The sequence below is a fragment of the Phalangium opilio genome, unplaced genomic scaffold (genome assembly GCF_054372755.1).
Source record: "Phalangium opilio isolate 3A_F unplaced genomic scaffold, DU_Popi_V2 ptg000085l_1, whole genome shotgun sequence".
Taxonomy (NCBI): Eukaryota; Metazoa; Arthropoda; class Arachnida; order Opiliones; family Phalangiidae; genus Phalangium; species Phalangium opilio.
Genome location: NW_028324190.1, coordinates 1,519 through 73,607, shown reverse-complemented (window position 1 = coordinate 73,607; position 72,089 = coordinate 1,519). Strand labels below are relative to the sequence as shown.

Here is a 72,089-nt window from a genome sequence, read left to right as displayed (position 1 = left end):
TGCTGATATGTACTCTGTTGCATCATCAAGTCTCCAGTTTATACCTGGTAAATTGTTGCCACCAACAAGAATTAGTTCACCGTCAAATTACAGAAGCTTCGAGTGGATGGTTTCAAGATAATTCGCTAACTCCCATTTTGTGCAATAGGCAGGTAAGTAGTGATTTCCTAATAATATTTTTCTCTGTTTCTTAGGAAGGATTTCTAGCCATACGCAGTCGTTAACGTGTTCCAAATCCATTCTCCGAGTGACAGGGATATTTTTCCGACAGGCAATTAATGCTCCTCCACCCCGTACTTCTCTGCCATTAAGTGTTGGACGATCAGCACGGAATACGTTGTACATGTTAGGAAAATAATCATCGCTAAAAGTCGTCAAGTTAAACCACGTCTCGGTAATACAGACGATTGCTCCATCATATAGCGTTGTGTTGAGGAAAAATTCCTTGGATTTGGTTCACAGTACCCGTACGTTTTGGTATAATATATTTAATTTAGATGTTTGATCCATTTTACTTTTGACTACGGATCCATATTACGACTATTACACCTTTCTGCTTTATGGGTCACCTGCAATTACAACGGAATCTCCGCGAACTCCAGATCTGTCCGTTTCACCTCTAGCCTCCTCAGGAAACACTAAGGGATTGGCATTAGCACTGACTGCCTCAAGGGGCATTGGGCAGGTTTCATCCAGAATAATATCTTCCTGTTCATTGTATTTTTGACTTTGTCGCAGCCACCCTCGGTAAGTTGAATAAATAGAGTCTGTAGGCCACGCCTCCTCATTGTTTAGACTGTCAAACTCATCGTTGCCCAGGGCAACATGATAAGAGGCGTAAGACGGGAATCTAGTTTTGAGCCTTGTCACTACCACCGTTTTTAGGGAATGCTCTTTGATTAACCAATTCTTGAAGTCTAGTTCTGACAGATTCGGATCGATGCGGGATACGAAAAAAGCTTTTTTCCTAAGGATTTTAGTTCTTTCCGGCAATGGATTAATTGCTGATGACTTGTTTTTACCCACGAAAGTGGTTCACTTCTTCTGGTTTGAGTTTTCCTTTTGATTGGTAGGCCTACTTTTGGTGCTATTATTGTTATTTTTTAGTTTACCCTTCTTATTGACTGCTACTTCTCTATATGTGAGCATTGGTACGGTGTTTTGGGGCTGCTCTTTGGGCGACATGTTTACTAAATTGTTGACACTATCTGTGAGAATGCTAAGTTGGCCCGTAAATATGGAATTTTGTGTTTTTAATTCCTTTAATTCTTCAGTGAGTAGATTGAAGTCAGATGCCACTATATTATTACTTGAGTTATGCACGAGAATATTAGTTGGTGTTCTAAGATCTTTTAGGTCCTTCTGCACAGTCGCAATAGTTTTTGTAAGATCATTATTTAGAGAAGATTTAATTGTTTTGTTATCTGATTTTAATGATATATTTTGACTTTTTACATCGCCTATATCTGATTGCAGTATATTGATAACCTGCAAAAGATTTTCCACCATGGTTTTTATCTGATCTAATATAGAAGCATCTTCTCTCTGAATCCCATCAACACTAAAAAAGTCATTTAGGATTTTCGGTAATGCATTAATTAGGGTGTTCATGTTTGGACTACTACTAAGACTAAATCCTGCACCAAACTTTCAACATGTGAGTATAATGTTTTTTCTCCTGAAACCATAGAATAAGTTTTTTTGTTATTTAGGGCACCCAACCCTTTACCGTTTGGGAATGAGGTATTTGAATTTCTAAACCCACCACCTGTCCAAGATGAACCTTTAGAAGAAGAACCTTTTCCTCTAGCTGAACTAGAGGAAGTGGTGGTGGTGGGGGGAGGGGAGGAGGAATGGGAGAATGAATCCAATTCTGATGAGGAATTGGATGAGGATGATGAAGATCCTACGCCATTGGATTGCAACATCCAACGGTAAACATACCCTGTTTTCTCCTATTTTTTAGTAGCTATATTTCCTCCATAAAATTTGAGCAGGATCTTAGCCCAGATCCATCAGGAGGTCGAGGAAGAAGAATGGCTTGCCAACAACGAAGTACGCACGGCCGTCGAACAAGTGTACGCGGTCGAGACAAATTATGTTATCGAAGCCCTGGGTCAAACCCTGTTGGGTTTCATGGTATTCCCTGTAGAACCCCTAGAGGGGGCACCCCTAGTCGAGGAACAGCCCTTAAACATAGCTAACTGTTATTCCGGCTTGTAAGTTATATAGTTTTTTTTCTTTTTTAAGACCATTTCTAATTTCTTTTTTCTTTACAGTCTCAATACGGCCATCTTAAAGTTTTTTAAAAGGAGAGCCCGAATATACAGGGAATCCGAAGGGGAGGTTGATGCTGACGGCGTGATTGACGCCGCGTCCGTTCGGACAGCAACCGAGCACGACATACGTCGGGCGAAACTGTTCCTCGACAAAGTCGCCTACGGGGTGCTCGCCCAACAGATGGTAGATCTAGGGCTTTTTCGATAACATAAATATCCGCGTCTCGGGGGGGCTATTCAATTTCCCGCCCCTAGCCCCCAAAGGTAAGAAACCGTTTTTGTATATTATAAGGGGGGGGGGTAAAGAGTGTCTGGGTTTCAACGGTCCCCCTCCATACTATATATACGGAGAGTTTCCCAATACTAAAATCATTCTCGCTTTAGCTTCGGCCAGAACATCATCCACCATTATCATGTGAGCATACTGTTTTTTTCTGAAATCGTGGAAAGACTAACTTTTGAACTTAATAGGGCGTACAGTCATATTGACGATGTTCTTTTGTACACGGACGACGAGGAGGACCCGAGACAAAATTTTCGCGAGTGGCAACAGCGTCAGCCACCCCCACATACACCCCAGGAAAACCCGCCGAGAGTAAATGAACATCTGCCAAATGATTGCAGCCTCTTCAGGTAAAGTCTCTATATTTTTTAAAACTTTAATGGCTATATTCAAACATTTTTTATAGGATCCTTGCTGATGTCCATAAGGACTTAGTGAGGATTCGCGCGGAGAATCTCGGACATGGTTTTGATCTCCGCGAGGACGACGTTGTCTTCCGGGAGTTGAGTTCTCGACTCATACCATTCGTTGACATAACACCCACTCCCGGAAACCCTATGCCGGTTTACGTTAACACGTCTCGCTCGGGCTCGTAAGTTAATTAGCATTATTTTTTTAAAGATGGATCCCTAATATCTTTTCTTTCTATTTTTAGTCTCAATGCCGCTATCACCGACTATTTCAAGGGGAGAGCGGGTACCCCCAATGAGGGAGTCCTAGACCGGTTTAGGCAAAAGCGTTTCCTCAGAGCTGTAGCAAATGATGTTCATTTACAAACAGGCCTTTAATCTTTCAATTTTTTTCTATTTAAAATTATATATATATATACAAATAAAACATGGATAAAATATTTAAAATTATATATATATACAAATAAAACATGGATAAAATATTTAAAATTATATATAGACAAATAAAACATGGATAAAATATTTAACGCCTCTTGATTTATACATATTGCAAAAGTAAAAAAAAATATTACCGGAATTAAAATTCCGTGTAAAATTAAAAAAACGTTGGGAGAGAAATTCCTAGGCTTGTACAGGCATTCCCCCGCTTTGCACGCGTAACGGAGAAGAGGAAACCTAGAGATATATTCCTATAACATTTCAGTGCTATACTGAGAGAAAACGCGCGCCGCTATGGTTGTACACGCATTCCCCCGCTTTGCACATGTAACGGAGAAGAGGAAACCAAGAGAGAGGAAAAAAAAACTCTCCTTCACAGCGCTCTCGCGCCGCTCGCCGCTAGGCTAGTACATTCGCAAGCGTAAAAATAAAGAGACGGTCAAAGGGAAAGAGACGGTGAAAGTCAGGGAACCAAGAGAGAGAGAAAAAAAACTCTCCAGCCTTCACAGCGCTCTTGCGGGTATCGGGCTGGGTAAAGAGAAAGTGAAAGTCAGAATAAAAAAAAAGGGGACTTAGCGCAAAGAGAGAGCATACACTCAAGAACAACCTCCACCCTTCAGGTGGAGGAGGTGAGGGGGAGACACACCAACCCCCCCCCTCCGGGGATGGAGGCATGGGGGCAAAAATTCGTCCCCCCCTTCGCGGGTATAAATCATGGGGGAAAAAATTCATCCCCCCCCTGCGCTGCCCGCGGGTATCGAGGCTTACTATTCTCTTAAAGGAAAACATGGACAGTAGTCTTGAAGAGTCCGTCACTTCAATGGTAGACACATCGAATATTTACTTTGAGGTGTTTACCAAACAGATTAGAGGTAATTTGAAGCCCAAGTTTAAAAACTAATCGTGGGACTGCGCTTATAAACAATTTGAAGCATTTAGGTAAATTCTCCGGTATTCTTTGTGTAACATGACACTCGTTGTCACTTGCAAACAATAAAAAATGAATTCCAAACATTTATCAACACCTGTATAATTTATTATAGTCACTTCATCCGTTGGCAGTATTGAGGGTTGTCCACAAAGGAAGGTGTTAGAATCATTCCTCAAACTAAAAGTAACCCTCGAGTGCTAAGAAAATAAGATGAACCACGCTTTTTAATTCTTAAGTTATTTTTGACTGACAGTCATTAAAATACTGCAGTTTAACATTAATAATTACTAGTGCGCGCTAACTTGAGAACGAACCCAAATAACTCAGTTTTTGATAAAATACTTCATAAGTTGGACTAATGGACTCATTCTTACATTTATTATTGTTAATCAGTCGCCTTATAAACCAACATTCCAAAAATTGCTAAAGAGGCTTACGCTTGAGTTCAAACATCAACAATAGCTATGTTTAAAATGATTTTAGGTATAAAGTTCCTTAAAACGATTTATCTAGAATTAAGGTAAATTAATGACGATTAAATTAATAAATATCAATTATATTTATTTAAATATTCAAAAATAGTCTCTAAATTGCGTCTCGACTTGGAGAGGTTTATTTTGGATTCCCAACTTGTACTCATCCCTTACAAAAATATTAAGCTGTAATTCATCTGCATACACGATTTTTTATCGCTACCACGCTGTAATATGTATACATTAAGGCTACATTTTCTGCAGCTCAAAAAACGGGAAAAATTCACAGCATTTCTAGAACTGCAAATTGACTGCCGTTTTTACATTTTCTGTTTGTTAACTGTTAACTAGGGCTGTGCGAATAGTACTTTTTAAGGTATTCGTCGAATACCAAATAGCAGTGTTTTTGGGAGCCATCTCTCGGCTCGGAATAGGAAAATGACCAAATAATTTGACCAAATAGTGTGAAGTTCAAAAATTCGACCAAATTAAAATTTCTATAAAACTATTCTACCAAATTTCAAATTTATAAATAATGGGACACGGAAAGGTACTTTTGAACAGCTGAAAACTTATTTTTGAACGAATCAAAGGTTTTATTTTAATCATAATTAGGTTAGTTGTCAATATATCCCTATTCGCTTTGCAATGTATGACCTCTTCCATCATACTATATTTTTTAATAGGTATACTATAGTGACATATTATTAGGAAGTTCAATAGTTAGCTCCGCAGCGAGAAGTTGATAATAACCAGTACCCTTTAAGTTAAAACCTTTAATGATTTATTCTTGTCAGAGAGAATTCTTGTCTATGAACTTTTAAAGACTGAGTGGCTGATTCCAGCTATAGCCTACTAGATCACGCGACTCGGTGAACGCGGGTAATACTTTTAATAACAGTAGGCACGTCAGGCTGTGTCTGCCGAGTCGCGTCATCTATGGGGCCACGGTCCAGCGGACACTATGACAGCGCCCATAGGGATAGGAGCATCACATTTATGTTTCTATCTCTATGACAGCGCCCTCAAATTCACAAAATCAACAGAAAAATTCAAAAACTGGTTGCGAATACCAAATAATTTGGTCAATAGACTGTTAAAAACCTTCATTTTCTCGTGGTTTTATCCGCTATAGAATAGTCGGTTTTTCGAAGATCATTATTTGGTATTCTAGAATTTTGAAAATCATTATTCGATTCGTCGGTGCGAATAGTAAACGTCAATTTTGACCAAATTATTTGGTCCGACCAAATAGTAACGAATAGTCTGCACGGCCCTACTGTTAACTGTCTAGCCTGGCAGAAATATGTAGCTCAATTCTGCAAACGCTATGCAAAAGTAGAAATACCAGCTGCTAGTTTAAAACTGTAATTTGTCAGTTTTTATAGACAAGTTACAGGTCTGCAAAAGTGATGGAAATTTACAAATCCAGCTGCTAATTTAGAACTGTAATTTGACCATTTTAATAGACATGTTACAGGTCTGCAATAGTTTTAGAAAAGTAGAAATCCAGCTGCTAATTTAAAACTGCAATTTAACCATTTTTATAGACATGTAACAGGTCTACAAAAGTGATGGAAAAGTAGAAATCCAGCTGTTAATTTAAAACTGTTATTCGACATTTAATTTATATCATAGCGAAAGGTGAAAGAACTCGATGCGTACAATTTAATTGTTTGCGTGTTAAGAATTGCCATGCGGAAATGGTATAAAAATAAGTTAATAGTCGTTTAATGCGATGATGTTTCTGTTACAAACTTGCACCATTATTGACGAGATGAGTTCTACTGGCACGTTAAATGTTTACGTCGTTTTTTGCTAGCTTAGTGATTCTGACTTACGATGAGAGAAAGGCTGACTTAGCTTTGAGGTAAATTTAAAGTTTCAATTTCGTCTACCACAAAAGGATAGGGAATTTTTTTGGGGGATTTTAATCAATTGGTGTTATTATAAATATACCACACTTCTTAATTTCCATGTCATTTTTAATATGGATTTCAGATAATTTATTTTGAACTCTTTAATTGGCTTTGCCATATACGACCGAAACGTTTGCTAAAAATATGATTTACATTTTCTTTGTTGAACAAGGTCACATTAAGTTTCTCCTAGAGACAGAATTAATCATACAAAAATGTCTTGGTTTGGACCAAGGCCGAAAAAACAAACGATATGAGTTGTTTCATTTCTTAAAATTCAAGCTTTTGAAAAAATGAAAAGACTTTCTAACAGAAAACGATACGCGTTTACTCTTTGTCTTCAGATTCGACTCTATATTCTTGTAATACAGTCTATATCAAACATGGTATATTTTCTAACGATATTGATTTTGTATAGATAGTCACACTATCTAGTGGTTACAATATGAAACATCCCGTTTTCTAAAGATGAAAGTTTTCATTAAAGTTAAAGTTACATTTAGGAACCGGTATCCGTATGAGATACATAAAAAATAGGAACAAAAAAAAACAATTAAAAGGTATACGAAACGCTAGACATAGTCTTGAAATTTTAGTGGTTGTTTAATTAGGCGGCCACGACGTGTGTGCTGTGTAGACGGTGCGCTCCGTGGAGTAGACGGCGTGGTTTGGGTGCTTGAACTAGCCGGTTCCTGAGTAATTGTTGGAGTTGTATGTCCTGAACCGATGGGAGTTGTTGGCGTTTTCAAAGGCGGTGGGTTTGGTTGCGTTTCAACCCGTATGTTCTGTGTTGGGTTCGGCGTTAGTTGCGGCGGATGTTCGATTCGAGGACGTTGATGGTTCAGATATTGCAATTTTTCTTAAATTATTATTAATTTAATTCTTAATCACAATTTATTTCTATCAACTGATTTTACTGTTAATCGATTTATTCCTTCTAAATTAATTCAAAAAATTGCATATCTACGCTTTTTCAAGAACAATTTCATTTTCCGAAAACATTTTATTATGAAATTAATTATTTTGAAGGGATTACGTACTGAGGGATCAATAATGAATATTTGAAAGAATTATCCTAAAAAAAGCAAACAATCTTTAACATAATTCAAAAAGAAAATGAAATTTTTTTTAATAGCGGATGGAAAAATTGGGGTGATGCGCGAATTTATGCATTTAACCTCGGATATCGAAATACTACATATCCATTGTATGTATCAAGGATTTTCCGCCTCCGTACTAAAGAGCTTCTTGGTCATAACTCATCCTAATTTTGAAACGTCGCGTTTTTTATTCATTAGTCCGTGCAAAATAAATTACTCTTTATCATATTTTATCGAATATCCGTCTTCTCGGCAAATTGTAACCGTTGAAAAGACAACTAGTGGTGCAAACTTGAAGATTTGTCAAGCCATTAACATTTAAAACTATGTCCGTCAAGGCGATTACATGTTAGTGAACACCGATACGAAATCCCTTCAAAATAATTAATTTCATGATAAAATGTTTTAGGAAAATGGAATTGTTCTTGAAAAAGTGTAGATATGCAATTTTTTCAATTAATTTAGAAAGAATAAATCGATTAACAGTAAAATCAGTTGATAGAAATAAATTGTGATTAAGGATTAAATAAATAATAATTATAATTAAAGAAAAATTGCAATATCTGAACTTCACTCAATTGATAAACCTCAGTCATATAGTTTGTTTTTTCGGCCTTGGTTCAAACCAAGACATTTTTGTAAAATATCTGTTACTTCAGTCTTAAGGCGGTAGTCAACTCTTAGCAGGCTGAAATGTTTCGTGTTGTTTTTGATTCTTGCCGAACTTTATCTATTTTACCCTAAACTTTTGGATTTCGCGTCTATTAAAGTACTTTAATGAAAATTTAAATTAATTTAGCGTGAACTAGAAAACATTGGGCTTTATCAACGGCTTGGGTAGTTTTAATCGTATTTAAATAGTTTATTTAAAAGTTATTTCAGTTTTTATCCAGAAAAATGTTATATTTTTGGTTTAATTTCACGTTAATTATACTTAAATAAGTTGAAATTAACGCTGGATGGTGTTTTGGCAGTGTTCATTTAGGTTATGAAATGTGTTTGAATTCACCTTAATTGTAATGTTTAGAGGAGTTTCAACATATTGCGTTCAATTATTATCATAACCCTTGCTAAATTTACGGTAACGGAAAGATTATCCATAAAATATGTTAATGAATGATGTTATTCCATAGTTTGGCTTTCATATCAGTAATTACATCAAATGCCTAAACAATTCATAGCAATTTAGACAATTAAACAAACGTCAATGTGGACTGTAGAAATAGCGAACAACGTAACCCTCTGTTTCCCAAGTGGTTACTTTGGAAAAATCTGCGCTGATGTAAACATGGAAATTATTTGACTAATAAAATTACATAACGACACTGTCCTCCTGGATTAACCAGCACCACTGCTACTTATATTTATGAATTAAACAATCCACTGTTGGTAACAAATAGTTTAAAAATGATTACGTAACATCATTTACGGACTGGTTCAATAGGATTAAAAATTGCTTAAACGAATGATGTGGTCCTCTACTTTGAATAAGTTTCAGGAATTATCACACACCTTCACAATTAGTAGCATTTTAGTGAGATAAACAAATAATGAAACACTGCATACCTCATATGGGAATGTTGAATTAACTGAACTAACGTAAACACCACTCTTTTAACTGTCGTATAGCGAAAACACTTTAAACATTTTGTCATCATTCCAGTAGTATTTTGAAGTTTTCTATCATTTCACAAGGTGAAAACACTCTATTTATTTCGAGTTTCAACACGTTAAGAAATTGAATAGATATGCCATTTTTTACTTCAAATTGGAAGCGCCAACGATAAATACATTGTAAATCCGGTAAAATCTTGGGTTAGGATATGTTTCTAGCAGGAAACGAAGCAGACTTTAAAGTCTACAGAATTCCAAAACAGAGAGTGATGTTACGAATGTCGCGCCATAAATTTTAAGAATTTAAACTGTTTTAAGTGATTTTATCTTGTGTAAAATAGAAATCAAATAATCATAAAAATTAATAATGTATAGTCTAAAATTAACAAAATAGACCAATGTAAAAAAAAGAATATAGGCAAATAAGATAACAGCTTTTAAAACCTCTGCTGTTCTAAGATAAAAAATGGACACGTGACCTATGGGGTCTCGCGTCTCTTGCTAGTGGGCTTCTTGGAATAACTCTCGACAATACCTCCAACGCGAGAAGATCATCTAATTTTTAACCTTGCTAGAATAAAATATTTCCTGCAAATAAAGTCGCAAAGTTTATTATATCGAAAGCAATTAATCATTTATAAAATTACCAACAAAAGTATATTAAGACTAGTTAATTTTTCAGTCGGTTAATTAGTTCTTCTAGATAATATTAGTTCTCGCAATAACCTAAACACCAACAAAGAGCTATTCGCAACAAGTGACGCAAATCTTTGAAATTTATCAACGTAACTTGTTACCACTCGCAAACCTGGGCCCTATTAGTAATCAACGAGAACGAAAATGGAGAAAAGGTGTAAGCGAGCTATCAAGTTAGACTACTGACCCAAAAGTAATTTTTGACGTACTTTCTTAATTAGTTAAATAACAATAATTATGACTTCATTTATTAAAAAACAAAACTGGTAAGTTTCTCATTTAATAAATGCTTGTTAATTTGAAAGTAGTCCGAAAACTAACTTCGCTGTAGTTTTTCCGTATCGCCTATGACAATTTCCTTAAAAAACCGAAAAAAATGTAATGCTTTTTCTATGGGACGCTAACTCTAAAAGGTGTGACTTTTTCCTTTAACATTACGGAAGGGTGTCAAGTCATATCTAACCAAAAGATTCAATAAAAAGTGAATAGTCCCTGAAACAATTACGTTAATTTAAGAGTGAAACTTTTCTCTTTCAAAAATGTTTTATAATTGGCCCGTAAAATATCAACGATAATTTATGGAAGACCCCAATCGCAACTGTAATAAAAGCGCCATACATTTTGACTGAAAATAATTCCTTTATGAAACTGGATATTTCCCCACATAAAAATCGACCCGCACGGTCCTAGATCAATGCTGAGGCTCCGCTTTCAGATAATGTTACTTTTGGTAATGAGAAGGAAAAGAGGCAATTTGAAATCTTATTTGGAAACTTAATAGGTTTAGAAATGGGATCAATCCAAGACTTCAGCGTTCACTAGAATAATAACACGAGTTCTTAATTTAATGATGAATCAAATCATTTTTACCAAGAATAGTGATTTTAGTAGCTGACCTCTGCGACTTATGCAGAAGTAAGAAAACTAGACTAAGTTGCACGAAACTGGAAAATATTCATGAGATGCGAGCTCTCTCAAAATCTCATGTTTTAAATAGCGTGATGTACGACATCATAAATTCTAATTGCTATTTCTCTCTCCGCTTTACGTGTAATTAAACCTCAAAATTTCGAGTTTCAGTTTGATATTGTAATTTTGGACAGTTGTAGCTCTGTGATTGTCAAAACTTGAAAGTTATGACTCCATACCGAACTGTTCTATAAAATCATTTGTTTAATTTGGTGTCCAAAGATGAATTACGCGTAAATAGATCAAAATTGGTACCTTCTATTAAGATCAAATTTGTCTCTCACTGGCGTGGCTCGCTAGCGTAATGCTAGCCAATTGTGTTTTTTCTCGACTTCGTTTTTGGTGTAAAAAATAATTTCAATGTGAATAATCCATCTATGCTATATTAATTAGCAGTGTTAACTCAATTCACTTCGTGAAACATGATAGAAACCGTGTATAATATTACTGTAAACTGGCAGAATGAAAAGGTAAATTATACATAGACGAAACTGTTAGTTATAAATGGTCCAAATGTTGGGTTTAATCAGTTGTTGCGTATCTAGTTACCAAATTACTTAACAAAAACTTTTAAAATAGCAGCAATGACAATAATTGTGTTTAAGTTTTTTTGTTCAGATACGAAAAACATATCAAACAAGTCCTGTAAAATCAATGAGTAAGCACAGATGCGACCAGACCTTATCATTTAAAGAGTAGGCGTGAGTTTCTCAGTTGACACATAAAGCTTCGCGCTCCGAGGATGGGAAACTACCGTTTTCGAAATATTTTCGGTTATCTAAGACTAAAGCAAAACAAATATAAATTTTTCACAATTATACGAACTATAAAATACTTAACATGAGTCGAAATGCTATAAAGATCTCTGAAGAGTCGAATTTATTGCAAGAGCTTCGATTCTGAGCTAAGTAAAGAGCTATCTAAATGACGATTTGGCTGGCCATTTGGCTTGCCAAATGTTTGGATAGGGTTTGAACCAAATGAAAAGGGATTTGGAGTTACAGAATGCGGATTAGTGTCATTTGGGGATGAGCCGACCCCAAATCCAAATCATTTGGATTAGGAACGATCCAAATGTAGTTAGAGAATAGGGTCCCAGGATGTTTGTATCCTCATTACAGGTACCTTCCAGATATTTTGTATGCATGTTCCAGTCGGAAATTGCTAAGTTTGTAGGATAATTGCAGGCGTGTTTCGGATACTTTTTAGGATAATTGCAGGCGCGTTTCAGATACTTTTCAGGACCATCACAGGCGCGTTTCAGATAATTTGTAGGATAATTGCAGGAGCGTTTTAAATAATTTTCAGGACCATTACAGGCGCGTTTCATATACTTTTCAGGGTCATTTCAGGCGCGTTTCATATACTTTTCAGGGTCATTGCAGGCGCGTTTCAGATACTTTGTAGGATCATTGCAGGCGCGTTTTAGATACTTTGTAGTATAATTGCAGGCGCGTTTCATATACTTTGTAGGAAAATTGCAGGCGCGTTTCAGATACTTTTTTTTGGATCATTGCAGGCGCGTTTCAGATACTTTTTGGATCATTGCAGGCGCGTATCAGATACTTTTCAGGATCATTGCAGGCGCGTTTCAGATACTTTGTAAAATAATTACAGGCGCGTTTCAGAAACATTGTAGGATAACTGCAGGTGCGTTTCATGTACTTTGTAGGAAAATTGCAGGCGTGTTTCAGTTACTTTTTTGGATCATTACTGGCGCGTTTCAGATACTTTTTTGGATCATTACAGGCGCGTTTCAGATACATTGTAGGATAATTGCAGGTGCTTTTCAGATAATTTTTAGGATAGTTGAAGGCGCATGTCAGATAATTTTTAGGATAGTTGCAGGCGCATGTCAGATACTTTGTAGGAAAATTACAGGCGCGTTTCAGATACTTTTCAGGATCATTACTGGCACGTTTCAGATACTTTTAAGGACCATTACAGGCGCCTTTCAGATATTTTAATTAGTACGTTAATTGCAGGTGCTTTTCAGATACTTTTCAGGATCACTGCAGGCGCGTTTCAGATATTTTTAGGATAATGCAGGCGCGTTTCATATACTTTGTAAGAAAATTGTAGGCGCGTTTCAGATACTTTGTAGGATAATTGCAGGTGCTTTTCAGATATTTTTAGGATAATTGCAGGCGCGTTTCATATACTTTGTAGGAAAATTGCAGGCGCGTTTCATATACTTTGTAGGAAAATTGCAGGCGCGTTTCAGATACTTTTCAGGATCATTGCAGGCGCGTTTCAGATACTTTTTAGGATAATGGCAGTGCTTTTCAGATACTTTGTAGGATAATTACAGGCGCGTTTCATATACTTTGTAGGATAAATGCAGGTGCTTTTCAGATATTTTTAGGATAATTGAAGGCTCGTATCAGATACTTTGCAGGGTCATTGCAGGCGCGTTTCAGAGACTTTGTAGTGCTGAAATTTATTATATTCAATTTGTAAAATTAATAAATGTTTACCTCTCCGAGTGACGATGTCGTCACGGAGAGGTATAACACTGTACGTGTCTTTTAGTGTGCCTGTCACCGCGTTCGCAGCTGACAAATCGGAGCAAGCGTGTTCGTAGAGAGAATACATTGGTTTCTACTCCACTATCGTCGTTAGTGTTGAGGTGTACGCGACGATCGCCTAAGGCTAAGAGAAACGATAGCTTCCAAATGGCAAGGCTTCCACCAAAGATTCACGCAATTGCGTGTTTTCTAATTAATTATTGTTAATCAGTCGCCTTATATACCAAATTTCCAAAAATTGCTAAAGAGGCTTATGCTTGACTTCAAACATCAACAATAGCTATGTTTAATATGATTTTAGGAATAAAGTTTCTTAAACAGAATTAATGACGATTAAATTAATAAATATCAATTGAATTTATTTAATAATTAAGAAAAACCTGTTAATTGCGTCTCGACTCGGAGAGGCTTATTTTGGATTCCCAATTTGTACCCCTGTTAAATCTCTAGAAAATTCCCAAAGTTGTTGAATTAACCATACCCAAGTTTAAGCTGTAATTCACCTGCATACACGCTTTTTTATCGATACCACGCTGTAATAGGTATACATTAAATCCACATTCTCTGCAGCTCGAAAAGCGCGAAAATTTCACTGCAATTACTGAACTGGAAATTGTCTGCCATTCCTACATTTTCTGTTTTTTAATTGTTAATCGTCTATACTGGCAGAAATATGCAGCGCGATTCTTCAAACGCGATGAAAAAATAGAAATGCCAGCTCCTAGTTTAAAAATGTAGTTTGACCACATTCATAGACATGTTACAGGTCTGCAAATTTGATGGAAAAGTAGAAATAACAGATGAGAATTTAAAACTGCAACTTCACCACATTCATATACATGTTACAGGTCTAGAAACATTATGGAAAAGAAAAAATCCAGCTACCAATTTAAAACTGCAACTTGACCACATTTTTAGACATATTGCAGGTATTCAAAAGTAGAAATCCGTCTGCCAGCTATTTTAAAACTGTAATTGTACGTAAGAGATAGAAAAGAATTTTATTTTCACGTCTGCAAAATCGTTGCAGAAGGTGAAAAGAAGCGAATAAGAGATTAAACAGGATTATCTCCTGTTTAATGTCTAGAAAATTTCCACAGCTATCAAACCTCCATTATTAAATAAAATTATTTTCTATAAGCTTTAGAAATATCTATAATTTCTAATAATTTCTACTTTTGAATACCTGCAATATGTCTGTAAATGTAGTCCAGTTACAGTTTTAAATAGGCAGATGGATATTAGATTTCCCATCACTTTTGCAGACCTGTAAAATGTCTATAAATATGGTCAAATTGCAGTTTTAAATTGGCAGCTGTATTTCTACTTTTCCATCCCTTTTGCAGACCTGTAACATGTCTATAAATATGGTCAAATTGCAGTTTTAAATTGGCAGCTGGATTTCTACTGTACCATCACTTTTGCAGACCTGTAAAATGTCTATAAATATGGTCAAATTGCAGTTTTAAATTGGCAGCCTGATTTCTATTTTTCCATCACTTTTGCAGACCTGTAACATGTCTATAAATATGGTCAAATTGCAGTTTTAAATTGGCAGCTGGATTTCTACTGTACCATCACTTTTGCAGACCTGTAAAATGTCTATAAATATGGTCAAATTGCAGTTTTAAATTGGCAGTTGGAGTTCTACTTTTCCATCACTTTTGCAGACCTGTAACATGTCTATACATTTGGTCAAAATACAGGTTTAAATTGGCAGCTGGATTTCTACTTTTCCATCACTTTTGCAGACCTGAAACATGTTTATAAATATGGTCAAATTGCAGTTTTGAATTGGTAGCTGGATTTCTACATTTCCATCACTTTTGCAGACCTGTAACATGTCTATAAATATGGTCAAGTTGCAGTTTTAAATTGGCAGCTGGATTTCTACTTTTCCATCACTTTTGCAGACCTGTAACATGTCTCTAAATGTGGTCAAATTACAGTTTTAAACTAGCAGCTGTTATTTCTACTTTTTATCGCGTTTGCAGAATCACGCTGCATATTTCTTCCAGTATAGACAATTAACAGTTAACAAACAGAAAATGTAGAAACGGCAGATAATTTTGAGTTCTGGAATTGCTGAGAAATTTTCGCGTTTTTCGAGCTGCTGAAAATGTAGCCTTAATGTATACCTATTACAGCGTGGTAGCGATAAAAAAGCGCGTATGCAGATGAATTACAGCCTAATTTTTTGTACGGGCAATCCTATAGCGTGAAAATAGATTTTCTCACGAGAAATGTTTTTATTTCCTCTAATTGTTGCCAACGTTAAATCAAGTCCTGCGCGCGGCGCCGATTTTATTTATCGTTTGACAATTTAACTGGACTTGAGGAATTTTAATTGTTCATTTTTGTTGGCGTTATCATAGATAAGCAACGGTACCGTACAGCTGTAGATCAATAATAGGTCAACTAATGTTTTTTTGTAGTTTTTTTACTAAAGTATACTAAAGATATATGAATGCGTTAACTCTGTATTTTAAAGTTCCACTTGTGAGTAAACAGTTACCTTGTTAAGTTAGTCTCGTTGCTTAATTCTAATAGGTTATGGGCTCAGTCCGTGCTTCCTGCGATTGAACAAGTGAATAGTTAATAGGGTTAGTTAAAGCCTCAGGCAACTGTAGTTAAGTGATAGATATCGAAGTTACTGATAACGAAACTAACCGACACAAATTATCAACACTGGAAATTTAAAAAGAAGATGGTACTAACGAGGGACAATCTTTGATAAGTCGTAAATGAGGACAAACCAGCTACAGATGTACCGGCGGATTGGAATAAACGGGACCATCAGGCTCAATTCACAATAGCTCTCGCAGTGGAGGATGATCAGTTGGTGCACATCATGAACGCGAAATCGGCAAGGGCCATGTGGACCACACTGAAAAAGCTTCACGAACAAGCCAATATAACTAGCAAGTTATATCTTCTCAGAAGATTACACAAACTGCGACTGCGGGACGGACAAACTATGCAGCAACACTTTACCGCCATGTTTGTAACAGCCTTAGAGGTTCGACCAGAAGCCGATCTTACCTTAGAGTATGTCCGCGCCAAATTACTTGACGAGAACCAGAGGCGAAAGGAGAATTCAACTCAGGCAGAGGAAAGCCAATCCGAATCAGCATTGCATACTGCTGATCACAGACACAAGTTCGACAAGAATAGGAAAGAGTCAACCCGCTGTTATAATTGTGGCAGATATGGTCACTATCAGAGAGAATCCAGATCCCAGAAAGGCCGGATGAATCAGCTAGGACGTTCACATAAAGCTAAACAGGTAGCGAAGAGCGCTACGTCTGCCACAGCTGATACAACGAAAACTAGTAATCGAGGCCTCCAGTTTGCGGCCTTCAAGGCATCACAGGGAAGTTTACGGACCGCGTGGTATGTTGATTCTGGTGCAACAAGCCACATGTGCAGCGACAGGTCATTTTTCAAGAAACTAGAACCCAAGACGGAAAAGGTATATCTGGCAGGCAACTCTGAAGTACGCTCCAAGGGCGTTGGACAAGAAATACTGCACTGCACTGGGCCTAGAAACTAGAACCCAAGACGGAAAAGGTATATCTGGCAGAAAACTCTGAAGTACGCTCCAAGGGCGTTGGACAAGAAATACTGCACTGCACTGGGCCTACGGGTGATGTTCGAGAGATCACGATAAAGAGGGTCCTCTACGTCCCGTCTCTTGGAGGAAACTTACTATCCGTACATAGACTAGCAATGACTGGGCATAAAATCGTTTTCGAAAATCATCTCTGTACCATCATGGAAGGAGATGCAGTTGTTGCTTTGGCAGAAATGGATGGCTTGCTCTACCGCCTGAAGTACAAGAACAGCGCCAACACAGTTGCGAGTCCCACACACAAGGACTGCCTTCACTTATGGCACCGAAGACTTGGTCATCGCGATCCAGCGGCAATAAAGAAGCTGGAAGAACAAGACTTAGCCAGCGGGATAACAGTACGGAAATGTCCAGGCACCATTAACTGCGAATGTTGCATCAAAGGAAAATTAGCGGCTAAACCGTTTCCGAAGGCATCCGAAACCAGAAGTCTGCACCCCATGGATTTAATCCACACTGATGTCTGCGGCCCCATGAAAGTATCAACACCAAGCGGCAACAAATATATGATTACTTTCATCGACGACCATTCCAGATTCACGTGCACGTACCTCATGAAGAACAAAGCAGAAACTATGGATCGCGTTAAGGAATACATCGCCATGACCAGAAACCAATTTCAAAGAAAGCCCATGAAAATCAGATCTGACTATGGTGGGGAATACATTGGACGAAACATATAAGAATATTTTACGGCGGAAGGTATCCAGCATCAAAAGACAGTGCCCTACTCATCCGAGCAAAATGGAGTTGCGGAACGCAAAAATCGCTACCTCGTAGAAATGGCTAAATGTATGTTATTGGATGCCGGTCTTCCTGATCGTTTTTAGGGCGAAGCCGTGAGAAGAGCGACGTATCTCCAGAATTGCCTACCCACCAGTTCTTTGGCGAAAACCCCATACGAGATGTGGTATGGTTCGAAACCCAAGATTGGCCACATCATAGTCTTTGGGAGCAAAGTTTTTACCTATATACCGAAGCAGAAGCGGACAAAATGGGATAATAAAGCCGTAGAGGGAATACTAGTGGGCTATTGCATGGCATCAAAAGGCTACAGAATACTCAATCCGGAGACAGGCATAGTCTATATGAGCAGAAGCGTCAAATTTAGTGAAGGCAGTTGCGATCTCGTCACATTGGACACTCAGATCAACCGAACCGTAGCCGATGAAGAAGGGGACCAGTATGTGCCGGATAATGCTCCAAGCATAGACGACGCCGAAGATATGCCAGACACGGACGATGAGTCAGAATCACAGAAAACCCACGAAGATTCCCCAACGGAATTTCGACGTTCTAACAGACTGAACAAGGGTATACCACCTCGACGTGGAAGGTATCCAGCATCAAAAGACAGTGCCCTACTCATCCGAGCAGAATGGAGTTGCGGAACGCAAAAATCGCTACCTCGTAGAAATGGCTAAATGTATGTTATTGGATGCCGGTCTTCCTGATCGTTTTTAGGGCGAAGCCGTGAGAACAGCGACGTATCTCCAGAATCGCCTACCCACCAGTTCTTTGGCGAAAACCCCATACGAGATGTGGTATGGTTCGAAACCCAAGATTGGCCACATCATAGTCTTTGGGAGCAAAGTTTTTACCTATATACCGAAGCAGAAGCGGACAAAATGGGATAATAAAGCCGTAGAGGGAATACTAGTGGGCTATGGCATGGCATCAAAAGGCTACCGAATACTCAATCCGGAGACAGGCATAGTCTATATGAGCAGAAGCGTCAAATTTAGTGAAGGCAGTTGCGATCTCGTCACATTGGACACTCAGACCAACCGAACCGTAGCCGATGAAGAACGGGACCAGTATGTGCCGGCTAATGCTCCAAGCATAGACGACGCCTAAGATATGCCAGACACGGACGATGAGTCAGAATCACAGAAAACCCACGAAGATTTCCCAACGGAATTTCGACGTTCTAACAGACTGAACAAGGGTATACCACCTCGACGTTTAATGTACAAAGTCGTAACGGAACATGATCGTGAACCATCGTCCTGGGAAGAAGTTCTAACCATGCCCCTCCGATTGCAGTCTAAATGGACCAATGCAGCAAAGGAAGAAATAAAATCGTTACAAGAACACGAAACTTGGGAAATCACTTCATTACCATCAAACCGAAAAGCTGTGGGATGCAAATGGGTCTTCAAGACGAAATACGACCAACATTGGCAGATTCAACAGTACAAGGCCCGCCTCGTAGCCAAAGGTTATTCTCAAAAATTCGGAGAAGACTACGACGAAACTTTCGCTCCCGTGGTCAAGTACGATACTGTTAGACTACTTCTCCGCATTGCTGTTGCAAAGAACATGAATATTCGTCATCTAGACGTCAAAACGGCGTTTTTACACGGGGATATCACAGAAGATTTGTACATGGTGCAGCCACCAGGTTATGTGAAGATCGGTCAAGAACACCTGGCATGCAAACTCAAGAGATCAATCTATGGCCTTAAACAATCAGCAAGAGCATGGAATCAAAAAGCGAACGAGTTTTTCATCCAGCAAGGATTTACCAGAAGTAGAGCGGAGCCTTGTGTGTATAGTAAACAAGCCGAAGACTCAAAATGGACTTACGTCCTACTTTATGTTGATGATATTCTGGTTGCCAACGAGGCAAATCATATTATCGACGATCTACTGGAACAGTTAAGACAATGCTTCGGTATCAAGGATTTGGGTGCAATATCTTACTATCTTGGAATACAAATCGAGAAAACGAAGGAAGGTCACTACGTACTTAACCAAGCTTCAAAGATAAATTATATGCTCCACGACTTCAACTTGACTGATGCGAAGCCTTCAAGGATACCAATGGATCCTGCATACCCGAAGTTGTCTGGTGAAGATGACATACTTTCAGATAATAAACTCTTCCGCAAGGCCATCGGTATACTGCTTCACATTGCTACAGTTTCCCGCCCAGATATCGCACATGCTGTTGGAGTTCTTTGTAGAAGGATTGCAAGTCCAAGAGAACGAGACTGGACCGCAGTAAAACAAATCATGAGATATCTGAAAGACACTATTGACTTGTCACTTCAAATACTAGCGTCTACATCAACTGAATTGGTTGCCTTTGTTGATGCGGATTGGGCTGGAGACTACTCCGACCGAAAGACAACTAGCGGATATTTATTCCAAATGGGTGGCAGTGTCATCTCATGGTCAAGTCGAAAACAATCTACCGTAGCCCTATCATCAACGGAAGCCGAATATATAGCCGCAGCGTACGCCACTCAGGAAGTTATCTGGTTAAGACAACTGCTCGCCGACATGGGATTGGCCGTTTCTTAGGCGACAACACTCTTTGAAGACAACCAAGGATGTATTAAATTAAGCATGTCGGAGAAAATGAATGCAAGGACCAAACACATCGACGTGCGCCATCATTTACTACGAGATACGCAAGAAAAAGGAGTCGTAGACGTACAATACTGTCCTACAGCAGACATGGTAGCTGACATCCTAACCAAGCCTTTGCCATATCCAAAATTTACCCATCTCCGAGCAAAAGCTGGACTCACCATTTCCGGACACCGTCGAGAAGGGGTGTTGGCGTTATCATAGATAAGCGACGGTGCCGTACAGCTGTAGAGCAATAATAGGTCAACTCATGTTTTATTGTAGTTTTTTACTAATGTATAATAAAGATATATATATGCGTTAACTCTGTATTTTTAAAGTTCCTCTTGTGAATAAACTGTTGCCATGTTAAGTTAGTCTCGTTGCTTAATTCTAATAATTCCAAGTTTGATTTTGAATTATTCTCATCTATTATCTACAAAAACATTAAATTTAAGAAAGTACTAACGTGGTTAAGTGTTTCATTGTATTTACGTTAAGTTCTTTTATGATTTGAAGATTTTCCTCCGGTTTCATGGCAACTGTAATTTCTTTCTATAAACACATGCAATATATTTTTATGTAGTTCAACATACTTCAAAAGCAAGGGAATCTTGAAATGCGATACTTACACTAGGATTTCTAAGACTAGCCAGTGAAATTGGGTCAGGATTTTCTTCAGTCGGTCCATTTAGATCATAAAAATGTCTTGAACAAATGTAGGTCCCACGAGAAACATCAGGTATTTGGAAATCATTCCGCCCACAAGCCTGAACCCAAAGTTGGCATTTTTCTGTCTCTTTTTTAACAGAAGGAAACTTGATAAAACGTACTCCTGGGGCTCCATTAACTTGTCTATTTGTGGAATTTTCTTTAGAGGTGCAAGAACCATATTTGCAGGCTATTCGTTGAGGCATTCCTGAAGTTAATGGATTAACGTCGGCAACGGGTGAACAGACCAATGCAGAACCGGACTAAACCAAAATTACACTTTCAATATAAATTTTCTTATATTCAAGCGTGATACATTTACTTACGTTTGAATATTCTCTTTGAATATATTCTTCTAATATTTTTAACGTAATTTTTAAAGTAATTTGAAATTTCCATGTTCAAAATTTTTCAAACAAGCGCGCATCTTTAACCTCCCATAACCGTTACGTTAGGCTCGTTAGCACTTGGCAGAAGCAGACGACAAAAAGTTATCTTGATTATTATTGGTTACTGTCAACCTCACGGTAACCAATAAATTTTTTTTTTCAAAATGGTCATGTGACCGGAACTTAGCCTGGCCTGTTTTTCGAGACGCGCCTGCTCGTTTGAGCTACATCCTGTTTTGCACTGCCAAAGGCAGGAGCTTTCGCTCCCTTTCTTAATTCTCTCTGAGGCCATTCACTAAGCCTTCGTTAACTTCATCAAAATCCGTTTACAAAATCATGAGGATAGTACACATTATTGGCTTAAGAAAGAATTAGCGAATACTTTTCACCCTTGCAGATGTACTCCAAATCCAAAACACCGGCACCAAATTCACTAACTACCTTCTTAATTGCTATTAAAAACAATTCCCGAATAATTTCCGGACCCTTGCTTTTAGACGGCTCCATTTTGAACCCCTGTGAAGACGCTTATCTGTACAACGCAAGAGGGTCATAGTCATAGCGACAGAGGTAAACAGAAATTACGTATTTTTGGCCCTCCTTGTCAGCAACGTCACCAATACGTAGTTTTAGTGAGCCAATAAGATATTAATTTTTTGGTTAAGTGTTGAAGGAAGGGGCCCCATACTCGGCTATGAGTCGGACTGAAGTAAAGGCCAAACGTTGTCCATTCCGTCTTAAAATCAGATGATGACAGCGATTTTTCTGACATTATATGTGATACGATCTTAATAATAATAATGTTAAGTGCAAAGATCTCTAGTCTGAAGTGCAATTATTTTTATTCTGAACTATAAAAATTAAATTTGTTCTAATTTTAATTTTTGTAACATATAATTTTTTAACATATATAAACTTACGTTTTTGTGGGTTATAGAAATTAATACATATAAAACAATTAAACAGTATATAAAACCTAGAACAATTTCATTGTAGCTCAGACAGTATGTAGAAATATTAAGTGGTCATTGACCAGTGTTTTAATTAAAACCCTTTGGCACTACTGATCAAATGACCAGTTTAAAAATTTTCCTTATTTCTCCTCCTGCTTAAGTCTTTAGAAAGAAAGTTGTCTGCTGCGAGTTCTACTGTTAACATTTATTAGTCTCGCTCAGGCTAGGAAATAAGACAGGTTTACAGGTCAAAAACCAGTTTATTAATAGCTTGGACCACTTTTTTTATTCAAAACGTGAGGGTCACTGGTCCCAATGACTAGTTTATTAAATCCTACTTTTATTAAAAATTGATATGGGGACCTCTTTAATTATTTTCATTTTAACATAAATTTCGACTCCAGGAGTCCAGTTGTGTTTACCACTCTAAGCCGAGAGAGATTTTCAGAGGTTCAGAGAACCAGGCATAAGGGAGGTGAGATGGATTGGAAATGATGATGGGCGACCTGCGGCACCGTATCTCTCCCAGTGTACCTCGCGCACGCCCCTACCCTTCGGTAGGCGATTGCTAAGTGCCGCCGCGTAGCGCCATTTTATATGTACGAGAACTAGCTTCTATTTTTAAGATAGAGGGAGTGTCCTTTACAATTTCCTCCGGTACGACCCTACCAAACCGCTGGGGATGCTGGGAGGACTACGGTGCCATAGGTGGGGGTACAGAGGCAACGCTGTAGGTATGGGGGTTTCCACTCCATTCCTCTCTCCTTCAAGAGAGAACGACCACAAGTCCAGGGACCAGTAGAAAAATAAATAGGGGAAGGGTCACTGGTCCCCGGTCCAGTTTCATATTTAAGACATCAGGGGTCACTGGTCCGGAGGACTAGTTCAGAAATAAACCTTATTTCCAAGCCTGGCTCGCTCAAAGAACTTGGAACATATAAGCCCCCTAGAATTACACATCAAATCTACGCTTCGCGCGCCCGGTTTTTTCAACAAGTAAATTTTTTCATTCGTCGGTGGTGCCATCTATGTTTGTGGCGCATAACTAGAATTTTCTATATTTTTTGTTGAGAAAAACACTTTCTTGTGCTAATCTCAAAGTGTGCAAGTAAAAAATGGGCAAAAAATGTTCAATTAAGGAATGTAAAAATACACGGAGAAATAAAAACGTTTCTTCTTTTGCTCCATTCATTTGACGAGCCTGGTCATGTGGGATGGACAAAAAACCAGATGATGGTGGTATTTAGAAGCTAGTAAATACAGACAGGTGTCCGTGTGGGATGGACAAATGAACAGATGATGGTGGTATTTAGAAGATAGTAAATACAGACTGGTGTCCGTTAGGGATGGACATATGACCAGAGGATGGTGGTGATAGACAGACATTGGAGCAATAGCCATTGTAAGTGGAATACAATTTTCCAAATTTCCGGCAACTGTAAATGCGGTCCGGAAATTGAGAACACATTTGCTCCAATTTGCCAACTGCGAACGCGGTCCCCTGGGTTGTAACAACAAACAGACACGTCGAAATTAGAACCTCTCCGTGACATACCATACGTGTTGAAACGACTGGGTCTATGAGATAAGATAACCTAGATCTTAACCATAATTGACCTTGTTTCATGTCCTCTTATAGGAGGTCTTAACGGTTCAGATTGAGCCGAAAGTTAAATACACATTTAAGTGATAGATATTAGGTCCTCATTAGAATTATTGTGGATACGCAGGAAATTATTAAAACGCTTTAAACTAAATGATCATGGCAATATCTCGCCGATTAGAACTATGTATTTCCGGTTTGCCTCATTGGCTTGCGGAACTGTGTTTGGAAAGTAAATTCGTCTCGGCTCGGAGAGGTTTATTTTGGTTTCCCAACTTGTATTAATGGACTTTGGGAATGAGATTAAAGTGTTCAAAAATCTCCACCGATTGTATAACACTGTCTTCTATTAACTCAGAAATGATAACTTCGACGTCGGGTACTTTCAATAAATCCGGTATTCCGTTAATGTTTTGTCTCTTCTAAGACGAGAAATTGGCTTTCAAGACTCCGTTGAACAAATTGACGAAAATCACAATTATCAAGAGATAAACTCCAACGCTGAAGTGAATCGCCAGAGACGAAGGAACATCGAAGCCTGCATCGACACAAACCAATTGAAAAAGAGTGAGTGGTTGAAAGCCACTGGATAAAACCATTTACTGCTATGGACGTGTGGGTGTGTCTGTGTGCATTGTTGCACCCAAGGGGACCGAGTTCGCGGTTTGCAAATCAAAGCAAACGGGTTTGAAATTTCTGGACCGCATTCATACTTCAGGGAAATTCGAAAAAGTTGTATTTCATTACCTTAGCTATTCCGCGTTTAATAGTGGCTTTAAAGGAAAGCGCGGCTCCATGATCACCCCTAGCATTCTGGCTAATCTTCTGCACATGAATTTTACCTTGTCAAAGGCAGGAACCAATCAGACCTAATGCACTAGTTCCCATTGGTTCCTGCCTTTGGCTTAAGTAGCCTTTAGCAAGCTTAGCCACTGTGTAGCAGAAAAGTCATCTATAAGGGGCATCAACGGAGCCGCGCTTTCCTTTAAAGTATTATGGACGGATTTTTTAGAACTTGGCATTATCTCTCCGTTGTCAACGTCATCTTATCTTTATCGATGCTCGAAAGTTGTTCTCAGAACTTGCTTGATAAATCTTATTATATCCACAAATTTGATTATAAATAATCGTTTATCCACTAATTTGTGGAAAATGGATAGAAAATGCCTACCTCTAGGGTTTTTGTTTTCTCTTTTGGTTGGATGTAATTTTAACTTTGCGCGTCCCCCATAGATGGCGTGCAAAATTGATAGATTTATACGGCTTCTTTCGTGTTTTGTGTTTACGCGTGCGACGGTGCAAGACAGGCAAGGGGGGGCTCACGCTCCCTTCGAAATTTTTTCTCTCTCCAACAATTCGCTTGTGTGACGTCACACTAGACCACCGCGGCTCTGCTTGGCATAGGAATCAGGGCGCGCGCTCTAAAATTTTGTAACTAACTGCCCTCTAATTTGCAAAATTTGAAAAGCCCGACCCGGCCCGGCCCGATAAATTTTTCAACTCTGGAGACTCTACATTTTCCCAAAATGGCTCCGAAATAAAGAATGAGTTTCTGAGCAGCGAAGGACATCATTGATCCTGGAATTCCCTTGACTCGCTTGTGAATGATGTCAACCATCGTTAAGACTCCCAAAAATGGCTCCGAAATAAAGAATGAGTTTCTGAGCAGCGAAGGACATCATTGATCCTGGAATTCCCTTGACTCGCTTGTGAATGATGTCAACCATCGTTAAGACTCCCATGACGCAAAGCAACTCGCTCCAAATCTGGAAAAAAGTGTTTTCAGTGAAGCAACGTTTAAGAATTAATTTGCAAATAAATAGATGGCTCTAAAGCAAAGGGCTTAACCTTAAGGGGCAAGTCTAGCGATTTGAAGTACACAGTTAAGCCACTAGAGGCAGCACTGGGGGGGAGCAAATGGGGAGGCGTACTTGACCTTTCTGCGAGACAATTTACCGGAGCTTTCAGAGGACGTACCGTTACGACTGCGACAAATAATGTGGTTCATGCACGATGGCGCACCGCCCCATTTTAATCTTCAAGTTAGAGCATATCTTGATGTCGCGTTTCCCCGGATCGGGGTGGATAGGTCGAGGCGGAACTGTTCCATGGCCAGCAAGATCTCCCGATCTCAACCCATGCGATTTTTTTCTTTGGGGCCATCTCAAGGACTTGGCATACCGAAGTGAAATTCGCGATGTCGAAGACTTACGACAAAGGGTAATTAATTGATGGATGTGATAGCATCCGTAACACGTCACGAATCTTCGAACGTGCTCGTGAATCTTTCAAACGACGCGCGCAAGTTTGCTTAAACGTTGATGGTGCTTATTTTGAACAGTTTTTGTATAACAATGTAATTGGGTTTCATTCGAATTATTGTAAATGTAATGGGGTTCGATTCGAATTATTGTAAATGTAATGGGTTCGATTCGAATTATTGTAAATGTAATGGGTTCTATTTGAATTATTGTAAAATTAATGGGTTCGATTCGATTTATTGTAAAATTTAAGGGGTTCATTCGAATTATTGTAAAAATTATGTGTCTAATTGAAATAAAGAATAAAAGACTGGTCAGTTACCAGTACATCTGAACAAACAAGTAACCGATATCTGAGCTACTTTCCTTACCTTTAATTACAATCATTAATAAAAACAAAGGGATTAACGCTTTTGGCCGTTTAACACGTTCACGGTCTTCCACTAGGTTTGAACTTATTTCGATCATTGCCTTGTGCTCAATAATCGAAAACAATTGGGTCAAAACCACAATACTAGTGCTATAATTCTGCAAAATCTCCTTGTTTTTCGGCCTACTTTTGAGAGCCCATAACGTCGCAACGGAGCGCTTTATCCCAAAACGTCATAGGACCTTTCGGACTCCTTTTGGCCCAAGGAACATGCCTGTTAATTTGTGCCAGACTTTCCAGAAACACCCTGTATACTTCTGGTACCACGCATTTGCTTCTATATCGAGTCAAGGTTCAAAATTCATTAAATTATTTTGCCATTTTTTGTTTACTCCAGAAGTAGTTTAATGTTCGGGAGTTAGTGGTTCACAGTCAGCGTAGTTAACATGGTGTTAATGACTCATTATCCAAATTCGACATTGTATTACTAATTAAAAAAATACCTGATTCCACATTCAAAGGCGAGTACAGTTCGTATAATTCTTCTCTTCTAGAGAAGTGTAACTACCACAAAGCGGGATAACATGATTCTTCCCAACATCATTTTACATTGAGAGCAAGGTTACTAAACCGAATCACAGACGTAACGATAAATAGTTCCCTCATCATTAATCTATTAGCGTTTAACTATTTGCAAGTTCTGGATTTTTGTCCCAGGTCAAGACTAGGTTTGTGGGTTGATTGCTGAGGATTTAGTACCAAACAGTTGTAGAATTCAACCCCCACGGTGTGATGCCCATCTGAAGTTTGATGAGCCTGGGAAGAAACATGTTACATAACTAAAATATTAAGAGGAAACAGAGTGTCATCCTTGTTCTATTATCCCCTTTCGCTATTAATGGGCAAGTTTTCCCTCTATCGTTGGGCCAGAGCTGATAACGCGTGGAAACGTATCATCTACTCCTTACATTCACAACGAAATGGACATGAACGAATTTGAATTTTAGGGAATTGATAGGTATTTTAAATACAGGTAAAATTTGCATTTTAAAATAGACAGGGTTCGACTTAAAAAAACCCAGCCCAAAAAAAACCCCGCGGGTTTTATTGGGTTTTGCCCACCATAAAACCAACTAAAAACCCACTTAATAAAACCCAACAATAAGATCTACAATTTTGATGAGTTTGAATATTAGAATAATTTCATTTTATAGGTATTTGTTGTTTCGACTTCAAAAGTACCTTTTAATATTATTTATTATTTTTTATGAGGCATTTTAAGACTTTTTTACTTAGCGGTTACATTTGAAAGATAATTTCTTAATTTCTACCATGTACACAGCTGGTAAAGATACCCCCCCCCCCAAAAAAAACCCCAAGTACCCAATAAAACACGGTGGGCTGGGCTTTTTAAAAACAAACCCGGTTTTTTTTTGAAAAATAAAAATAGATAATGTTATCGTTGATTTGCAAAATACGTCAATATAGGTATGTCCAAGAGTACACTATGAATGTTACGACATTAATAGTGAGTTTATCAACATTTTGTCGCCTTGTTTAAACAAGACTTCAGTGTATCCGAAGGTTGATTTTTCTTGATTGCAATTAACACTTTCATTTCTTGTTAGGAAACATGGGATATGTTCGACGTCGAAGGGCGATACCTTGTCGTATCGGAATTTGCGAAACGAGCCCTCAACATAAAGTTTTTTTCTGAGTATTTGGAATTAGATTCGACTAGTTGGCCGAACGAACTAGGCATATAATTCCACGCTCGTTGGGTCAAATTAACAGGAGGGTTCAGATCACAAATCTACAGGATTATACAATAAGTTTTGGATAAACAAAAGCCATTGTAACTTTGCGTGATCCAATGAGAGTTTGTGATCTGCACTATCCTGTATTTTAATTTAACGATTCCTGAATGTGGCTCTTCGTTTTATTTGAAACATTAACGTTCTCTCCGCTAACTTATGCAAAATTGAAAACTCAATACCTCAATGTTATTAAATTTTTTGAATAAATTTAGAATGATTTTTGAAGGACATAAATTGAGCTATTTTGACGTTGGAAAAATCAATAATGAACCAAATTTTCTCAACGTAAATGAACGTATAGCTAATATTTAAACGATTTTATTACGTGCCCACAAAGAGTACCTATACGCAAAACGTAACATCGTTTTAGAATGCTCATGCTGCGATTTTCCATGTTACACGCTCATTTTTCGATGGCCGACAGGAATATTTCAGTCCGACTCCGATCTTGGGCACTTTGAACACGATTATAGTGTCCGCCGCCGCAAAGAGAGTCGTGTCCACTACGTTGTCCTTTTTACATATGGACACTCCGGTAAATTTTGCAATTACAATCAACTCAATACCCAATTCAAAGCGTTCCATTCTTGACTAAATTAGGTGCTTATTTTAACGGGATTAACCTTGGTAGTTCTGTCAATTTTGCTCGTCATTCACTCCATTGTAACGAACAAATACAAATCGTTACCAACCAAGAAAGTGGTCAAGAAAATGACCCAAGAAACCATGGAGAATGTCTGGGAGAACGCGTCGCTCTTGTGCGCCGAACGTAAGCAATATTTGATAACAATTCCCCTTTACATAATATCGTATAGCGCGAAGAAATTTCGCATGTAAAGGATATAATAATCGAAAAAGCTTTAATTAAATAAAATTATGTTGCTTAGCGATTCCCGCCGTTTTGCCTCACAGTACTTGTCGTCTGCTCGCTGCGTCGTGGGTGATCGGAGTGACTTTCATTCTGTTCTTCTTAGGTTGTTACTTGCGAACGGAATTCACGACGGAAAGTTACAGTCGCATCGACACTCTCTCGGACTTGATCAAATCGGGAATCCCTCCTATTATCTTTGAAAGATCTTCAAACTTTGGTAAAACGGCTTCTTCATGTTAAGTCATCTATTCTTATGACGTCATTTTTGCGTCTCTGTAGGCAGACGAGGATCCGGTAGTTTAGGAATGGCTAGACGCACTCGATCAGGAAAATATTTTCAGCAGCCCGATTGAATACTTGGAATGTGATGGATTCATTCCAATTCTTTACGGGGGAAAAGTTCTAATCACGGAAGAATATTTTCTGGTTTGGTTCTTGGGACAACTGCTGGCCGATCATTCCGAGAGTAAAGAGTTTTTCGTGAAGAACGGAGGACTTTATTTATCGCAACACCACATTGCCGTCGACTATGTACAAGGCTTTTTCAACACATCTTGGATGAGAAGCATACCACAACTCCACGAAAACTTGCATCTAAGGTTGATTCATACGAATTTGATGGTAAATGATTAACAAATTTGGTGACAGTTGATATTTTAGCTTGGAACCGATGTTCGAAACGACAGCTATGAAGTACGTGGACTTTAAAAGAATTATATAATAGAAACAGTCATGTGGAAGAGACCGTTGAAAAGTACAGCTGACTTGGACCTGAGTAGCTTCCTCGTTCCGTTCTACTTGCTTTTCACGATGTTGTAAGCTACAGTAGCCGTTCTCATCGTCGAAGATTTCTTCAAACGATTTGCTTAAACGCTGACGATTTAAAATTCCATACCACGAAATCGAATTCCTCGAAACAACATAATTGTTTGTTCTTGGGAATGTACATCGCAAATGAACTCTTTTCAAAATATACGTCACATCAAGTTTTGTCATAAAAAACCAGTTCATCTACCCTGCGAAGCCCGGCGTGTTTTAAAAACGTTTCCTGTCTATGCAGACAGTAAAAGATAAACAGCCTTTCGGTACATCCATATGAAATATCTCCAAGTCATGATGTTATTATGTTTAAGAAACTACTATTTCAAATTCAAATAAACGATGCTTAATTGGGGGTTATTCATAAAACTTAAATGTTGCACGTCTAGAATAGGATAAACACACGCACACAAAAAACAAACAAACCAACCAACTAACAAACTTCTCATATATAAATATATACTTACGATATGAATGTCGTTAAAATTGAAACTCACGCTTGAAACAAGTTAGCATTGAATAATAATGAAAATTTATTGATATATGGTTTGCATTTTTTACGCAAACTTGCAGATCGAATAGTTTGCCTCGTTCGGCAAAATTACAGTAGCAGTTTCTCAGTTCAAATTTGAAACCAAAACAAACTGAATTTGAATTTCTTGTAAAAGATGTATGCAATAAAATTTTCATTTTCAAACATCCAAATTTTTATCAGTTCATTGAAAAAAAGAAAAAGAAATAAAAAATAAAGATATTATTTCACGAATGGCTTAAATGTATGTAATAAAACCTGACCATTATTTTGCCAAAACAATATAGGGCTAGTACCTACTTATATTTATAACACTGCCACATGTTAAAAATTCCCACGTATTCTAGCTCGAACATAATTGCGGAAAAATGCAAAGGTTAGGTTATTTCCCAATTGGAAAGCAATGGTACAATCCAACTTTAGAGGAGATAAATATTCCAGTAGAAAACCTGTTCTTTTCAATATTAATAGGGATTGATTTAATTTTAGAAGTAGGAATGGGGTACAGAGTAATGTGGGCGCGCGTCAAAGTTCCGGACCCAATTCCACGGGACGGGGGGTGTATGTCATAGTGACAGAGGTAAAAAGGAATTACGTTATTTTCGCCGTTTCCGTCAGCAACGTCATCAAAACGTAGTTTAAGTGAGCCAATAACAAAATTTAAAATTTTCGTTACGTGTTGAAGGGAGGGGCTCTATACTGGGTCATGAGTCGGACTGAAGTAAATACTAACCGTTCTCCATTCCTACTTCTAAAATTTAAACTATCCCTGATATTTAACTCTACTCCTTCCAATGTTGTGACTAATTACAGTTATTATCGACAACACTAGAAACAATAATGATCAGACTTTCTGGGTTTTGGCGCCACATGAAAAACAAAGTAATTATGTGACACGCAAAAGCTTCTACATCGAGTTACACAATCTTTTGCTATTTTTTTTATACCTCAGAAGCAGTATAATGCACGGGAGATATTGGTTGACAGTCAGCGCGGTTAATACGGCGTTAATGACTCATTTCTCAAAATCGACTTGAAAATACACCTGATTCCACTCTTTCAAAAGGCGAGTACAGTTGAGTTTATAACCATCTTAACCCAAAAATCAAATTAAATTTTTGATTAATCAGTAAACTAAAAACGAAATACCTTAAATTAACACTATAAAGATAATATTAGCCCTTTAAACTTAAACCTATCCCTTTAAAAAACTGAAAAGAAATTCTTTCGTACAAAAGAACAGGAACTAGCCTCTGAATGTTGACACAGAACGTTCTAGAACTATCCTATACCCCTATATCTATAGTGTAAAATGAAATACCTAGTAACGAAAACCCTTTCCAAGAACCCAGAGAAATGTCACGCTGATTTAGACCCCAAGCAACAAGACCTAGAGTCACTATTCTGGTACCTGGCCCGAGAAACTTCTAGAAAATTTTTTTTAACCCTTAAACTGACCAATCCCCATTTGGTCCCAGATTTAAAAGTTTTGCCTATTCGTTGAAAACATGAATCCGCCCGGCTACGTAATAAATATGGTCCACTATTCGCCAAACCAAAGTCAATCAACAAACGTCATTGTCCCAGAAATCCTTGCGAGAAACTAGAAGTTATATATACGAAGTCCCTCCTGTCCCACCCTCAGTCGATATCTGAACCCCTTAACGAAACCCTGTCGGCTCACCCTTAAGAAACCCTTAGAAATCCGGAGTATTATTTTATATCGGAGATATTTTTTTATTCATTTTGATACCTTTATTTTTCATCAATTTGAATCCCCAAGTTTTCGGAAGAGAATCGGAGAGATGTTTTTATTCAATTTGATACCTTTATTTTTCGTCAATTTGAATCCTTAATTTTTGGGAGAAACTCGGAAACATTTTTTTTAAACCCCTAAGTTGAAGAAGTGCAAGTTGAGTGCGCAAGATATTAAAAGAAAAAATAAAATAATTAACCCTTAAATCGCGAGAAAAGAAAAAAGATCCTGAATTAAAACCCTTAAATCGAGAAAGAAGAAGAAAAAAGATCCTGAACCCCTAAGATGAAACTGGAAGAGGAGCTACTTGGCGTAAGAAATTAAAAAACTTGAAACTATTTTGATTAACTGACTTGAAACTATGGTTAAAGAACTGAGATTATGGTTGACGGATTGATTCATTTTTTAAAATCTTAAACCTTTTATTTTTGAACATTATTTTAGTGCATAACTGCACGATTTTAACCAATTCACCCCTAAAATTTAAATTTGAAACTTAAAGAAGACATTCCATAGAGGTTATAAATTGAAAAACCCCCTTTTGATTTTTGTTTAATTTTGTATTTTGACCCTTAAAAAGTGTGTGAAAATTTATGAACAAGATTGAATATTATGTTGAATATTAAAATTTGGATTAGAATCTATTTTGACTCTCCATTGACACATACCATCAAACGCGGTCACTTTTGATTCAGAAATTTTATGAGCCCCTCGTTCCCGTTTAAAGGCCTTAACTCTCCACAACTGACTGCATTCTAACATCTTGTCTAGCGTTAGCGAGGTTGAATCATAAGTGAAAAGAGGTAGGTGTTTATCTTATACTCTAACCCCTCTAATAAGAATCGAACACTCCACCTTACCCCCATTAAATCTTAAAGAGCATAAAGAAAAGGCTTATAAGACGTCCTTGTAACGGTGTAGAATTTGATCCAGGCCAGTTAACGGTACATAATTTAATTCCAGAGCGGAGCTGTCATTGATCTCAAACCCTAATGGTGTAAACCATGATCGTCCAGGAAGTGAAGTGCCCTTTCCTTCCAAAACTCGTAACGGAAGGGTAGCATGTTTAGAATTGTAAGAAACGTCTACTGCGCACGTACCCAAAGTCTTAAGTTTCTCGTGACTCCACGTGCTTAAGCCTTCATTTACGTCAACAGGGATGAGATTGGGTGGATGAACAGGCCAAAGTTTAGCGAAGGTTTGCGAGCTTATGACCGCATGCGGCGAACCACTATCAAGATCCATAGTGTGCTCTATTCCATTGAGCTTCAATCGAACCCAATAAGGGAGCATGTATTTTCCACTTTCTTGCCCTTGTGTTAGAGAATACAATCCCTGAAATCCAAAGGGATCTGTGGGAGAAGACGATGTGGAAGTGTCCCGGTAGTCATCAATCTCCAAACAATGTGTTTTGGGCAGTTTTTAAACTTGAATGTCTGCTGTGTTCGTGGTTTTCCTTTCTGTGACTTAAGGTTACAGACTTTCTCAATATGACCAATTTTATGACAATAATGGCATTCGGCCGTAGCGAAGCGACAAGAGGTAATAGGTGAAGTTCACCGCAGCGATGACATGGATTTTTTATTACCGTGGGTTGAACTTTTGGTTCCCGTTTTACTGACTTGTTCTTTGAAGCAACATAATTTACTTCTTTAGAAGTAGATTGACTTGGAGCTCGAATTTCAGCTGTGTTACGTGCTGTAGCCTCTCCCGCAAGGGCTTTGTCTACAACATCGGTGAAGGATTTTGGAGGATCGTCAAGGAGACGAGATTGAAGCTTTTCGTTATGAAGACCAACGATAAAACGATCGCGTAGTAACCGATCAAGAAATGTACCAAAATTACAGTGTTCCGATAAACGGCGAAGTTCAGTTACGTAATCGGCAACTGATTCAGAAGGAAGCTGGTGCCGTTTGAGAAAGCGAAAACTCGCGAGCACCTCCGAAGTTGCGGGGGAAAAATGAGCGTTAAGTTTAAGTACTAGGTCGGCGAAACTCACAGTATACGGTTTGATAGATACCAACTATTTCTCAAACCCCCACCCCAATCTTCTTTGTCCTGTTAGGGATTAACCTTCCCTGCTTTTTCTAGGAAGGGTTCGACAGTTATAGCCTTTATTATTTTGGTTCCATAGAAATAGTTTCGCCTGCATTAGCAGCTTAGACTGTCCCCATGAAAGTTTTTTAGACATGATATTTTTCGCACCTCCCCAAACCGCCCTTCTCAAGAGACCACTTTACGAGCCATCTATATTTACGATTAGGCAAAACAAAAATGTAAAGTGCTGCCTCTAGTGGCTTAACTGCGTACTTCAAATCGCTAGACTTGCCCCTTAAGGTGAAGCCCTTTGCTTTAGAGCCATCTATTTATTTGCAAATTAATTCTTAAACGTTGCTTCACTGAAAACACTTTTTTCCAGATTTGGAGCGAGTTGCTTTGCGTCATGGGAGTCTTAACGATGGTTGACATCATTCACAAGCGAGTCAAGGGAATTCCAGGATCATTGATGTCCTTCGCTGCTCAGAAACTCATTCTTTATTTCGGAGCCATTTTGGGAAAATGTAGAGTCTCCAGAGTTGAAAAATTTATCGGGCCGGGCCGGGTCGGGCTTTTCAAATTTTGCAAATTAGAGGGCAGTTAGTTACAAAATTTTAGAGCGCGCGCCCTGATTCCTATGCCAAGCAGAGCCGCGGTGGTCTAGTGTGACGTCACACAAGCGAATTGTTGGAGAGAGAAAAAATTTCGAAGGGAGCGTGAGCCCCCCCTTGCCTGTCTTGCACCGTCGCACGCGTAAACACAAAACACGAAAGAAGCCGTATAAATCTATCAATTTTGCACGCCATCTATGGGGGACGCGCAAAGTTAAAATTACATCCAACCAAAAGAGAAAACAAAAACCCTAGAGGTAGGCATTTTCTATCCATTTTCCACAAATTAGTGGATAAACGATTATTTATAATCAAATTTGTGGATATAATAAGATTTATCAAGCAAGTTCTGAGAACAACTTTCGAGCATCGATAAAGATAAGATGACGTTGACAACGGAGAGATAATGCCAAGTTCTAAAAAATCCGTCCATAATACTTTAAAGGAAAGCGCGGCTCCGTTGATGCCCCTTATAGATGACTTTTCTGCTACACAGTGGCTAAGCTTGCTAAAGGCTACTTAAGCCAAAGGCAGGAACCAATGGGAACTAGTGCATTAGGTCTGATTGGTTCCTGCCTTTGACAAGGTAAAATTCATGTGCAGAAGATTAGCCAGAATGCTAGGGGTGATCATGGAGCCGCGCTTTCCTTTAAAGCCACTATTAAACGCGGAATAGCTAAGGTAATGAAATACAACTTTTTCGAATTTCCCTGAAGTATGAATGCGGTCCAGAAATTTCAAACCCGTTTGCTTTGATTTGCAAACCGCGAACTCGGTCCCCTTGGGTGCAACAATGCACACAGACACACCCACACGTCCATAGCAGTAAATGGTTTTATCCAGTGGCTTTCAACCACTCAGTCTTTTTCAATTGGTTTGTGTCGGTGCAGGCTTCGATGTTCCTTCGTCTCTGGCGATTCACTTCAGCGTTGGAGTTTATCTCTTGATAATTGTGATTTTCGTCAATTTGTTCAACGGAGTCTTGAAAGCCAATTTCTCGTCTTAGAAGAGACAAAACATTAACGGAATACCGGATTTATTGAAAGTACCCGACGTCGAAGTTATCATTTCTGAGTTAATAGAAGACAGTGTTATACAATCGGTGGAGATTTTTGAACACTTTAATCTCATTCCCAAAGTCCATTAATACAAGTTGGGAAACCAAAATAAACCTCTCCGAGCCGAGACGAATTTACTTTCCAAACACAGTTCCGCAAGCCAATGAGGCAAACCGGAAATACATAGTTCTAATCGGCGAGATATTGCCATGATCATTTAGTTTAAAGCGTTTTAATAATTTCCTGCGTATCCACAATAATTCTAATGAGGACCTAATATCTATCACTTAAATGTGTATTTAACTTTCGGCTCAATCTGAACCGTTAAGACCTCCTATAAGAGGACATGAAACAAGGTCAATTATGGTTAAGATCTAGGTTATCTTATCTCATAGACCCAGTCGTTTCAACACGTATGGTATGTCACGGAGAGGTTCTAATTTCGACGTGTCTGTTTGTTGTTACAACCCAGGGGACCGCGTTCGCAGTTGGCAAATTGGAGCAAATGTGTTCTCAATTTCCGGACCGCATTTACAGTTGCCGGAAATTTGGAAAATTGTATTCCACTTACAATGGCTATTGCTCCAATGTCTGTCTATCACCACCATCCTCTGGTCATATGTCCATCCCTAACGGACACCAGTCTGTATTTACTATCTTCTAAATACCACCATCATCTGTTCATTTGTCCATCCCACACGGACACCTGTCTGTATTTACTAGCTTCTAAATACCACCATCATCTGGTTTTTTGTCCATCCCACATGACCAGGCTCGTCAAATGAATGGAGCAAAAGAAGAAACGTTTTTATTTCTCCGTGTATTTTTACATTCCTTAATTGAACATTTTTTGCCCATTTTTTACTTGCACACTTTGAGATTAGCACAAGAAAGTGTTTTTCTCAACAAAAAATATAGAAAATTCTAGTTATGCGCCACAAACATAGATGGCACCACCGACGAATGAAAAAATTTACTTGTTGAAAAAACCGGGCGCGCGAAGCGTAGATTTGATGTGTAATTCTAGGGGGCTTATATGTTCCAAGTTCTTTGAGCGAGACCAGGCTTGGAAATAAGGTTTATTTCTGAACTAGTCCTCCGGACCAGTGACCCCTGATGTCTTAAATATGAAACTGGACCGGGGACCAGTGACCCTTCCCCTATTTATTTTTCTACTGGTCCCTGGACTTGTGGTCGTTCTCTCTTGAAGGAGAGAGGAATGGAGTGGAAACCCCCATACCTACAGCGTTGCCTCTGTACCCCCACCTATGGCACCGTAGTCCTCCCAGCATCCCCAGCGGTTTGGTAGGGTCGTACCGGAGGAAATTGTAAAGGACACTCCCTCTATCTTAAAAATAGAAGCTAGTTCTCGTACATATAAAATGGCGCTACGCGGCGGCACTTAGCAATCGCCTACCGAAGGGTAGGGGCGTGCGCGAGGTACACTGGGAGAGATACGGTGCCGCAGGTCGCCCATCATCATTTCCAATCCATCTCACCTCCCTTATGCCTGGTTCTCTGAACCTCTGAAAATCTCTCTCGGCTTAGAGTGGTAAACACAACTGGACTCCTGGAGTCGAAATTTATGTTAAAATGAAAATAATTAAAGAGGTCCCCATATCAATTTTTAATAAAAGTAGGATTTAATAAACTAGTCATTGGGACCAGTGACCCTCACGTTTTGAATAAAAAAAGTGGTCCAAGCTATTAATAAACTGGTTTTTGACCTGTAAACCTGTCTTATTTCCTAGCCTGAGCGAGACTAATAAATGCTAACAGTAGAACTCGCAGCAGACAACTTTCTTTCTAAAGACTTAAGCAGGAGGAGAAATAAGGAAAATTTTTAAACTGGTCATTTGATCAGTAGTGCCAAAGGGTTTTAATTAAAACACTGGTCAATGACCACTTAATATTTCTACATACTGTCTGAGCTACAATGAAATTGTTCTAGGTTTTATATACTGTTTAATTGTTTTATATGTATTAATTTCTATAACCCACAAAAACGTAAGTTTATATATGTTAAAAAATTATATGTTACAAAAATTAAAATTAGAACAAATTTAATTTTTATAGTTCAGAATAAAAATAATTGCACTTCAGACTAGAGATCTTTGCACTTAACATTATTATTATTAAGATCGTATCACATATAATGTCAGAAAAATCGCTGTCATCATCTGATTTTAAGACGGAATGGACAACGTTTGGCCTTTACTTCAGTCCGACTCATAGCCGAGTATGGGGCCCCTTCCTTCAACACTTAACCAAAAAATTAATATCTTATTGGCTCACTAAAACTACGTATTGGTGACGTTGCTGACAAGGAGGGCCAAAAATACGTAATTTCTGTTTACCTCTGTCGCTATGACTATGACCCTCTTGCGTTGTACAGATAAGCGTCTTCACAGGGGTTCAAAATGGAGCCGTCTAAAAGCAAGGGTCCGGAAATTATTCGGGAATTGTTTTTAATAGCAATTAAGAAGGTAGTTAGTGAATTTGGTGCCGGTGTTTTGGATTTGGAGTACATCTGCAAGGGTGAAAAGTATTCGCTAATTCTTTCTTAAGCCAATAATGTGTACTATCCTCATGATTTTGTAAACGGATTTTGATGAAGTTAGCGAAGGCTTAGTGAATGGCCTCAGAGAGAATTAAGAAAGGGAGCGAAAGCTCCTGCCTTTGGCAGTGCAAAACAGGATGTAGCTCAAACGAGCAGGCGCGTCTCGAAAAACAGGCCAGGCTAAGTTCCGGTCACATGACCATTTTGAAAAAAAAAATTTATTGGTTACCGTGAGGTTGACAGTAACCAATAATAATCAAGATAACTTTTTGTCGTCTGCTTCTGCCAAGTGCTAACGAGCCTAACGTAACGGTTATGGGAGGTTAAGGATGCGCGCTTGCTTGAAAAATTTTGAACATGGAAATTTCAAATTACTTTAAAAATTACGTTAAAAATATTAGAAGAATATATTCAAAGAGAATATTCAAACGTAAGTAAATGTATCACGCTTGAATATAAGAAAATTTATATTGAAAGTGTAATTTTGGTTTAGTCCGGTTCTGCATTGGTCTGTTCACCCGTTGCCGACGTTAATCCATTAACTTCAGGAATGCCTCAACGAATAGCCTGCAAATATGGTTCTTGCACCTCTAAAGAAAATTCCACAAATAGACAAGTTAATGGAGCCCCAGGAGTACGTTTTATCAAGTTTCCTTCTGTTAAAAAAGAGACAGAAAAATGCCAACTTTGGGTTCAGGCTTGTGGGCGGAATGATTTCCAAATACCTGATGTTTCTCGTGGGACCTACATTTGTTCAAGACATTTTTATGATCTAAATGGACCGACTGAAGAAAATCCTGACCCAATTTCACTGGCTAGTCTTAGAAATCCTAGTGTAAGTATCTCATTTCAAGATTCCCTTGCTTTTGAAGTATGTTGAACTACATAAAAATATATTGCATGTGTTTATAGAAAGAAATTACAGTTGCCATGAAACCGGAGGAAAATCTTCAAATCATAAAAGAACTTAACGTAAATACAATGAAACACTTAACCACGTTAGTACTTTCTTAAATTTAATGTTTTTGTAGATAATAGATGAGAATAATTCAAAATCAAACTTGGAATTATTAGAATTAAGCAACGAGACTAACTTAACATGGCAACAGTTTATTCACAAGTGGAACTTTAAAAATACAGAGTTAACGCATATATATATCTTTATTATACATTAGTAAAAAACTACAATAAAACATGAGTTGACCTATTATTGCTCTACAGCTGTACGGCACCGTCGCTTATCTATGATAACGCCAACACCCCTTCTCGACGGTGTCCGGAAATGGTGAGTCCAGATTTTGCTCGGAGATGGGTAAATTTTGGATATGGCAAATGCTTGGTTAGGATGTCAGCTACCATGTCTGCTGTAGGACAGTATTGTACGTCTACGACTCCTTTTTCTTGCGTATCTCGTAGTAAATGATGGCGCACGTCGATGTGTTTGGTCCTTGCATTTATTTTCTCCGACATGCTTAATTTAATACATCCTTGGTTGTCTTCAAAGAGTGTTGTCGCCTAAGAAACGGCCAATCCCATGTCGGCGAGCAGTTGTCTTAACCAGATAACTTCCTGAGTGGCGTACGCTGCGGCTATATATTCGGCTTCCGTTGATGATAGGGCTACGGTAGATTGTTTTCGACTTGACCATGAGATGACACTGCCACCCATTTGGAATAAATATCCGCTAGTTGTCTTTCGGTCGGAGTAGTCTCCAGCCCAATCCGCATCAACAAAGGCAACCAATTCAGTTGATGTAGACGCTAGTATTTGAAGTGACAAGTCAATAGTGTCTTTCAGATATCTCATGATTTGTTTTACTGCGGTCCAGTCTCGTTCTCTTGGACTTGCAATCCTTCTACAAAGAACTCCAACAGCATGTGCGATATCTGGGCGGGAAACTGTAGCAATGTGAAGCAGTATACCGATGGCCTTGCGGAAGAGTTTATTATCTGAAAGTATGTCATCTTCACCAGACAACTTCGGGTATGCAGGATCCATTGGTATCCTTGAAGGCTTCGCATCAGTCAAGTTGAAGTCATGGAGCATATAATTTATCTTTGAAGCTTGGTTAAGTACGTAGTGACCTTCCTTCGTTTTCTCGATTTGTATTCCAAGATAGTAAGATATTGCACCCAAATCCTTGATACCGAAGCATTGTCTTAACTGTTCCAGGAGATCGTCGATAATATGATTTGCCTCGTTGGCAACCAGAATATCATCAACATAAAGTAGGACGTAAGTCCATTTTGAGTCTTCGGCTTGTTTACTATACACACAAGGCTCCGCTCTACTTCTGGTAAATCCTTGCTGGATGAAAAACTCGTTCGCTTTTTGATTCCATGCTCTTGCTGATTGTTTAAGGCCATAGATTGATCTCTTGAGTTTGCATGCCAGGTGTTCTTGACCGATCTTCACATAACCTGGTGGCTGCACCATGTACAAATCTTCTGTGATATCCCCGTGTAAAAACGCCGTTTTGACGTCTAGATGACGAATATTCATGTTCTTTGCAACAGCAATGCGGAGAAGTAGTCTAACAGTATCGTACTTGACCACGGGAGCGAAAGTTTCGTCGTAGTCTTCTCCGAATTTTTGAGAATAACCTTTGGCTACGAGGCGGGCCTTGTACTGTTGAATCTGCCAATGTTGGTCGTATTTCGTCTTGAAGACCCATTTGCATCCCACAGCTTTTCGGTTTGATGGTAATGAAGTGATTTCCCAAGTTTCGTGTTCTTGTAACGATTTTATTTCTTCCTTTGCTGCATTGGTCCATTTAGACTGCAATCGGAGGGGCATGGTTAGAACTTCTTCCCAGGACGATGGTTCACGATCATGTTCCGTTACGACTTTGTACATTAAACGTCGAGGTGGTATACCCTTGTTCAGTCTGTTAGAACGTCGAAATTCCGTTGGGAAATCTTCGTGGGTTTTCTGTGATTCTGACTCATCGTCCGTGTCTGGCATATCTTCGGCGTCGTCTATGCTTGGAGCATTAGCCGGCACATACTGGTCCCCTTCTTCATCGGCTACGGTTCGGTTGGTCTGAGTGTCCAATGTGACGAGATCGCAACTGCCTTCACTAAATTTGACGCTTCTGCTCATATAGACTATGCCTGTCTCCGGATTGAGTATTCGGTAGCCTTTTGATGCCATGCCATAGCCCACTAGTATTCCCTCTACGGCTTTATTATCCCATTTTGTCCGCTTCTGCTTCGGTATATAGGTAAAAACTTTGCTCCCAAAGACTATGATGTGGCCAATCTTGGGTTTCGAACCATACCACATCTCGTATGGGGTTTTCGCCAAAGAACTGGTGGGTAGGCGATTCTGGAGATACGTCGCTGTTCTCACGGCTTCGCCCTAAAAACGATCAGGAAGACCGGCATCCAATAACATACATTTAGCCATTTCTACGAGGTAACGATTTTTGCGTTCCGTAACTCCATTTTGCTCGGATGAGTAGGGCATTGTCTTTTGATGCTGGATACCTTCCACGTCGAGGTGGTATACCCTTTTTCAGTCTGTTAGAACGTCGAAATTCCGTTGGGGAATCTTCGTGGGTTTTCTGTGATTCTGACTCATCGTCCGTGTCTGGCATATCTTCGGCGTCGTCTATGCTTGGAGCATTATCCGGCACATACTGGTCCCCTTCTTCATCGGCTACGGTTCGGTTGGTCTGAGTGTCCAATGTGACGAGATCGCAACTGCCTTCACTAAATTTGACGCTTCTGCTCATATAGACTATGCCTGTCTCCGGATTGAGTATTCTGTAGCCTTTTGATGCCATGCCATAGCCCACTAGTATTCCCTCTACGGCTTTATTATCCCATTTTGTCCGCTTCTGCTTCGGTATATAGGTAAAAACTTTGCTCCCAAAGACTATGATGTGGCCAATCTTGGGTTTCGAACCATACCACATCTCGTATGGGGTTTTCGCCAAAGAACTGGTGGGTAGGCAATTCTGGAGATACGTCGCTCTTCTCACGGCTTCGCCCTAAAAACGATCAGGAAGACCGGCATCCAATAACATACATTTAGCCATTTCTACGAGGTAGCGATTTTTGCGTTCCGCAACTCCATTTTGCTCGGATGAGTAGGGCACTGTCTTTTGATGCTGGATACCTTCCGCCGTAAAATATTCTTATATGTTTCGTCCAATGTATTCCCCACCATAGTCAGATCTGATTTTCATGGGCTTTCTTTGAAATTGGTTTCTGGTCATGGCGATGTATTCCTTAACGCGATCCATAGTTTCTGCTTTGTTCTTCATGAGGTACGTGCACGTGAATCTGGAATGGTCGTCGATGAAAGTAATCATATATTTGTTGCCGCTTGGTGTTGATACTTTCATGGGGCCGCAGACATCAGTGTGGATTAAATCCATGGGGTGCAGACTTCTGGTTTCGGATGCCTTCGGAAACGGTTTAGCCGCTAATTTTCCTTTGATGCAACATTCGCAGTTAATGATGCCTGGACATTTCCGTACTGTTATCCCGCTGGCTAAGTCTTGTTCTTCCAGCTTCTTTATTGCCGCTGGATCGCGATGACCAAGTCTTCGGTGCCATAAGTGAAGGCAGTCCTTGTGTGTGGAACTCGCAACTGTGTTGGCGCTGTTCTTGTACTTCAGGCGGTAGAGCAAGCCATCCATTTCTGCCAAAGCAACAACTGCATCTCCTTCCATGATTGTACAGAGATGATTTTCGAAAACGATTTTATGCCCAGTCATTGCTAGTCTATGTACGGATAGTAAGTTTCCTCCAAGAGACGGGACGTAGAGGACCCTCTTTATCGTGATCTCTCGAACATCACCCGTAGGCCCAGTGCAGTGCAGTATTTCTTGTCCAACGCCCTTGGAGCGTACTTCAGAGTTTTCTGCCAGATATACCTTTTCCGTCTTGGGTTCTAGTTTCTAGGCCCAGTGCAGTGCAGTATTTCTTGTCCAACGCCCTTGGAGCGTACTTCAGAGTTGCCTGCCAGATATACCTTTTCCGTCTTGGGTTCTAGTTTCTTGAAAAATGACCTGTCGCTGCACATGTGGCTTGTTGCACCAGAATCAACATACCACGCGGTCCGTAAACTTCCCTGTGATGCCTTGAAGGCCGCAAACTGGAGGCCTCGATTACTAGTTTTCGTTGTATCAGCTGTGGCAGACGTAGCGCTCTTCGCTACCTGTTTAGCTTTATGTGAACGTCCTAGCTGATTCATCCGGCCTTTCTGGGATCTGGATTCTCTCTGATAGTGACCATATCTGCCACAATTATAACAGCGGGTTGACTCTTTCCTATTCTTGTCGAACTTGTGTCTGTGATCAGCAGTATGCAATGCTGATTCGGATTGGCTTTCCTCTGCCTGAGTTGAATTCTCCTTTCGCCTCTGGTACTCGTCAAGTAATTTGGCGCGGACATACTCCAAGGTAAGATCGGCTTCTGGTCGAACCTCTAAGGCTGTTACAAACATGGCGGTAATGTGTTGCTGCATAGTTTGTCCGTCCCGCAGTCGCAGTTTGTGTAATCTTCTGAGAAGATATAACTTGCTAGTTATATTGGCTTGTTCGTGAAGCTTTTTGAGTGTGGTCCACATGGCCCTTGCCGATTTCGCGTTCATGATGTGCACCAACTGATCATCCTCCACTGCGAGAGCTATTGTGAATTGAGCCTAATGGTCCCGTTTATTCCAATCCGCCGGTACATCTGTAGCTGGTTTGTCCTCATTTACGACTTATCAAAGATTGTCCCTCGTTAGTACCATCTTCTTTTTAAATTTCCAGAGTTGATAATTTGTGTCGGTTAGTTTCGTTATCAGTAACTTCGATATCTATCACTTAACTACAGTTGCCTGAGGCTTTAACTAACCCTATTAACTATTCACTTGTTCAATCGCAGGAAGCACGGACTGAGCCCATAACCTATTAGAATTAAGCAACGAGACTAACTTAACAAGGTAACTGTTTACTCACAAGTGGAACTTTAAAATACAGAGTTAACGCATTCATATATCTTTAGTATACATTAGTAAAAAAACTACAAAAAAACATTAGTTGACCTATTATTGATCTACAGCTGTACGGTACCGTTGCTTATCTATGATAACGCCAACAAAAATGAACAATTAAAATTCCTCAAGTCCAGTTAAATTGTCAAACGATAAATAAAATCGGCGCCGCGCGCAGGACTTGATTTAACGTTGGCAACAATTAGAGGAAATAAAAACATTTCTCGTGAGAAAATCTATTTTCACGCTATAGGATTGCCCGTACAAAAAATTAGGCTGTAATTCATCTGCATACGCGCTTTTTTATCGCTACCACGCTGTAATAGGTATACATTAAGGCTACATTTTCAGCAGCTCGAAAAACGCGAAAATTTCTCAGCAATTCCAGAACTCAAAATTATCTGCCGTTTCTACATTTTCTGTTTGTTAACTGTTAATTGTCTATACTGGAAGAAATATGCAGCGTGATTCTGCAAACGCGATAAAAAGTAGAAATAACAGCTGCTAGTTTAAAACTGTAATTTGACCACATTTAGAGACATGTTACAGGTCTGCAAAAGTGATGGAAAAGTAGAAATCCAGCTGCCAATTTAAAACTGCAACTTGACCATATTTATAGACATGTTACAGGTCTGCAAAAGTGATGGAAATGTAGAAATCCAGCTACCAATTCAAAACTGCAATTTGACCATATTTATAAACATGTTTCAGGTCTGCAAAAGTGATGGAAAAGTAGAAATCCAGCTGCCAATTTAAACCTGTATTTTGACCAAATGTATAGACATGTTACAGGTCTGCAAAAGTGATGGAAAAGTAGAACTCCAACTGCCAATTTAAAACTGCAATTTGACCATATTTATAGACATTTTACAGGTCTGCAAAAGTGATGGTACAGTAGAAATCCAGCTGCCAATTTAAAACTGCAATTTGACCATATTTATAGACATGTTACAGGTCTGCAAAAGTGATGGAAAAATAGAAATCAGGCTGCCAATTTAAAACTGCAATTTGACCATATTTATAGACATTTTACAGGTCTGCAAAAGTGATGGTACAGTAGAAATCCAGCTGCCAATTTAAAACTGCAATTTGACCATATTTATAGACATGTTACAGGTCTGCAAAAGGGATGGAAAAGTAGAAATACAGCTGCCAATTTAAAACTGCAATTTGACCATATTTATAGACATTTTACAGGTCTGCAAAAGTGATGGGAAATCTAATATCCATCTGCCTATTTAAAACTGTAACTGGACTACATTTACAGACATATTGCAGGTATTCAAAAGTAGAAATTATTAGAAATTATAGATATTTCTAAAGCTTATAGAAAATAATTTTATTTAATAATGGAGGTTTGATAGCTGTGGAAATTTTCTAGACATTAAACAGGAGATAATCCTGTTTAATCTCTTATTCGCTTCTTTTCACCTTCTGCAACGATTTTGCAGACGTGAAAATAAAATTCTTTTCTATCTCTTACGTACAATTACAGTTTTAAAATAGCTGGCAGACGGATTTCTACTTTTGAATACCTGCAATATGTCTAAAAATGTGGTCAAGTTGCAGTTTTAAATTGGTAGCTGGATTTTTTCTTTTCCATAACGTTTCTAGACCTGTAACATGTATATGAATGTGGTGAAGTTGCAGTTTTAAATTCTCATCTGTTATTTCTACTTTTCCATCAAATTTGCAGACCTGTAACATGTCTATGAATGTGGTCAAACTACATTTTTAAACTAGGAGCTGGCATTTCTATTTTTTCATCGCGTTTGAAGAATCGCGCTGCATATTTCTGCCAGTATAGACGATTAACAATTAAAAAACAGAAAATGTAGGAATGGCAGACAATTTCCAGTTCAGTAATTGCAGTGAAATTTTCGCGCTTTTCGAGCTGCAGAGAATGTGGATTTAATGTATACCTATTACAGCGTGGTATCGATAAAAAAGCGTGTATGCAGGTGAATTACAGCTTAAACTTGGGTATGGTTAATTCAACAACTTTGGGAATTTTCTAGAGATTTAACAGGGGTACAAATTGGGAATCCAAAATAAGCCTCTCCGAGTCGAGACGCAATTAACAGGTTTTTCTTAATTATTAAATAAATTCAATTGATATTTATTAATTTAATCGTCATTAATTCTGTTTAAGAAACTTTATTCCTAAAATCATATTAAACATAGCTATTGTTGATGTTTGAAGTCAAGCATAAGCCTCTTTAGCAATTTTTGGAAATTTGGTATATAAGGCGACTGATTAACAATAATTAATTAGAAAACACGCAATTGCGTGAATCTTTGGTGGAAGCCTTGCCATTTGGAAGCTATCGTTTCTCTTAGCCTTAGGCGATCGTCGCGTACACCTCAACACTAACGACGATAGTGGAGTAGAAACCAATGTATTCTCTCTATGAACACGCTTGCTCCGATTTGTCAGCTGCGAACGCGGTGACAGGCACACTAAAAGACACGTACAGTGTTATACCTCTCCGTGACGACATCGTCACTCGGAGAGGTAAACATTTATTAATTTTACAAATTGAATATAATAAATTTCAGCACTACAAAGTCTCTGAAACGCGCCTGCAATGACCCTGCAAAGTATCTGATACGAGCCTTCAATTATCCTAAAAATATCTGAAAAGCACCTGCATTTATCCTACAAAGTATATGAAACGCGCCTGTAATTATCCTACAAAGTATCTGAAAAGCACTGCCATTATCCTAAAAAGAATCTGAAACGCGCCTGCAATGATCCTGAAAAGTATCTGAAACGCGCCTGCAATTTTCCTACAAAGTATATGAAACGCGCCTGCAATTTTCCTACAAAGTATATGAAACGCGCCTGCAATTATCCTAAAAATATCTGAAAAGCACCTGCAATTATCCTACAAAGTATCTGAAACGCGCCTACAATTTTCTTACAAAGCATATGAAACGCGCCTGCATTATCCTAAAAATATCTGAAACGCGCCTGCAGTGATCCTGAAAAGTATCTGAAAAGCACCTGCAATTAACGTACTAATTAAAATATCTGAAAGGCGCCTGTAATGGTCCTTAAAAGTATCTGAAACGTGCCAGTAATGATCCTGAAAAGTATCTGAAACGCGCCTGTAATTTTCCTACAAAGTATCTGACATGCGCCTGCAACTATCCTAAAAATTATCTGACATGCGCCTTCAACTATCCTAAAAATTATCTGAAAAGCACCTGCAATTATCCTACAATGTATCTGAAACGCGCCTGTAATGATCCAAAAAAGTATCTGAAACGCGCCAGTAATGATCCAAAAAAGTAACTGAAACACGCCTGCAATTTTCCTACAAAGTACAAGAAACGCACCTGCAGTTATCCTACAATGTTTCTGAAACGCGCCTGTAATTATTTTACAAAGTATCTGAAACGCGCCTGCAATGATCCTGAAAAGTATCTGATACGCGCCTGCAATGATCCAAAAAGTATCTGAAACGCGCCTGCAATGATCCAAAAAAAGTATCTGAAACGCGCCTGCAATTTTCCTACAAAGTATATGAAACGCGCCTGCAATTATACTACAAAGTATCTAAAACGCGCCTGCAATTATACTACAAAGTATCTAAAACGCGCCTGCAATGACCCTGAAAAGTATATGAAACGCGCCTGAAATGACCCTGAAAAGTATATGAAACGCGCCTGTAATGGTCCTGAAAATTATTTAAAACGCTCCTGCAATTATCCTACAAATTATCTGAAACGCGCCTGTGATGGTCCTGAAAAGTATCTGAAACGCGCCTGCAATTATCCTAAAAAGTATCCGAAACACGCCTGCAATTATCCTACAAACTTAGCAATTTCCGACTGGAACATGCATACAAAATATCTGGAAGGTACCTGTAATGAGGATACAAACATCCTGGGACCCTATTCTCTAACTACATTTGGATCGTTCCTAATCCAAATGATTTGGATTTGGGGTCGGCTCATCCCCAAATGACACTAATCCGCATTCTGTAACTCCAAATCCCTTTTCATTTGGTTCAAACCCTATCCAAACATTTGGCAAGCCAAATGGCCAGCCAAATCGTCATTTAGATAGCTCTTTACCCCATTTTCACCCCGTTTGTGGCCGCCATTTTTTTTAAGGGGAAAAAATTTGAGAGTGGGTTCTTTTTCGTGGTCATTTTCATATTTTTTGAGGATTTGCTTATGTATGGATTTTAAATATTATATAAAGTAGGTTTCAAGCTTTAATATAAGCCTAATATCATAATTTTCCACCATTTTATTGTCCCACAATCTATTTCTAAACTTGGCCCTTTTTTAAGGCGGTGAAACCTGTGAAATTGCGCTAAGCCTTGGCTTACCGTTAATTTTTGCCATTTAAATGTTTGCCTCTCGTTGCTCGTTACTTCGCCTTCTCTTATCGTCGTATTTTTAAAGTTTAGACTTTGAAAGTAGTGCTTTGTTTTCTTAAAATTAACTTAATTGTATAAGATTTCAATATTATAATTGCGTTAAACGTCGGTATTTACGAATTCAAGGGACGCGCCTTGCATTTGAATTTCGTTCCCTCGAAACTACCCCCTTTAATGGGCCGGACTCCGAAGACGCCGTCTGTCAGCCCCGAAAACAGCTGTAGTGATTAATGTTATTTACTAAAAATGTATGCGGTCAGTGTGTTGTTTTTGCATTTTAATGCTTCTAATCGTGGTGCGCGTCGATGTTTACGAATCCAACGTGTGTTGCGAAATGAAAATCAAGGGTGGATACTATATGATCTATGCTTTAAAAGGAATTTGACGGCGAAAGTCAAGCTAAACGGTATTAGGCCTTGCCAAATTGTCAATGATATAAGAAATTGACCCTCGGATATCCTGTGATGAGATGGTTATAAAGTTACTAACTCTCGATTTTGGAGGTAGATACTGTCTAGTGACGATTTAATCTTATAAACAGACTACCATCATAAGCCCATATCGTAAATTAACCGATGTTGATATCAAAGCTTAATTGAAATACCAATAGCAATTTTTTTAACTCCATGAATCTTAAATATCAACATCAAAAATTATGTACTGAAAGAGATATCTACTTATATTCCATTCAAATTTCTCGCAACATTTCAAATTAACGAATAGAAATGTGCAAATGAAGTTCAAACCGATTAATTGGGCAAATTGCTATATTGGTCACTGTTACCGATCACAGATAGATTTGCGTCCTTCAGTAGTGTTTATTATGCTTGTGAAATGGTAAGCGAAATCTGTGATTAAAGTTTACAATAGACATGAGCAAAAACGGCTTTATTCATATCAACTCGATTACCGAATATCTAAATTTGACTAAAATTAACAAAATATTCTCTTCATGATTAAAAATCTTGTTTGAAGCAGCAAGCCATCTAATCCTTATTTACCTTCTTTTGAAAAAAGTAGGTTGATACCTGTTTTAGTAGATGATTGATTGATATTTCAGTTTCATTGAGTTTAAAAAAAAATTGGTTCCACCATTGGTTAATATACAATATTGACCAATCTACAATCACAAATTTTACTATATTGAAAAAAACCGGTTCAAAACTTTAAAAGTTTTCAAACGAGTTAAATTCTAATATTAAACATATGTACTAGTTAATTCCTTGTAGGTGATTAATTTAGTGCCTTAGTGAAATTATTTATGAATTTTATATACACAAAATAAATAATAAATTAACTTTTAAAATTCAAATATAAAAATGTGTGCATTATTTCCCAATTAATGAAAGATATCCACCTATTTTTCATTCAAATTTATTTCCCACTTAATAATAATTAGGCCTAATAAGCTTAAACTATCAAATTAAGAGGTTTCTTAATTGTACAAATTTATTACAATCTAACATGCAAAAATCCAAGGCTTAAAAACATTTACTTTTATATTAAACGCTGCAAAAGAATTGACCAATAAACACTAAATAAAATTACGTAATTAAAGAGGATGTGACGTACATTTGGTTTGGATAAAGGTTTGGCGGGAAATCCAAATGTCGATTTGGATTTGGGTTAGAGAATACGGTTTTAAGCGCCCTATCCAAATGGAGCCGATCCAAACGTTTAGGTTTGGATCACCGTCCAAATGATTTAGATTTTTAGAGAATAGGGTCCCAGGTTAATAATAGCGAAAAACTGGTCTTCGTAGTCGGGCGCAAAAAAAATCTTATGATACGATACATATCGTACGGCGGTCAACGTGGAATGGCTTCCGACAGATAAACGGGGTACTAGCAAATTCCGACACAAAGAAAAATTTAAGCCCCGCCCTATCACGCGGTCCCACGAGCGAGAGAGAGAGACCACTGGGGAAGCCTACACAACCCCTTTGCTCACGCTTACCGGGGCAAACATACGGAGTATACAAAAACCGAGTAAAGAAATATATAAGATCGACTTATCGTTCGTAGAGTCCTGGTTGACCGTGCTGGTAGAGTGTTCCCGTCGTCTGCGGAACACCCTCAAAGATCCCCCCAGGCCGGATCAGGGGCTCACTGTAGGGTGTTCTAATCCCACGTTATGCAGAAAGAACACACTAAGATGCACATCAGCCCACACGTCCAGTAGTATACCAAAAAGTTCACTCGGTGAAACGACGTCCGTATAAAACGCAAGTCCGTAGTAAACACAAAATCCAGAAGATAAAGGCGCGAAATTCAAAAGTTAGTCCTCACTCGGGGCACCAATTGTAATCGCGCGCTATCGACTACGCAGTTTCACTTTTTTCAGTGTATTTATTAATATAGAAAACCGGTTAATTTATATATACAATCCGTTAGTAAAATTAATATTTGAACAATCCGTTAAATAACATTTAAACAAGTAAATAAAGCTAATTTATATAACAAAAGGTATTAACTGATCTTGATCCCGGTACCGCTCCAACTGCCCAGATTCCCGGGCTACGTTTGATTATATCCCCTCGGGCCCCCGGTGATCGGCCAATCCCGGCTCTCGAGCAGACGACAGGTCTAACGTTTAGCTTCCTGGGCCGCCTAGCGGGGATCCCTGGTATCGATTATGTCGCCTACCCTAGTGGTGAACTCTTTTAACGGGCTCCCCGTTACAAAGTAAAGGATAAAAAAGCTAACGTTAAAAAATGAAAGGTTATGAAGGGGTAAAAAACTCCTCTTGTGGTATAATACAACTGTGAGTTAGCAACTTAAAGATGTTTCGTTTTAATAAAAACAACAATGTTAAAATCTCATAATTATTTTTGTTGTCCATATAATCTAACCAAAAGATTCAATAAAAGGTGAATAGCCCCTAAAAATTACGTTTATTTAAGGGTGGAACTTTTCTCTTTCATAAACGTTTTATAACTGGCTCCTAAAATATCAACGATAATTTATGGAAGACCCCGGTCGCAACTGAAATAAAAGCGCCATCTAGTACGCATATAGAGTGAAATATTTCCTCTATGAAACTGGATATTTCCCTACATAAAAGTCGCCACGCACGGGCCTAGATCATTTCGGAGGCTCCGCTCCGATGGCATACTTTACCTAAGACGTTTCGTGTGTTCAAAAATGAAAGACCAAGTTCGAATTGCAGAATCGAAAGGATAATCCCAAGGATTCTAGAAAAGGCGTTTAATCTCAAAATACAACTTTAACTCAAGTGCATCAAATCTACAACTGAAGTCTTTAAAACTAGGCTCCGTTATTACAAAATGCTTTGAAATTTGAAGTCGGCAACTTTATTGCAAAACTAAAGCGAACACCAATTTCGGCCATAAAATTCTGGTTCATAATTTTCTGGTAAATTTCAAAAGGGCTAAATGAATTTAAAAGAAACCATTTTTTCAAGTGCAAAAGAAAGTTTTTAAATCTTTTATTAAAATGACTCTATTAGTTTCGACCTCGTTATTGGACCTTAATCAGCAGAATGACCTATTTTCAAAAGCAGTATTACCTTGTTTGCAGATATTCTAAAAATATTCTTTTTTTAAAGGGTGATGCTCCCAGAGAGAATTTATCCTAGGGAGTGGAAACTGAGGAATATTATGTAGCTCAAAAATCACGTCATCAACAAAAATGGCCAAGTCTATTTCCGGTATAATTTTTTGTGGGTCTAGAATGTTGCGGGAGGGTCTAGGGGACATGGACACTACCTTTTTAGGGAAAGGATAACGTCTGACTTAAAATAACTCGATATGGCACCAGTCACACTCGAAATCGCGAACCCTTATTGGGTAATTGTACAACCAACAGTGATTGAGGGCAACTTTAAAATTAAAGGAGAGTCAATTGAGCGGAAGTTTACCTGGCCAGTTTTAACGTCGCTGCCTACTTGTTTGAGCTACATTGTATTTAGCACTGTCAAGGGCAAGAGCTTCTACTCCCTATTATAAATTCTCTCTGATGCTCCTGATAAAGATTCAAAAACGACACCGAAACTAGTCAAGTTAATTTAAAACAAATTTAAAAATTCCTTTCCTTTGAAATTTATCAAGTTATTTTGCGCCAGCTGCTATTAATCCCCATTTCAACTTCACAAGGGCTTTAATATATATGGATGGTTTTTTTGATTAGATGTATCTTTTTGTGTTTTTCGTTAACTGTTTTGAAAAGACGTTCACAGAACTTAAATCCTGATCCTTAATTTGTGGATAAAATTTCCAATAATTTATTTTATAAACAAGTTGAAAAACAACAAAAATACAACATCCAAAGTACACACCACGAATGAGGTAATTTTCTAATCTACCTGAAATAGACTTGACACTGGCTTTAAAACCGGTTCCCTGCTATTTAATTCAAATGGTTTTTATGGACAAAGACGAGAAATTGTCTTTTTCCGTGAAAAATGCAATTGCCGAAAATACATTTCAATAATATTTACGCATGAACTTAGCTCAGAATCGAAGCTCTTGCAATAAATTCGACTCTTCAGAGATCTTTATAGCATTTCGACTCATGTTAAGTATTTTATAGTTCGTATAATTGTGAAAAATTTATATTTGTTTTGCTTTAGTCTTAGATAACCGAAAATATTTCGAAAACGGTAGTTTCCCATCCTCGGAGCGCGAAGCTTTATGTGTCAACTGAGAAACTCACGCCTACTCTTTCAATGATAAGGTCTGGTCGCATCTGTGCTTACTCATTGATTTTACAGGACTTGTTTGATATGTTTTTCGTATCTGAACAAAAAACTTAAACACAATTATTGTCATTGCTGCTATTTTAAAAGTTTTTGTTAAGTAATTTGGTAACTAGATACGCAACAACTGATTAAACCCAACATTTGGACCATTTATAACTAACAGTTTCGTCTATGTATAATTTACCTTTTCATTCTGCCAGTTTACAGTAATATTATACACGGTTTCTATCATGTTTCACGAAGTGAATTGAGTTAACACTGCTAATTAATATAGCATAGATGGATTATTCACATTGAAATTATTTTTTACACCAAAAACGAAGTCGAGAAAAAACACAATTGGCTAGCATTACGCTAGCGAGCCACGCCAGTGAGAGACAAATTTGATCTTAATAGAAGGTACCAATTTTGATCTATTTACGCGTAATTCATCTTTGGACACCAAATTAAACAAATGATTTTATAGAACAGTTCGGTATGGAGTCATAACTTTCAAGTTTTGACAATCACAGAGCTACAACTGTCCAAAATTACAATATCAAACTGAAACTCGAAATTTTGAGGTTTAATTACACGTAAAGCGGAGAGAGAAATAGCAATTAGAATTTATAATGTCGTACATCACGCTATTTAAAACATGAGATTTTGAGAGAGCTCGCATCTCATGAATATTTTCCAGTTTCGTGCAACTTAGTCTAGTTTTCTTACTTCTGCATAAGTCGCAGAGGTCAGCTACTAAAATCACTATTCTTGGTAAAAATGATTTGATTCATCATTAAATTAAGAACTCGTGTTATTATTCTAGTGAACGCTGAAGTCTTGGATTGATCCCATTTCTAAACCTATTAAGTTTCCAAATAAGATTTCAAATTGCCTCTTTTCCTTCTCATTACCAAAAGTAACATTATCTGAAAGCGGAGCCTCAGCATTGATCTAGGACCGTGCGGGTCGATTTTTATGTGGGGAAATATCCAGTTTCATAAAGGAATTATTTTCAGTCAAAATGTATGGCGCTTTTATTACAGTTGCGATTGGGGTCTTCCATAAATTATCGTTGATATTTTACGGGCCAATTATAAAACATTTTTGAAAGAGAAAAGTTTCACTCTTAAATTAACGTAATTGTTTCAGGGACTATTCACTTTTTATTGAATCTTTTGGTTAGATATGACTTGACACCCTTCCGTAATGTTAAAGGAAAAAGTCACACCTTTTAGAGTTAGCGTCCCATAGAAAAAGCATTACATTTTTTTCGGTTTTTTAAGGAAATTGTCATAGGCGATACGGAAAAACTACAGCGAAGTTAGTTTTCGGACTACTTTCAAATTAACAAGCATTTATTAAATGAGAAACTTACCAGTTTTGTTTTTTAATAAATGAAGTCATAATTATTGTTATTTAACTAATTAAGAAAGTACGTCAAAAATTACTTTTGGGTCAGTAGTCTAACTTGATAGCTCGCTTACACCTTTTCTCCATTTTCGTTCTCGTTGATTACTAATAGGGCCCAGGTTTGCGAGTGGTAACAAGTTACGTTGATAAATTTCAAAGATTTGCGTCACTTGTTGCGAATAGCTCTTTGTTGGTGTTTAGGTTATTGCGAGAACTAATATTATCTAGAAGAACTAATTAACCGACTGAAAAATTAACTAGTCTTAATATACTTTTGTTGGTAATTTTATAAATGATTAATTGCTTTCGATATAATAAACTTTGCGACTTTATTTGCAGGAAATATTTTATTCTAGCAAGGTTAAAAATTAGATGATCTTCTCGCGTTGGAGGTATTGTCGAGAGTTATTCCAAGAAGCCCACTAGCAAGAGACGCGAGACCCCATAGGTCACGTGTCCATTTTTTATCTTAGAACAGCAGAGGTTTTAAAAGCTGTTATCTTATTTGCCTATATTCTTTTTTTTACATTGGTCTATTTTGTTAATTTTAGACTATACATTATTAATTTTTATGATTATTTGATTTCTATTTTACACAAGATAAAATCACTTAAAACAGTTTAAATTCTTAAAATTTATGGCGCGACATTCGTAACATCACTCTCTGTTTTGGAATTCTGTAGACTTTAAAGTCTGCTTCGTTTCCTGCTAGAAACATATCCTAACCCAAGATTTTACCGGATTTACAATGTATTTATCGTTGGCGCTTCCAATTTGAAGTAAAAAATGGCATATCTATTCAATTTCTTAACGTGTTGAAACTCGAAATAAATAGAGTGTTTTCACCTTGTGAAATGATAGAAAACTTCAAAATACTACTGGAATGATGACAAAATGTTTAAAGTGTTTTCGCTATACGACAGTTAAAAGAGTGGTGTTTACGTTAGTTCAGTTAATTCAACATTCCCATATGAGGTATGCAGTGTTTCATTATTTGTTTATCTCACTAAAATGCTACTAATTGTGAAGGTGTGTGATAATTCCTGAAACTTATTCAAAGTAGAGGACCACATCATTCGTTTAAGCAATTTTTAATCCTATTGAACCAGTCCGTAAATGATGTTACGTAATCATTTTTAAACTATTTGTTACCAACAGTGGATTGTTTAATTCATAAATATAAGTAGCAGTGGTGCTGGTTAATCCAGGAGGACAGTGTCGTTATGTAATTTTATTAGTCAAATAATTTCCATGTTTACATCAGCGCAGATTTTTCCAAAGTAACCACTTGGGAAACAGAGGGTTACGTTGTTCGCTATTTCTACAGTCCACATTGACGTTTGTTTAATTGTCTAAATTGCTATGAATTGTTTAGGCATTTGATGTAATTACTGATATGAAAGCCAAACTATGGAATAACATCATTCATTAACATATTTTATGGATAATCTTTCCGTTACCGTAAATTTAGCAAGGGTTATGATAATAATTGAACGCAATATGTTGAAACTCCTCTAAACATTACAATTAAGGTGAATTCAAACACATTTCATAACCTAAATGAACACTGCCAAAACACCATCCAGCGTTAATTTCAACTTATTTAAGTATAATTAACGTGAAATTAAACCAAAAATAAAACATTTTTCTGGATAAAAACTGAAATAACTTTTAAATAAACTATTTAAATACGATTAAAACTACCCAAGCCGTTGATAAAGCCCAATGTTTTCTAGTTCACGCTAAATTAATTTAAATTTTCATTAAAGTACTTTAATAGACGCGAAATCCAAAAGTTTAGGGTAAAATAGATAAAGTTCGGCAAGAATCAAAAACAACACGAAACATTTCAGCCTGCTAAGAGTTGACTACCGCCTTAAGACTGAAGTAACAGATATTTTACAAAAATGTCTTGGTTTGAACCAAGGCCGAAAAAACAAACTATATGACTGAGGTTTATCAATTGAGTGAAGTTCAGATATTGCAATTTTTCTTTAATTATAATTATTATTTATTTAATCCTTAATCACAATTTATTTCTATCAACTGATTTTACTGTTAATCGATTTATTCTTTCTAAATTAATTGAAAAAATTGCATATCTACACTTTTTCAAGAACAATTCCATTTTCCTAAAACATTTTATCATGAAATTAATTATTTTGAAGGGATTTCGTATCGGTGTTCACTAACATGTAATCGCCTTGACGGACATAGTTTTAAATGTTAATGGCTTGACAAATCTTCAAGTTTGCACCACTAGTTGTCTTTTCAACGGTTACAATTTGCCGAGAAGACGGATATTCGATAAAATATGATAAAGAGTAATTTATTTTGCACGGACTAATGAATAAAAAACGCGACGTTTCAAAATTAGGATGAGTTATGACCAAGAAGCTCTTTAGTACGGAGGCGGAAAATCCTTGATACATACAATGGATATGTAGTATTTCGATATCCGAGGTTAAATGCATAAATTCGCGCATCACCCCAATTTTTCCATCCGCTATTAAAAAAAATTTCATTTTCTTTTTGAATTATGTTAAAGATTGTTTGCTTTTTTTAGGATAATTCTTTCAAATATTCATTATTGATCCCTCAGTACGTAATCCCTTCAAAATAATTAATTTCATAATAAAATGTTTTCGGAAAATGAAATTGTTCTTGAAAAAGCGTAGATATGCAATTTTTTGAATTAATTTAGAAGGAATAAATCGATTAACAGTAAAATCAGTTGATAGAAATAAATTGTGATTAAGAATTAAATTAATAATAATTTAAGAAAAATTGCAATATCTGAACCATCAACGTCCTCGAATCGAACATCCGCCGCAACTAACGCCGAACCCAACACAGAACATACGGGTTGAAACGCAACCAAACCCACCGCCTTTGAAAACGCCAACAACTCCCATCGGTTCAGGACATACAACTCCAACAATTACTCAGGAACCGGCTAGTTCAAGCACCCAAACCACGCCGTCTACTCCACGGAGCGCACCGTCTACACAGCACACACGTCGTGGCCGCCTAATTAAACAACCACTAAAATTTCAAGACTATGTCTAGCGTTTCGTATACCTTTTAATTGTTTTTTTTTGTTCCTATTTTTTATGTATCTCATACGGATACCGGTTCCTAAATGTAACTTTAACTTTAATGAAAACTTTCATCTTTAGAAAACGGGATGTTTCATATTGTAACCACTAGATAGTGTGACTATCTATACAAAATCAATATCGTTAGAAAATATACCATGTTTGATATAGACTGTATTACAAGAATATAGAGTCGAATCTGAAGACAAAGAGTAAACGCGTATCGTTTTCTGTTAGAAAGTCTTTTCATTTTTTCAAAAGCTTGAATTTTAAGAAATGAAACAACTCATATCGTTTGTTTTTTCGGCCTTGGTCCAAACCAAGACATTTTTGTATGATTAATTCTGTCTCTAGGAGAAACTTAATGTGACCTTGTTCAACAAAGAAAATGTAAATCATATTTTTAGCAAACGTTTCGGTCGTATATGGCAAAGCCATTTAAAGAGTTCAAAATAAATTATCTGAAATCCATATTAAAAATGACATGGAAATTAAGAAGTGTGGTATATTTATAATAACACCAATTGATTAAAATCCCCCAAAAAAATTCCCTATCCTTTTGTGGTAGACGAAATTGAAACTTTAAATTTACCTCAAAGCTAAGTCAGCCTTTCTCTCATCGTAAGTCAGAATCACTAAGCTAGCAAAAAACGACGTAAACATTTAACGTGCCAGTAGAACTCATCTCGTCAATAATGGTGCAAGTTTGTAACAGAAACATCATCGCATTAAACGACTATTAACTTATTTTTATACCATTTCCGCATGGCAATTCTTAACACGCAAACAATTAAATTGTACGCATCGAGTTCTTTCACCTTTCGCTATGATATAAATTAAATGTCGAATAACAGTTTTAAATTAACAGCTGGATTTCTACTTTTCCATCACTTTTGTAGACCTGTTACATGTCTATAAAAATGGTCAAATTGCAGTTTTAAATTAGCAGCTGGATTTCTACTTTTCTAAAACTATTGCAGACCTGTAACATGTCTATTAAAATGGTCAAATTACAGTTCTAAATTAGCAGCTGGATTTGTAAATTTCCATCACTTTTGCAGACCTGTAACTTGTCTATAAAAACTGACAAATTACAGTTTTAAACTAGCAGCTGGTATTTCTACTTTTGCATAGCGTTTGCAGAATTGAGCTACATATTTCTGCCAGGCTAGACAGTTAACAGTAGGGCCGTGCAGACTATTCGTTACTATTTGGTCGGACCAAATAATTTGGTCAAAATTGACGTTTACTATTCGCACCGACGAATCGAATAATGATTTTCAAAATTCTAGAATACCAAATAATGATCTTCGAAAAACCGACTATTCTATAGCGGATAAAACCACGAGAAAATGAATGTTTTTAACAGTCTATTGACCAAATTATTTGGTATTCGCAACCAGTTTTTGAATTTTTCTGTTGATTTTGTGAATTTGAGGGCGCTGTCATAGAGATAGAAACATAAATGTGATGCTCCTATCCCTATGGGCGCTGTCATAGTGTCCGCTGGACCGTGGCCCCATAGATGACGCGACTCGGCAGACACAGCCTGACGTGCCTACTGTTATTAAAAGTATTACCCGCGTTCACCGAGTCGCGTGATCTAGTAGGCTATAGCTGGAATCAGCCACTCAGTCTTTAAAAGTTCATAGACAAGAATTCTCTCTGACAAGAATAAATCATTAAAGGTTTTAACTTAAAGGGTACTGGTTATTATCAACTTCTCGCTGCGGAGCTAACTATTGAACTTCCTAATAATATGTCACTATAGTATACCTATTAAAAAATATAGTATGATGGAAGAGGTCATACATTGCAAAGCGAATAGGGATATATTGACAACTAACCTAATTATGATTAAAATAAAACCTTTGATTCGTTCAAAAATAAGTTTTCAGCTGTTCAAAAGTACCTTTCCGTGTCCCATTATTTATAAATTTGAAATTTGGTAGAATAGTTTTATAGAAATTTTAATTTGGTCGAATTTTTGAACTTCACACTATTTGGTCAAATTATTTGGTCATTTTCCTATTCCGAGCCGAGAGATGGCTCCCAAAAACACTGCTATTTGGTATTCGACGAATACCTTAAAAAGTACTATTCGCACAGCCCTAGTTAACAGTTAACAAACAGAAAATGTAAAAACGGCAGTCAATTTGCAGTTCTAGAAATGCTGTGAATTTTTCCCGTTTTTTGAGCTGCAGAAAATGTAGCCTTAATGTATACATATTACAGCGTGGTAGCGATAAAAAATCGTGTATGCAGATGAATTACAGCTTAATATTTTTGTAAGGGATGAGTACAAGTTGGGAATCCAAAATAAACCTCTCCAAGTCGAGACGCAATTTAGAGACTATTTTTGAATATTTAAATAAATATAATTGATATTTATTAATTTAATCGTCATTAATTTACCTTAATTCTAGATAAATCGTTTTAAGGAACTTTATACCTAAAATCATTTTAAACATAGCTATTGTTGATGTTGAACTCAAGCGTAAGCCTCTTTAGCAATTTTTGGAATGTTGGTTTATAAGGCGACTGATTAACAATAATAAATGTAAGAATGAGTCCATTAGTCCAACTTATGAAGTATTTTATCAAAAACTGAGTTATTTGGGTTCGTTCTCAAGTTAGCGCGCACTAGTAATTATTAATGTTAAACTGCAGTATTTTAATGAATGTCAGTCAAAAATAACTTAAGAATTAAAAAGCGTGGTTCATCTTATTTTCTTAGCACTCGAGGGTTACTTTTAGTTTGAGGAATGATTCTAACACCTTCCTTTGTGGACAACCCTCAATACTGCCAACGGATGAAGTGACTATAATAAATTATACAGGTGTTGATAAATGTTTGGAATTCATTTTTTATTGTTTGCAAGTGACAACGAGTGTCATGTTACACAAAGAATACCGGAGAATTTACCTAAATGCTTCAAATTGTTTATAAGCGCAGTCCCACGATTAGTTTTTAAACTTGGGCTTCAAATTACCTCTAATCTGTTTGGTAAACACCTCAAAGTAAATATTCGATGTGTCTACCATTGAAGTGACGGACTCTTCAAGACTACTGTCCATGTTTTCCTTTAAGAGAATAGTAAGCCTCGATACCCGCGGGCAGCGCAGGGGGGGATGAATTTTTTCCCCCATGATTTATACCCGCGAAGGGGGGGACGAATTTTTGCCCCCATGCCTCCATCCCCGGAGGGGGGGTTGGTGTGTCTCCCCCTCACCTCCTCCACCTGAAGGGTGGAGGTTGTTCTTGAGTGTATGCTCTCTCTTTGCGCTAAGTCCCCTTTTTTTTATTCTGACTTTCACTTTCTCTTTACCCAGCCCGATTCCCGCAAGAGCGCTGTGAAGGCTGGAGAGTTTTTTTTCTCTCTCTCTTGGTTCCCTGACTTTCACCGTCTCTTTCCCTTTGACCGTCTCTTTATTTTTACGCTTGCGAATGTACTAGCCTAGCGGCGAGCGGCGCGAGAGCGCTGTGAAGGAGAGTTTTTTTTTCCTCTCTCTTGGTTTCCTCTTCTCCGTTACATGTGCAAAGCGGGGGAATGCGTGTACAACCATAGCGGCGCGCGTTTTCTCTCAGTATAGCACTGAAATGTTATAGGAATATATCTCTAGGTTTCCTCTTCTCCGTTACGCGTGCAAAGCGGGGGAATGCCTGTACAAGCCTAGGAATTTCTCTCCCAACGTTTTTTTAATTTTACACGGAATTTTAATTCCGGTAATATTTTTTTTTACTTTTGCAATATGTATAAATCAAGAGGCGTTAAATATTTTATCCATGTTTTATTTGTCTATATATAATTTTAAATATTTTATCCATGTTTTATTTGTATATATATATAATTTTAAATATTTTATCCATGTTTTATTTGTATATATATATATAATTTTAAATAGAAAAAAATTGAAAGATTAAAGGCCTGTTTGTAAATGAACATCATTTGCTACAGCTCTGAGGAAACGCTTTTGCCTAAACCGGTCTAGGACTCCCTCATTGGGGGTACCCGCTCTCCCCTTGAAATAGTCGGTGATAGCGGCATTGAGACTAAAAATAGAAAGAAAAGATATTAGGGATCCATCTTTAAAAAAATAATGCTAATTAACTTACGAGCCCGAGCGAGACGTGTTAACGTAAACCGGCATAGGGTTTCCGGGAGTGGGTGTTATGTCAACGAATGGTATGAGTCGAGAACTCAACTCCCGGAAGACAACGTCGTCCTCGCGGAGATCAAAACCATGTCCGAGATTCTCCGCGCGAATCCTCACTAAGTCCTTATGGACATCAGCAAGGATCCTATAAAAAATGTTTGAATATAGCCATTAAAGTTTTAAAAAATATAGAGACTTTACCTGAAGAGGCTGCAATCATTTGGCAGATGTTCATTTACTCTCGGCGGGTTTTCCTGGGGTTGATGTGGGGGTGGCTGACGCTGTTGCCACTCGCGAAAATTTTGTCTCGGGTCCTCCTCGTCGTCCGTGTACAAAAGAACATCGTCAATATGACTGTACGCCCTATTAAGTTCAAAAGTTAGTCTTTCCACGATTTCAGAAAAAAACAGTATGCTCACATGATAATGGTGGATGATGTTCTGGCCGAAGCTAAAGCGAGAATGATTTTAGTATTGGGAAACTCTCCGTATATATAGTATGGAGGGGGACCGTTGAAACCCAGACACTCTTTACCCCCCCCCCTTATAATATACAAAAACGGTTTCTTACCTTTGGGGGCTAAGGGCGGGAAATTGAATAGCCCCCCCGAGACGCGGATATTTATGTTATCGAAAAAGCCCTAGATCTACCATCTGTTGGGCGAGCACCCCGTAGGCGACTTTGTCGAGGAACAGTTTCGCCCGACGTATGTCGTGCTCGGTTGCTGTCCGAACGGACGCGGCGTCAATCACGCCGTCAGCATCAACCTCCCCTTCGGATTCCCTGTATATTCGGGCTCTCCTTTTAAAAAACTTTAAGATGGCCGTATTGAGACTGTAAAGAAAAAAGAAATTAGAAATGGTCTTAAAAAAGAAAAAAAACTATATAACTTACAAGCCGGAATAACAGTTAGCTATGTTTAAGGGCTGTTCCTCGACTAGGGGTGCCCCCTCTAGGGGTTCTACAGGGAATACCATGAAACCCAACAGGGTTTGACCCAGGGCTTCGATAACATAATTTGTCTCGACCGCGTACACTTGTTCGACGGCCGTGCGTACTTCGTTGTTGGCAAGCCATTCTTCTTCCTCGACCTCCTGATGGATCTGGGCTAAGATCCTGCTCAAATTTTATGGAGGAAATATAGCTACTAAAAATAGGAGAAAACAGGGTATGTTTACCGTTGGATGTTGCAATCCAATGGCGTAGGATCTTCATCATCCTCATCCAATTCCTCATCAGAATTGGATTCATTCTCCCATTCCTCCTCCCCTCCCCCCACCACCACCACTTCCTCTAGTTCAGCTAGAGGAAAAGGTTCTTCTTCTAAAGGTTCATCTTGGACAGGTGGGTTTAGAAATTCAAATACCTCATTCCCAAACGGTAAAGGGTTGGGTGCCCTAAATAACAAAAAAACTTATTCTATGGTTTCAGGAGAAAAAACATTATACTCACATGTTGAAAGTTTGGTGCAGGATTTAGTCTTAGTAGTAGTGGTTCGTCAGTGTTTAGGCTGAGAGTGATTTTTGTATTGGGTAAATTGCCGTATTTATAGAAACCATGGAGAAACCGGGGGGGGGGGGTTCTTTTAGTCTCCGACGTTCTTTCTATATACCCCAATACAAAAACCTTATGATCTTTCCAATATTCAAAAGTTGTTATTGAAGCAAACGAGACCCCAAAATAATAAAAGTCTAGACCCTCTCACAATCCTAAAAAAAACAAGAATTTGACCCAGACTTCAAATGATTTCTAAAGATAATAACAACACATTCCTAGCCGATTTCCATGTACCCTAGCTTTCAATACATTAATAAATACAAGTCTAGACGCTGTCACATTCCTAAAAAAAACAAGAATTTGACCCCGAGTTCAAATGATTTCTAACGATAATAATAACACCGATTTCCATGTACCCTAGCCGCATGTCTTTCAATAAATTAATAAATAATACAAGTCTAGACCATCTCACATATCTAAAAAAACAGAATTTGACCCCGAGTTCAAATGATTTCTAACGATAATAATAACACCGATTTCCATGTACCCTAGCTGCGTGTCTTTCAATAAATTAATAAATAATACAAGTCTAGACCATCTCACATATCTAAAAAAACAGAATTTTGACCCCGAGTTCAAATTATTTCTAACGATAATAATAACACCGATTTCCATGTACCCTAGCCGCATGTCTTTCAATAAATTAATAAATAATACAAGTCTAGACCATCTCACATATCTAAAAAAACAGAATTTGACCCCGAGTTCAAATGATTTCTAACGATAATAATAACACCGATTTCCATGTACCCTAGCTGCGTGTCTTTCAATAAATTAATAAATAATACAAGTCTAGACCATCTCACATATCTAAAAAAACAGAATTTTGACCCCGAGTTCAAATTATTTCTAACGATAATAATAACACCGATTTCCATGTACCCTAGCCGCGTGTCTTTCAATAAATTAATAAATAATACAAGTCTAGACGCTGTCACAAAAAACAGAATTTGACCCCGAGTTCAAATGATTTCTAACGATAATAACACAATCCTAGCCGATTTCTTTGTAGACTAGTTATTGTTGTCCACAATGCTTTAGAAGCGTCTTGTTATGGTCCTATAAATATATATGCCTATCCAGATCAAATGACAAAAATTACGTTTTAAAAAATTTATTTCAATACAAATTTACACCAGGCCAAAAAGATTGACAACGCTTATACGTTTCTTTAAATAAGAAGTTTGAGACATTAATATATTAAATATATTATACGATTGAAAATCAAAACTTATTCCGCGTTCCTTTAATCTACTTTCAAAAGCCATTAATATTTTATACGGTGAAACGTACGAGCCAAAATATGATAGTACACGGTCAAAATTAATATGATCTTCAATTTCTTCGAAAGAAAAGAATTCACCGTAATCTATGTGTAATATTTTATATATGGTAATAAGTTCAGCGCAAATCAAATCCCCAAGTAATAAATACACCTGTTCATTCGATACAAGCTTTTTCACATGTTCATTGATATATGGCATTAATCGATTTAACTCGCTTGCTTCTGAAGCGTTCAATGTGAAGTCTATACTGTCTCCACCCCTGATATTCGTTTCCAGCTTTAGATTGTTAAAGGTTGCGTGTGCTGATGTCGAAGATAATGGAGTATCGGCTAAAATAGCGTCGTATGATGTGGGTTCTTGGCAACTTGTCCATCCGCTAAGCGGACCAATTTTGGATGCAAAAGCTTGCCAGGTGTCAACATCAAAGCGAAACGTGGACAAATCTGGTTCTTTCTGGCATATTCTAATCTCTATATTGAGATCAGACGTGAATCCGAAAGATAGAAATACTTCTCCCAAATGAAATCTCGAATTGATTTTACGAGGTTTGGACGGGAGTTTTCGTTTACGAAAATTATCAACTTCCATTCTTATCTTAAAAAAAGCAACCGTTGCTATTATACCAAGCGAGCGCCCAAAACTGTTACGCAAAAATTCTACTTACAATTCAAGCGACCTTCTTATTCGACTGTCAAAATCAAAGTGAGCCCTAACATGGCTTATGTCTTCATTCTTTAGAGGGGGGAGAAAGGGGGTTAGTTCTAGTTAAAGGTTGGCTTCTTTCATATAGGGTAAACATGTCTGGGCAAAGATTTGTTCTAGTTAGAGTTTAGCTTGGGGGTAGAGAGAGAGGGGGGAGTTCTAGTTAGAGTTTAGTTTTGGGGAGAGAGGGGGGTGGCAGTTCTAGTTTAAGGTTGGCTTCTTTCATATAGGGTAAACAGGTCTGGGCAAAGATTTGTTCTTGTTAGAGTTTAGCTTGGGGGTAGAGAGAGGGGGGAGTTCTAGTTAGAGTTTAGTTTTGGGGAGAGAGGGTGGGTGGCAGTTCTAGTTTAAGGTTGGCCTCTTTCATATAGGGTAAACAGGCCTGGACGAAACTGTGTTGGTCGGTTCATGTTATAGCACGGGCTCTTTAGAGGGAGAGAGGGGGGATGTATCTAAAAAAGATTACATTTTTGCTTCGTAAAAAGCCGTTACGTACAACATGTGGGGGAGGAGGGGGGTAAGCTGAGTGTTATGACCTATATAAGGCGATATGTTGAGTATGCAAAACTCATTCTCTACTTCAGAGTTATAAAGTAAAGACGAATAGCATAGTCTCGCTTTTAGAAAAGTTTTACAAAACCTGCCCGGACACGTCTTGATTTGAAAGGTAACGTATTTTTATATTCTTTTTTGTTTTTCATGGGGATAGCATTTAACGTAAGTTTTTTTTTACTATAAAAACGCGTAAAGATGGATCAAGAATCTATTTTATTCGAGATCGAGGAATTGGCCGCGTTACGACCATGGCCAATTAAGAAAATTTACGCTTTTTTCTTTAATTTATGTACATTACTCAAACTTAACCCAGCTACAGTCGGGGAAATTTTACCGCCTTGTTTGTCTAATAGAGGATACGCTATTCTTGAAACATTTACAGACATATTTAAATATATGTTAAGCGTACCGCGTGAACCCGAACAATGCCGCAACGCGGAAGAGTTGGACACACTCTATAATAATGTGCCTTTAGCGTATCGTGATCTATATAGGGCCCGTTTCGAACAAAGAGCGTTAGAAATAAATCAACGCGATATAGACGCTCAAGAATCTATTTTATTAGAGATCGAGGAGTTGGTTGTTTCACGACCTTGGCCCATTGAGAAAATCTACGCTTTTTTCTTTAATTTATGTACAGTACTCAAACTTAACCCCGCTACAGTCGGGGAAATATTACCGATTTTTTTTATCTAATAGAGGATACGCTATTCTTGAAACATTTACAGACATATTTAAATATATGTTAAGCGTACTGCGTGAGCCTGAACAATGCCGCGACATTAAAGAGTTGGAAACATTCTTTAATAATCTGCCTTTAACGTGTAGTGAGCAATATATGGCTCGTTTCGAAAAAAGGGCGTTTGACATAGGTCAACGCGATATAGACGAAATGCAAGCTGAAAATCTACTAGTGGATGAGCAAGATGAAAACATGATTAAAGCTTTAAACATTTTCGAAAAGGAAGAATCAATTGTGCGGGAATTTGAATCTTCCCAGAATGATCGTATAGCTCGCGACTTTTTAAACAATAATCCAGAGCTGGGTTTCGCCTCTCAAAACGATTTCGCCTCTATAGATTTTTCGGGTCTTTGTAATTTCCCTGACCAATCTGGAGGCGGAGCGAGGGGGGCAGTTATGACGCCAATAGATTCTCTACCTCACTGTGAAATTACGGATCAAAGAGTGCAAATGTACCCTAGATTTAACCTAACGGGTCTCGAAATCACCGTAAGAATAACTAATAATTTGGTTGAAGGCTTAGCCAATATTGTCCAGGCCGTTCTTAATAGGTTAGCTCCATCTGATATGATTCAGATAACGGCCGAAAGTTTAAGCTTGCCAAACAGGGGCGAGATATCACTCTCATTTCGTAGAGCTGACCAATTGGACTCTAAATCTGTTTTAGATGAGATAGAGTCAGTTTTATACGATGATGAGTTTGAAAGATTCTTTTTGGGACCCATCGTCTTAAAATTTCACGTGGTGAGAATCCCGGTGGAAGGGTTTGGCCGTGCTGCTCCCAAAGGAGTGCGGTCCTTTGATATCTTTTCTCGTGACTCTCGAGGAATTATCAGGATAGTGAACAATGATAATCTGTGTCTAGCGAGAGCGATTTCCGTGGCAATTGCGCATTCGGAACATAAGAAAAACCCGACTAATATCGCGCTTAAAAACAAATTTAAGTCGATTTCGTACACACGAGCGGATAGAGGCGATACGGCCTCTCAACGAGATGCCGCTATAGAGCTTTGCCGCAAAGCTAAAGTTAACCCGAAAGACTGCGGTAAAGTAGAATCTATACAAAAATTTAAAACCGAATTAGCGCAATATAATATATTAATATATATTTTTAAAAATAATTTGCCCGAGTTGATTTTGGGGGAAATCGACAATGACGACAATAGACCTCGTTTGATATTAATTAATCAAAATAGACATTACAACGTCGTCACGTCTTTAAGACCTTTGTTCGGGATGGACCATTACTGTGAAAATTGTCTGGTAGGATTTAGAAACAAGAGAGATCATAGTTGCAATCTTTATTGTTACAATTGTTTACGAGATCAAACTTGTACGGGTGCTGACCGAGCGTGTGACAAATGTCTCAAGGTTTTCAAAGGAGATGAATGTTTTAATTATCATAAACAAGATGGTGTAGACGGGAAGAGTATTTGCGCGCAACTATTTCATTGCAAACAATGTTTCACGCAAATAAATTTATTTAAGCGTGCTGTGAGACCTATTGTTCTGTGTGCAGTAGATACACTCCCAGTCCACACTATTGTTACGTTCAGGTAATTAAAGAAGAACCTCCTAAAGTTCGCCAAGCTAAGAAACAGAAAGTTGTCCCTGATTTGCTTTATATTTTTTATGATTTTGAAGCGATTCAGATATCAGAATCTGAGGAAAAAAAAGGGGGCGTTAGTCCACCAGCCTCTCCTTTGCGTATCAGAGATGGTCTGCGAAAGTTGTATCGATGTGCCCGAGGCTGGTTTCGTCTGCGGGAAATGTGGGTCACTAGGTCCGAGACAGAGAGTTTTTGAAGGAGCAAACCGTTTCAAATTTTTTAGCTTTTCTAAGAACATTAGCCTCTGTCAAGAAGGTAACTTTATTGGCTCACAATGCTAGCGGATACGATAATCAGTTTCTATTGCGAGAGATTATGGCTCTAGGCGAAGAATTTAAACCTAACTGCATAATTAACGGCACTAAAATAACGGCCACTTTCGGCTTAGAAGATGCGGCAAAGGGTTATTTCCCTCATTTTTTATTTAACGTGGTTAAAGATCACGTATTCGACCTTAATAATCAATTAGCAACAAATTATGTCTTAGAAAACCAAATGCCTCCTCCAGAAGCTTACGGGTCGGAAAATTTAACCTCCAAAAATCTCAAAGAGTTTATGGAGTGGTACGATAAACAAATTGAGGAGAAAAAGGGCTTTAATTTTCTGCAGGAATTTAAGTTTATTGCATCAAGGATGTTGTGATATTAAAGTTAGGTTGTCTAGCTTTTAGAAAAATTTTCTTGGACATTGCCCAGGTGGAACCTTTCCAGGTCGCGTGTACTATAGCCGGTTTGTGTAGCTGGGTATACAGGAGACACTTTATGGATAAAGATTCTATAGGCATTATTCCTCATAACCTCTATAGAATGATTGATAATCAGTCACTTGTGGCTATAGAATGGTTATCCTGGTATGCTCACGAAAACGGCGTAAATATACAGTCTGCGTTTAACGGCTCTGAAGCCAAAGTTTTGAAAATGAAAGTGGACGGCCTTTGTGATAAAGATGTTCTAGAGTTTAACGGGTGTTATTTCCATGGTTGCCCCAAATGCTACAAAGTCAACCGTAACCAATCTTTGCAAGGTGATCCTGGTCAAACCTTGAACACCTTGTACGTCAGAACTTTAAAAAAGAAGGAACGAATCGAGAAAGCGGGTTTTAAAGTAATAACGAAGTGGGAATGTGATTGGACTAAAGATAAAACCGATAATCCGGCTATTGGTGTTTTTCTGGAAGCAGAAAACATTAAAGAAAAAGTACGCGAACCTTTAAATCCTCGCGATGCCTTTTTTGGTGGAAGAACTTCGGTACTTAAACTATACCATAAAGTATCCGGCAGCGAGAAAATGCATTACGTTGACGTAACTAGTCTCTATCCTTTCGTCAACAAGAGAAAGAAGCTGCCAGTCGGGCACCCAGAAATTTTACTGGATAATATTCCCGACATTTTCACATTCGATGGATTTCTGAAATGCGAAGTTTTACCGCCAATTAGCCTCTTTCACCCTGTTTTGCCAACAAGGTTAAACAATAAATTAGTTTTCACTCTTTGCCGGGAGTGTGCCTTGAAACGTTTCCAAGGAGACTGTCGCCATTCCGACGAAGAGCGAAAACTAATCGGCACTTGGGTGATTGATGAACTTCGTGCCGCTGTAAATCGGGGTTATGTTATCCTAAAAAAGATAGAGGCCTGGAAATACAAGGTGCGACAATATAACCCTGAAACTGGCGAGGCCGGCTTGTTTCAAAAATACGTTGATTCGTTCCTTCTTCATAAGCAGACGGCTAGTGGTTACCCCTCGAATTGCGTTACCCCCGAGGAACGTGACAATTATATTAAAAATTTTAAAATTAGAGAGGGGGTACTTTTAGACCCAGTCAAGATTAAAAGAAACGAAGGGTTGCGTAGCGTAGCAAAACTTGCCTTGAATAGTCTTTGGGGTAAATTCGGGGAAAGAGTGAAACCAACCAAAACGGAAATTATCAAAGAACCCCGCAGACTTTACGAACTCTTAAGTAACCCGGATGTTGAAGTAAAAAGCGTTTTAACCATAAATGAAGAAACGCTGCTAGTCAAATGGGTTCCTACGACTGAGGCCGACGTTGTTTTGAAGCATACCAACGTCTCTATAGCCTGCTATACAACGGCTATGGCCCGTCTTTGTTTATTAGAATATCTGGAAATTGTCGGGGATAAATGCTTTTATTACGATACAGATTCTCTTGTGTACATGTCCCCCCTGGGAATACCGCTAATAGAAACTGGTAACTTTCTGGGTGAAATGACCAACGAATTGGAAGGTTATGGTAAAAACGCCTACATTGATGCCTTTGTCAGTGGAGGATGCAAAAACTATAGTTATTGGGTAACAGATCCAGACTCTGGCAAAAGGTTCAATACAACCAAAGTCAAAGGGTTTCGTCTTAATGTCTCTAACGAGAAACTAGTCAATCACGAAACTTTAAAAGGATTACTAGGCGTTGATTTAGACAAACCCATTTTGCCCATAACTGTTCCAATTCCGAGACACATTTCGAGGCTTCCCAATCACACGCTTGTCTCTATAGACACTCACAAAGTTTATAGAGCCACGGTCGATAAAATCCGTATACTAGACAATTTCAAAACAGTCCCCTATGGCTACCAGAACCCAACTTAATTTATTAACTAATTTATTGATTTATTTATTTATTAATTTATTGATTTATTTATTTATTAATTTATTGATTTATTTATTTATTTAATTTAAAACTAATTTAAAACTAATTTAAAACTAATTTAAAACTAATTTAAAACTAATTTAAAACTAATTTAAAACTAATTTAAAACTAATTTAAAACTAATTTAAAACTAATTTAAAACTAATTTAAAACTAATTTAAAACTAATTTAAAACTAATTTAAAACTAATTTAAAACTAATTTAAAACTAATTTAAAACTAATTTAAAACTAATTTATTAATTTAAAAC

General features: G+C 37.9%; 3 protein-coding genes across 3 annotated transcripts; 1 reads left to right on the top strand and 2 right to left on the bottom strand.

Annotated features, from left to right (window-relative positions):
• The first annotated feature begins 1,237 nt into the window (after positions 1 to 1,237).
• Positions 1,238 to 2,764, top strand: LOC149650585 (uncharacterized). The gene is made up of 4 exons (XM_089849103.1): positions 1,238 to 1,287; positions 1,713 to 1,934; positions 1,998 to 2,219; positions 2,280 to 2,764. Exons 1-4 carry the CDS (start codon positions 1,238 to 1,240, stop codon positions 2,485 to 2,487), a joined length of 702 nt encoding a protein of 233 aa, XP_089705229.1. The 3' UTR covers positions 2,488 to 2,764.
• Positions 2,765 to 62,491: 59,727 nt separating this feature from the next.
• LOC149650584 (uncharacterized) lies at positions 62,492 to 63,324 on the bottom strand. The gene is made up of 4 exons (XM_089849100.1): positions 63,148 to 63,324; positions 62,930 to 63,091; positions 62,688 to 62,873; positions 62,492 to 62,624 (listed from the first exon to the last, which is right to left on the bottom strand). Coding segments are annotated over exons 1-4 (483 nt in total). The 5' UTR covers positions 63,150 to 63,324.
• On the bottom strand, positions 63,322 to 65,478 carry LOC149650583 (uncharacterized). The gene is made up of 4 exons (XM_089849099.1): positions 65,420 to 65,478; positions 63,907 to 64,125; positions 63,623 to 63,844; positions 63,322 to 63,562 (listed from the first exon to the last, which is right to left on the bottom strand). The coding sequence occupies exons 1-4, from the start codon at positions 65,476 to 65,478 to the stop codon at positions 63,355 to 63,357; spliced, it is 708 nt and encodes a 235-aa protein (XP_089705225.1). The 3' UTR covers positions 63,322 to 63,354.
• Positions 65,479 to 72,089: the final 6,611 nt, after the last annotated feature.

Bases quoted from the DNA above. Each gene is read 5' to 3' on its own strand.
- LOC149650585 (XM_089849103.1), top strand. From the start codon at position 1,238: ATGGAATTTTGTGTTTTTAATTCCTTTAATTCTTCAGTGAGTAGATTG. The intron at 1,935-1,997 runs GTAAACATACCC...AAATTTGAGCAG, and splicing joins TTGGATTGCAACATCCAACG to GATCTTAGCCCAGATCCATC. The intron at 2,220-2,279 runs GTAAGTTATATA...TTTTCTTTACAG, and splicing joins GCTAACTGTTATTCCGGCTT to TCTCAATACGGCCATCTTAA.
- LOC149650584 (XM_089849100.1), bottom strand. The intron at 62,874-62,929 runs GTAAAGTCTCTA...CATTTTTTATAG, and splicing joins AATGATTGCAGCCTCTTCAG to GATCCTTGCTGATGTCCATA. The intron at 62,625-62,687 runs GTAAGTTAATTA...TTCTATTTTTAG, and splicing joins AACACGTCTCGCTCGGGCTC to TCTCAATGCCGCTATCACCG.
- LOC149650583 (XM_089849099.1), bottom strand. From the start codon at position 65,478: ATGTCTCAAACTTCTTATTTAAAGAAACGTATAAGCGTTGTCAATCTT. The intron at 64,126-65,419 runs GTAAATTTGTAT...TTTGTTATTTAG, and splicing joins GTCAATCTTTTTGGCCTGGT to GGCACCCAACCCTTTACCGT. The intron at 63,845-63,906 runs GTAAACATACCC...AAATTTGAGCAG, and splicing joins TTGGATTGCAACATCCAACG to GATCTTAGCCCAGATCCATC.